Source organism: Peromyscus californicus, unplaced genomic scaffold (genome assembly GCF_007827085.1).
Source record: "Peromyscus californicus insignis strain IS unplaced genomic scaffold, ASM782708v3 Scaffold_19__1_contigs__length_69161282, whole genome shotgun sequence".
Classification (NCBI taxonomy): Eukaryota; Metazoa; Chordata; class Mammalia; order Rodentia; family Cricetidae; genus Peromyscus; species Peromyscus californicus.
The window spans coordinates 28333085-28405173 of NW_026294491.1; the positions used below are offsets into that span (position 1 = coordinate 28333085).

The 72089-nt window shown below is 41.5% G+C and overlaps 2 protein-coding genes and 1 pseudogene across 2 annotated transcripts; 1 reads left to right on the forward strand and 2 right to left on the reverse strand.

The window, feature by feature from the left end:
- Positions 1-6184: 6184 nt before the first annotated feature.
- LOC128114650 (putative sperm motility kinase W) lies at positions 6185-7297 on the reverse strand. Its single transcript, XM_052744815.1, has one exon. The coding sequence runs from the start codon at positions 7295-7297 to the stop codon at positions 6185-6187; it is 1113 nt and encodes a 370-aa protein (XP_052600775.1).
- A 9082-nt stretch (positions 7298-16379) lies between these two features.
- LOC128114651 (ribosomal protein S6 kinase 2 alpha-like) lies at positions 16380-42699 on the reverse strand. The gene is made up of 4 exons (XM_052744816.1): positions 42668-42699; positions 42451-42581; positions 23969-25096; positions 16380-17551 (listed from the first exon to the last, which is right to left on the reverse strand). Exons 1-4 carry the CDS (start codon positions 42697-42699, stop codon positions 16380-16382), a joined length of 2463 nt encoding a protein of 820 aa, XP_052600776.1.
- A 25643-nt stretch (positions 42700-68342) lies between these two features.
- Positions 68343-71123, forward strand: LOC128114652 (elongation factor 1-gamma-like; annotated as a pseudogene).
- The last annotated feature ends 966 nt before the right edge of the window (positions 71124-72089 follow it).

Consider the following 72089-nt stretch of genomic DNA (forward strand, 5'->3'; position numbering starts at 1 on the left):
ATTCGGGCTGTCTCTCGACCATTGCCAGCAGTCTATTGTGGGAGTATCTTTGTGGATTTCTGTGGGCCTCTCTAGCACTTTGCTTCTTCCTATTCTCATGTGGTCTTCATTTACCATGGTCTCCTATTCCTTGTTCTCCCTCTCTGCTCTTGATCCAGCTAGGATCTCCCGCTCCCCCAAGCTCTCTTTCCCTCGACCCTCGCCCTTCATTACCCCCACTCATGTCCAGGCTGTTCATGTAGATCTCTTCCATTTCTCCGTCATTGGGTGATCCCCGTGTCTTTCTTGGGGTCCTGTTTTCCAGGTAGCCTCCCTGGTGATGTAAGTAGCAGTCCAGTCATCCTTGTTCCACATCTAGTATCCTCCTATGAGTGAGTACATACCATGTTTGTCTTTCTGAGTCTGGGTTACCTCACTCAGGATGATTTTTTCTAGATCCATCCATTTGCCTGCAAACCTCATGATGTCATTGTTTTTCTCTGCTGAGTAGTAGTCCATGGTGTATATGAACCACATTTTATTTATCCATTCTTCAGTTGAAGGGCATCTAGGTTGTTTCCAGGTTCTGGCTATTACAAACAATGCTGATATGAACATAGCTGAGCAAGTGCTCTTGTGGTATGATTGAGCATTCCTTGGGTATATGCCCAAGAGTGGTATAGCTGGATCTTGGGGGAGATTGATTCCCAATTTTCTAAGAAAGCGCCATATTGATTTCCAAAGTGGTTGTATAAGCTTGCATTCCCACCAGCAGTGGAGGAGAGTTCCCCTAGCTCCACATCCTTTCCAGCATAAGGTGTCTTCAGTGTTTTTGATCTTAGCCATTCTGACAGGCGTAAGGTGGTATCTCAGAATTGTTTTGATTTGCATTTCCCTGATAATAAGGGATGTTGAGCAATTCCTTAAATGTCTTTCAGCCATTTGAGTTTCCTCTGTTGAGAATTCTCTGTTTAGTTCTATAGCCCATTTCTTAATTGGACTGTTGGGCATTTTGATGTCTAATTTCTTGAGTTCCTTATATATTCTGGATATCAGTCCTCTGTCAGATGTGGGGTTGGTGAAGACCGTTTCCCATTCTGTAGGCTGTTGCTTTGCCTTGTTGACCGTATCCTTTGCTCTACAAAAGCTTCTCAGTTTCAAGAGGTCCCATTGATTGATTGTTTCTCTCAGTGTCTGTGCTACTGGGGTTATATTTAGGAAGTGATCTCCTATGCCAATGTGTTCAAGACTACTTCCTACTTTCTCTTCTAGCAGGTTCAGAGTAGCTAGATTTATGTTGAGGTCCTTGATCCACTTGGACTTAAATTTTGTGCACAGTGATAGATATGGATCTATTTGCAGCCTGCTACATGTTGATATCGAGTTATGCCAGCACCATTTGTTGAAGATGCTTTCTTTTTTCCATTGTACACTTTTGGCTTCTTTGTCAAAAATTATATGTTCATAGGTGTGCGGATTAATGTCAGGGTCTTCAATTCAATTCCATTGGTCCACATGTCGGTTTTTATGCCAATACCAAGCTGTTTTTATTACTGTAGCTCTATAGTAGAGCTTGAAGTCAGGGATCGTGATGCCTCCAGAGTTTGTGTTATTGTACAGTATTCTTTTGGCTATCCTGGGTTTTTTGTTTTTCCATATGAAGTTGAGTATTATTCTTTCCAGGTCTGTGAAGAATTGTGTTGGTATTTTGATGGGGAGTGCACTGAATCTGTAGATTGCTTTTGGTAAAATTGCCATTTTTACTATGTTAGTCCTGCCTATCCATGAGCATGGGAGATCTTTCCATTTTCTGACATCTTCTTCAATTTCTTTTTTCAGGGACTTAAAGTTCTTGTCATATAGGTCCCTCATTTGCTTGGTTAGTGTTACCCCAAGATATTTTATGTCATTTGTGGCTATTATAAAGGGTGATGTATCTCTTGATTTCCTTCTCAGCCTCTTGTCAATTGTATATAGGAGGGCTACTGATTTTTTGAGTTGATCTTGTATCCTGCTATGTTGCTGAAGGTGGTTATAAGCTGTATCAGTTCCTTGGTTGAATCTTTGGTGTCACTCAAGTATACTATCATGTCATCTACAAATAGGGAAAGCGTGACTTCTTCCTTTCCAATTTGTATCCCCTTAATCTCCTTATGTTGTCTTATTGCTCTGGCTAGAACTTCAAGTATTATATTGAATAAGTATGAGGAGAGCAGACAGCCTTGCCTCGTTCCTGATTTTAGTGGAATTGATTTGAGTTTCTCTCCATTTAATTTGATATTGGCTGTTGGCTTGCTGTAAATTGCCTTTATTATGTTTAGGTATGTTCCCTGTATTCCTGATCTCTCCAAGATCTTTATCATGAAGGGGTGTTGGATTTTGTCAAATGCCTTTTCTGCACCTAGTGAGATGATCATGTGGCTTTTTTCTTTGAGTTTGTTTATATGGTGTATTACATTGACGGACTTTCGTATGTTGAACCACCCTTGCATCCCTGGGATGAAGCCTACTTGATTATGGTGGATAATTGTTTTGATGTGTTCTTGGAGTCTGTTTGCCAGTATTTTATTAAGTATTTTTGCACCAATGTTCAAGAGGGAGATCGGTCTGTAGTTCTCTTTCTTTGTTGTATCCTTGTTTGGTTTAGGAATCAAGGTAATTGTAGCCTCATAGAAGGAGTTTGGTAATGTTCCTTCTGTTTCTATTGTGTGGAACAATTTAGAGAGTATTGGTATTAACTCTTCTTTGGAGATCTGGTAGAATTCTGCACTGAAACCATTTGGTCCTGGGCTTTTTTTGCTTGGGAGACTTTTAATGACTGTTTCTGTTTCCTTAGGGGTTATTGGACTATTTCAATAGTTTATCTGGTCTTGATTTGACTTAGGTATGTGGTACCTATCCAGAAAATTATCCATTTCTTTTAGATATTCCAGTTTTGTGGAGAAGAGGTTTTTGAAGTATGACTTGATGATTCTCTGGATTTCCTCAATGTCTGTTGTTATGTCCCCCTTTTTATTTCTGATGTTGTTGATTTGGATGCTTCCTCTCTGTCTTTTGGTTAGTTTGGATAAGGGCTTGTCTATCTTGTAGATTTTCTCAAAGAACCAACTCTTTGTTTCACTAATATTTTGTATTGTTCTCTTTGTTTTTATTTTATTGATTTCAGCTCTCACTTTGATAATTTCCTGGCATCTATTCTTCCTGGGAGACTTTGCTTCTTCTTGTTCTGGAGCTTTCAGGTGTGCTGTTAAGTCACTAGTGTGAGATTTCTCCAACTTCTTTATGTGGGCATTTAGTGCTATGAATTTCCCTCTTAGCACTGCTTTCATAGTGTCCCATAAGTTTGGGTATGTGGTGTCTTCATTTTTGTTGATCTCTAGGAAGTCTTTAATTTCTTTCTTTATTTCTTCCTTAACCCATTGGTGATTCAGTTGAGCATTATTCAGTTTCCATGAGATTGTAGGTTTTCTGTAGTTTTTGTTGTTGTTGAAATCTAACTTTAAACCATGGTGGTCTGATAGAACACAGGAGGTTATTCCAATTGTTTTGTATCTGTTGAGATTTGCTTTGTGGCCAAGTATGTGGTCGATTTTAGAGAAGGTTCCATGGGGTGCTGAGAAGAAGGTATATTCTTTTTTTGTTGGGATGGAATGTTCTGTAGATATTGATTAAGTCCATTTGAGTCATGACATCAGTTAAGTCCTTTATTTCTCTGTTAAGTTTTGATTTGGGAGATCTGTCCAGTGGTGAAAGTGGGGTGTTGAGGTCTCCCACTATTAATGTGTGGGGTTTTATATGTGGTTTAAGCTTTAGTAATGTTTCTTTTACATACCTGGGTGCCCTTGTGTTTGGGGCAATAATGTTCAGAATTGAAACTTCATCTTGGTAGATCTTTCCTGTGATGAGTATGTAATGCCCTTCTTGATCTCTTTTGATTGATTTTAGTTTGAAGTCTCTTTTGCTGGATATCAGAATGGCTACACCTGCTTGTTTCTTAAGACCGTTTGATTGGAAAGTCTTTTCCCAGCCTTTTATTCTTAGGTAGTGTCTATCTTTGAATTTGAGATGTGTTTCTTGTATGCAGCAGAAAGATGGGTCCTGCTTTGGTGTCCATTCTGTAAGCCTATGTCTTTTTATAGGTGAATTAAGTCCATTGATATTAAAGGATAATTAATGACCAGTGATTGTTCATTCCTGTTATTTGTTGGTGGTAGTGTGCACACACATGTATTTTGTCAATGGACATTTAACTTTAATGAACAACAATTTATCTCAGAGAGAATGTAGGCAGTCATGCAACTATAAGAAATGGTTAATTGAAATCTTTCCTTGATTGAAGCACTGTCTTGTAGGTGGGATAGCAGAGATGATGCTGGATGAGAGGTGGAGACAGTAGGGTCCCATGGTTGAGACCCATCTTAGGACATTGTCTTAGTATACGTTCTATTGCTGACAGACATCATGACAGAAATCAATGCGGGGAGGATAGCGTTTTGTCACTTACATGTTCTGATCACAGTCCATTATTTAAGGAATCGGGTAAGGAATTCAAGCAGGAGTAAAGACAGAGAACATGGAGGGAAGCTGCTGTTGCCTTGCTCTTCGTGGTTCATTCAAACGAAGTTCTTATATGACTCAGGCCCAATTTCAAAGGAAGGAAGTGTGCACAGTGGGCTAGGATCCCATGTTAATCCTTAATCAAGAAAATGGGTCTCACAATCTGTCACCAACAGCAAAACCACAAGCTTAGTTTCAGCTGCTCAACACATTAACCCTCTTTGTTAGTGAGCCATCTTTTCTGGGGAAATGGATGGATGAGGAAAAGATTATATTGAGTAAGAAATTCCAGATCCAGAAAGGCTGATGTCATTAGTTCTTTATATCTTCTGTTCTTAGCTCCCAGTCATCAGATGTGAATATATAATATGGAGGAACAGATATTGGAGGGCTTACTTAGCAGGACTTGACACTTATCCTTTTATTTGAAGCTTTACTGTCAGGAAGAGGCTACCAAGAAGGACTGATTCCTAGGTTTCTATTTGTTTTGTGACATTTGGCTCTTGGGGAGGGGCATAGTTAGCAGAAGCTGAACTCTAATTCTGTGTTGCAGGAAATCCCTAGTAGAACCAGACACAGCAAACACTGTATGAGGGTTTTGGTTACAGGGGAAGGGACAGGTATCTACATCTAGATACCTGTGTGGGGTTTGGTTGAATGGAAGGATATCTAGCAGTAACTGACACCTCATTGTGAATGAGAGAGAGAGAGAGAGAGAGAGAGAGAGAGAAAGAGAGAGAGAGAGAGAGAGAGAGAGAGAGAGAGAGTGTGTGTGTGTGTGTGTGTGTGTGTGTGTGTGTGTGTGTGTGTGAGAGAGAGAGAGAGAGAGAGAGAGAGAGAGAGAGAGAGAGAGAGAGAGAGAGAGAGAGAGACTATTGCTATGGCGGCAGTAGGGGAGAAAATACCTAGCAAGTAGCAAGACCTGGTACACAGACATATATGTATATTTGAGACTTTGTACAGAATGTGGTACTGAACAGGTCCTAAACTTTAGTCATGTGGAAGGCTTGGATTTAAGGTTGTATAACTAGCAGAAATGACTCAAAGTTGTATGTACTCATGCATTCATATGTGTGTTTGTGTGTGTGTGGCTTTGACTGAAGGGGAGATATACCTGGCAGGTGCCCTCTGAGATAGTATATTTGTGATTTACAAAAGGATATTTATTAAAATAACATAGTCAAGAGACAACAGAGGAGAACATCTTGGTGGCCAAAGAACTAACTGGGTCTCTTGTGGACTGCACTGTCCTCTCATTTCTTTGTGGCTTACACATGGATTCAGGGCTCACAATGGAGTGGGCATGGAGCAGGAAAACAGTGCTCTCAGTGCCTGGGAAATTCTCTTCTTCATCAGCTTCCAGCCCCTGAGTGACATGGATCCAGTTGTTGTAGGTTCATCTTGGGGCTGGTCATTGGATGTGTTGGGCCCCATGAATGATTCCTCTGTGGAGAAGCCTATGTTCAGAAACCATGTGTGTGTTCAATCCGGGGCTGATTCACCTGAGGAGAGATCACCAGGCAGGTTCTCCACAGAATTCCTGTTGACTGCAATGTGTCCTGCAGCACTGTTGATGACATTAGCCATCGGGACATCTGCTTGTGGGACAGTTTCATCTGAACAGGGCTTTTTCTCCTGGCTTGAGTATCTATTGAGCATGGTGTATCTTGCGTCTCTTCCCATCTCCCATACTTGTTGGAAAGGCAGGTTCACTGGCTCTTCTCTTCAAGGGGAGAAGGGGCCAAAGAGCACCTACAGGGTTGCCATTTAAGCAGGGATCCTGATTCTGCTGATGGCTGTTCCCACAGCTCAGTTTGTATTTGAGGATATTGAAGGTTGCCGTTAAGTTATTTAGTTTCTTGTGTTTCAGAGATGATACAATCTCCTCATGGGTATAGCCCATGGTGCACATGGTCTCCATGATCTTGGGAAGGATTTCCTTAGTTGCAGGTGCTGCATGTTCTTTGATGTTGCCCAGCCATGGTCTTTCCTGGAGCTGACATATTGTTATTCTGTACTTGCTGGGGACCATGAGTAATTGTTCAATGAGAATGATGCAGGGTTTTGACAAGTGGTAGGGAATGGGATACTTTGTGGTGGTGATGACCCTGTACATACCATCAAAGGTGGTTTCTTCATATGGAAATTGTCCTGTGACCAGTACATGTAGGAGGACTCCCAAGCTCCACATATCTACCGCCAATCCATCATAGGGTTTCCTTGCCAAAATCTCTGGAGCCAAATAGAGCAAGGAGCCACAGACTCCCTCCAACATCTGCCCCTCTGCCAGCTGTCTGGCCATACCAAAGTCACAAAGCTTGACATTGCCAGCTTCGTCAATAAGGATATTTTCCAATTTAATATCACGATGGGCAATTCGTTTATGGTGGAGAAAATGAACCCCTGAAACGACCTGTTGGAATATTGGTCTAACCTCATCCTCCACTAGAAAATGCCTCTCCCCGAGGAACACAAACAGATCCTTTCCTGGAACATATTCCATGATCAGGTAAGTTATTGTACTTGTGTCAATAACATGAAAGAAATGAACTATGTTTCTGTGTTCCACAGATTGAAGTATCTCTACTTCAGTGTTGATGCGAGCCAGGGAATTCTTTTCCTTCTCCAGGACCTTGACAGCCACCTGTGTATGTGTAGAAAGGTGGCAGGCAAGCTTCACCTCCCCAAATCCACCAAAGCCTAGAGATGTTAAGATCCTGAAATCCTTTTCAAGGATGTTTTCTTCCAAACGGCTGGCCATGATGTTCAACTCCATTTCAATCACTTTATCTTGTTGGCAATTCCTGAACTAACAATACCTGAAACAAAAATAAATGCATTTTCAGAATGGATGTTTAGTGCTATGAATTCTGTCATGGAATGTGGGACATCCCAAACAATCTAATGATGCAGGTCAAGGACATAGAAACACTAGAAGAACACAACCTCCAAGCACTAGATGAGGAATCATAGTAAAGGTCAAAGATGGAATTGCTGATTTATATGTGCAAAGGAAAAGACTGAGATCAGAGATAGAATGACTTGGTCATTTTTCAAGAATATATCAAAATGAAAAATCCTGGCCCAAACTGATCAAGAGATTGAAGATACAAACTTACAGGAGAAAAAAAGAGAGGTTATGTCCTAAAAACTACAGTCCAGAGGATCTTTCACGTTTGTTTCAACTCCTAGACCCCAGAAAATTAGAAAATATGAAAGGAATTCATAGATGTGTATGACTATTAAAATAAGATAAAAGAAAAACAGTTAAGACTCGAGTCATAAGCCACAGGTGTGGCTGGTAACAAAAATGGCTTCAAGCCAAGTAGAGCCCAGGCTTCTTGGATTCCCAGAATCTCTCAAAACTTTGGAGAAGAACGAACACTGTGTTGGGAACTTGCTGGTCAACCTGGCACAAATTAGAGTCCTCAGAGAGGAAGGGACCTCAGTTGATGACATGACTCCATGAGATCCAGCTGTCTGGCATTTTCTCAACTAGTGACCAATGGGGGAGGCACTTGTCCATTGTGAGTGGTGCTATCCTTGGGCTGGTGGTCCTGGGTTCTACAAAAAGCAGGCTGAGTAAGCCAGGGGCAGCAATCAGGTAAGCAGCACCCTTCCATGGCCTCTGCATCAGCTCCTGCCTCCGGAAGCCTGCTCTGTTTGAGTTGCTGTCTTGACTTTGTTTGGAGATGAACAACCATCTTGGAAGTATAAGCTGAATAAACCTTTTCCTTCCCAACTTTATTTTTCTGTGTTTTTTGTTTGTTTGTTTATTGTTTCGTCATGGATAGCTTTTTTTTTTCAGCAAAAGAAACCCCAATTAAGACAAACACCAATGTTACAGAAAAGACTCATGAAAAAGAAAGCTAAGGAACGGTATTCAAACTGATCTCAGTGCTGGTATTACCCTGAGCCCACAACCAAATAAGCTCAATGAATAAAGAAAGTACAAACAGCTTTCCTTGATGAATATAGATTGGAAAATCATTAATGAAAGTCTTTGATACTTCACATCCATCTCAGCAACACACTAAAGAGCCCCTCATTCACAATCAAAATGGCCTCACCCAGGAGCATGAGAAGTAAAATTAGTAACAATCAAATTGGAAAACATCATAACGAGTAAGGAGACTGTGGAGAATGGTCCACACTCAGCACCATGACTAGTGTTCTCTTGTGTTATAAGGAAAAAGCTAAAACTAGATGTAGTTTTATGTGAGACAAGGCAGGTCCACAAACAGAAATAGGATATATGTTGTCTTCTTTGGGTCATGAGGAAGGAGGAGGAGGCTGAGCTCTAGTAAAAGTCATAGTATCAGTCACAAAGCTGTGGTAGGGGTACTGAAATAGTGCAGGGCAATATGATCAAGGTGAAGTACAGGCATATATGGAAAAGTTTTGTAGTACAAAATCTAGTAGGTCTTTTTACAAAAGTCCTGGAGCCAGATTTTGGGGTAAATGCGGAAAGATCAGAGAGATAAAGGAACAAACCACTGCCAAGTCTTAGCTCTAAGACTCCTCAGCCTGAAAAGCTTTAGTTCCTGTCTCCTCATACCTTCTATACTTTTCTCTTCCCAGCTATCACTTCCTTCCTAGTGCTGGAATTAAAGACATAGGTGCTTCCCAAGCAAAGGCATGAGCTCCCAAGTGCTGGGATTAAAGGTGTGCCCCAGAATTTCCTGGCTCTGTTTCTCTCCTAGACTGATTTAATCTCATGTAGTTCAGGGTGGCTTTGCACTGACAGAGATCCAGACAGATCTCTGCCTCCTGTGTAGCTGGAGTTTTCCTGCCTGGCCCACAGTCAGGATAAATCTCTCTCACCTGCCAGTCCCACAGCCGCTCAGACCTGACCAAGTAAACACAGAGACTTATACTGGTTACAAACTGTATGGCCGTGGCAGGCTTCTTGCTAACTGTTCTTACAGCTTAAATTAATCCATTTCCATAAATCTATACCTTGCCACATGGCTCGTGGCTTACCGGCATCTTCACATGCTGTTTCTCATCGTGGCAGCTGGCAGTGTCTGACTCAGCCTTCCACTTCCCAGCTTTATTCTCCTCCTTGTCCCACCTACACTTCCTGCCTAGCCAATGGCCAGTCAGTGTTTTATTTATTGACTAATTAGCAACACATTTGCCATACAGAACATCCCACAGCACTCCTGAGTGCAAAGAGTAAAGGTATGTGCCACCATTGCTTGGTCTCTATTTTTAATCTAGTGGCTTTTTCTCTTCTCTCATCTTCAAGCAAATTTTATTAGGGTACACAATATATCATCACATGGTATAAATGAATTGAGTATATGTGACATATACTTAAATATGTTTATATACAGGGAAAAAGAATCAAAATGGAAGTAAGAGACTTAATTTTCAAAAATGAAATAGGATAACAATTAATGAAGAATGGGACAATACAGGCACAAATTAACCTTAGAACAAAAACCAACATTATAAATATAAATATCAAACAGCAAACATAAATCCCAGGAAGCAAAACCAACAAAATGGGCAACATCCTCACTATATTGAGGTCCAATTGATTAGAGAACTCCAAATCTATCAGGACCATTGTTCCATTCTCCATGCTGTGTAGGCATTCAACAGTGACTCCAATGTACAAGCACAAGGCCCAGCTGCAGGCAGTGCCCCTTATGGACTAGTATCTAGTATTCTTCATACTGCCTCTTTGCAATTTTACCATAAGCAACCAGCCAATCATGACTTGTCAGATTGTTTATTCTCAGCTTCTATACCATAACAGAGTCCCTGTTATTTTTTACCATGACTGTGATCAAGTCCCACTTAAGAATCAATTCCTGGGACAAAGGGATTATTGCACTCACACTTTCAACAGACCTAGAAACCAAAGGTCTGGGAACATCTAGTTCCTTATAGAGCTGGGTTGTTAGGTGTCTTGTGACATTGCATTAGGAGTTCTCTATCCACCAGTGACTTACTCCTAGAAAGCTTCACCTCTGTGGCTTCCACAACTCTCCAAGCAGCACTAGCTACTGGACACCAAGCGCTCAAAAGGCCTGAGATAAGGTTAACAAAACCACTGTGGTAGTTTGCATGAGAAATGTCCCTACAGTCTGGGCATTTGACCATCAGGTTTTGGCCTATTTGGGGAACATAAGGTGGTATAGCCATGGAGTGGTCAATAACAACAGAGTAACTTAGACAATGATTCAATTTCCCTCTTCCTCTTTCTCTCTGGAGTTTATTGGAATTACTTACAGGCTACAGTCCAGCTAACTCAACAATGGTTGACTTGAACTGAAAGTTGATGAATCCAGGAGAGGCTTGGTCCACAAATCTGGATTTCTTGACTGGTCTTCAGTATATGCTGAATCCCAAAGAAGTAGGACCGAATTCCACTGAAGGAATGGGCTTGGTAACAAGGCAAGGGCAAGGGAGAAATGAGCAAAAGCCTCCTTCTTCCATGTCCTTATATACTCTTCCTGCAGAAGGTGTGGCCAGAATTAAAGGTGTGTCTTCTTGCCTCAAGATCTGGATTAAAGGTGTGTGTCTTAACACCTAGAGATCCTCCTTAAAGATAGGTGTTTCCCTGCTCTTGATCCAGAAGAAACCAAGCAAAACATAATCTCTCACAGGTGTGTCCTCCATTTCTGGATTGTAGTTCATTCCATATGCAGTCAAGTTGACAACCAAAAATAGCCTTCACAGTGGCAGAAGTCTATCACTGGGATTGTCCTTGAGATTAAGGTCAATAACTAGCCTAGCCTTCTCCATTAGCTCTCTCTGCTTCCTGATTTAATTTGAAGATTTTAGGCTCTCACCTTTGCACTCAGACCTTAAGGACATTGGAAAACTGCATAGTGACACACAGTATATTTTTGTGCCCAATAAGCTTTACATGCAAATATTCAATGTAATTAGTCATTGGTCTGTTTTCTTTTTTTATCTTTTGTTTTGGAGAGAGGGTTTGTCTTTGTAACAGCTCTGGTTTTCCTGGAACTCCATTTGTAAACCAGGTTGCCCTTGAACTCCACAGAGATCTGCCTGCCTCTGCCTTGAGAATGTTGGGATTAAAGCCCAGATCCACCACTACCTGGTATTTTTTGGTTTTCTTTTTTTTTTTTAACCATAAATACAGGACTGTGGTGATATTTTATCTGTGTCCCCCAATAAATTTTATCTGAGGATCAGAGGAAAAAGCCAGCCACTATATTAGACATAGTATTCAGGGAATGATAGCACATGCCTTTAATCCTATCACTAAGGAGTCAGGGATCTGTCTGGATCACTGTGAGTTCAAGGCCACACTGGGAACAGAGCCAGAAGTGATTGCACATGCCTTAATTTCCAACACTATTGAACCATAAAGGTCTGGAGGTCTGTACAGACAGACAGAAAGTGACAGAGCTGGGCATGAAGAGGAAGTGATGTATCTGGGCAGAGGGAGGAAATGAGTTAGCAGAAGAAAAAGGAATATAGGTGTGTGTATACAGGAAGTGGTCTCTTTGGAAGCAGAGGGTGGTTGAGTTTGTCTTGCGGCTTGTCGTTTTCCTCTGAACTCTCAGCTTTAACCCCAATTTCTGGCTCTGTGTTTTGTATTAATAAGACCATTTATTAATTTGCCTACACTGGATCACCTCTTGGATTCATCTTGGATATCCTGCTATTGCCCAGACTCAGTGTGAACTTGTAGTCAGGCTGGGCTTTGGGTTGGTGGTTAGTGGGCTGTGGTGGAAAGTTCCTTGTTAATTCCTGGCTGCTAAACAAACTTTCCTTGATGTTGTCTTCCTCAAGGCTTGCCAGGCTCTACCTTTATGCTTGTAGTCTGCAGGAAGTGCCACTGTCCTACCCCACCCCCTGCTACCACCAGGTAGTTCTCCCAGCAGTTCAAGCAGTGCTGCCATAGCACATCATCCCCAGTTAGGGTCTGGCAGGTGCATCTAGGTCCTGGGCTATTTAGGGTTGACAACTGGTTCTGCAAGACCTGCTCCTCCAAGTGTTCCAGCAGCTTGTAGATAGAGTAATTGTTGGGATTGATGGACTCAAAGCACTGGATCTGGGCCCTGATGGCACCAGAGTTGATCAGCCTACTAAGAACTTTGTGGTGATATTTTATTGGTGCACTTCAATAAAGCTTGTTTGGGGATTAGTGTAAAAAGTGAGCCAATATATTAAACAAAGATGTCAGGCATTGGCAGTGGTAGTACATGCCTTTAATCATTGCATTCAGGAGGCAGAGAATCATCTGGATCTCTGTGAGTTCAAGTCCACACTGGGAACAGAGCCATGTGTGGTGGCTCATGCCTTTAATCCCAGTGGTAGTTAACCAAAGAGGTCTGGAGGTCTGTACAGACAGACAGGAAGTGATAGAGCTGGGTGGAAAGAGGAAGTGATGTAGCTGGGAGGAGTGAGGAAGTAAGGTGACAGAGCACAGAAAGGCATATAGGTGTGAATATACAGGAAGTAGCTCTCTCTTTGCTGAGGATTTTCTAGCAGTCAGAACGTGGCTGTCTCCTTTGTGCTTCTCTGATCTCTCAGTTTTGACCACAACATCTGGCTCAGGGACTTTTTTTTATTAATAAGACCATTTAGCAATTGGTTTTACAGAACTCCCATCATTCATGCAGGACTTCAGAACATTCCTTTAAGTGTTTCACATTCGTTTGAGTTTCTCCCTTTGAAAATTCTGTTTAGGTGTACCCCATTTTAGATGGAGTTTTCGGGTTTTTTGATATCTAGTTATTGATTTCTTTATATATTGTGTATATATATATATATATATATATATATATATATATATATATATATATATATATATGTATGTATATATCCCTCTGTTGGATGTGTAGTCAGTGAAAATGTATCCTTTTCTTTAGGCTGACACTTTGAAGGACAGTGTCCTTTGCTGTGCAGAAGCTTCTCAGTTTCATGAGTTCAATTTATTAATTGTTGATCTTAGTATGTGTACTAACAGTGTTCTCTCTTCAGAAAGTTTTCCTGTGCCAATGAGTCCAAGGCTATTCTCCATTTTATCTTCATTAGGTTCTGTTTATCTTTTTCTATGGTGAGATCTTTTGTCTATTTCCAGTTGAGTTTTGTGCAGGGTGATCAATATGCATCTATTTGGATTTTTCTAAATGTAGCCATCCAGTTTGACCAGTAGCATTAGTTAAAGATGTTGTCTAATTTCCAGTGTGTGTTTCTGGTTTCTCTCTCAAAAATCTGGTTGCCATAGGTGTGTGGCTATGTATCTTGATCTTCAATTCGATTAAATGGATCAGCACATGTCTTTTGGGGTTCATGCCATGCTGTTTTTATGACTATAACTCTGTAGTCCAACTAAAAATAAAAAAATAGTTGTATCTCTTACAGTTATTTTATGACTCAGGATTCTTTTAGCAATCCTAGGTTTTTTGTTTTTCCATATGAAGCTGAAAATTGTCCTTTCAAGATCTGTGAAAAAATGCTGTGGACTTTTAGTGGGGGTTGTATTGAGTTTGTAAATTGGTTTTGGTAGGATGACTCTTTTTATTATATTAATCCTACTGGTCCATGAGCATGGGAGATTTTCCATCTTCTGATATCTTCTTTTTCTTTTTTTCACTCATACATGTCTTTGTTAGTTTTACCCAGAGTTACTGTATATTATTTGAGGCTGTTGCGAATGGTATTGTTTCCCTGATTTTTTTTCTCATTTGGCTTTTCAATTTTAAATAGGAGGGCTACTGAGTTTTGTAAGTTAATTTGTATGCAGCTTCTTTGTTGAATGTGTGATTCGGCTATAGGAGTTTCTGAGTGGAAACTTTATGACCACTTATGTATACTATGATATCATTGGCAAAGAAAGCTACCTTGACCTCTTCCTTTCCCATTATGTCCCCTCGATCTCCTTCAGTTGTCTTCTTGCTCTAGCTAAGACATCAAGTACTATATTGAAGAGGGATGGAGAGAGTGGAAAACCTGTCTCATTACTGATTTTAGTAGAATTGCTTTGAATTACTCTCCATTTAAGTTGATGTTGGTTTTCGACTTGCTGTAGCCTGTCTTTATTCTGTTTAGGAAAGCCCTTGTATCTCTAATCTCTTCAGGACTTTTATCATGAAGGGGTATTGGATTTTTTCCCAAGGCCTTTTCTATATCTAATGAGTTGAATATGTGGTTATGTGTTTTAATATTTGTACTGTGGATCATATTTATTGATTGATGTGTCTTGAATGATCCATACATCTATGGGATGAAGCCAGTTTGATCATGGTGGATAATCTTTTTTTTAAATTTTGTTCAGATTCCTTTGGATTCTTCTTCTTTTTTTTTTTAACTTAGGTTGTTTTTTAATAAGAAAATTTTTTGTTCATTTTACACAACAATCAAAGACCCCCCTCTTCCCTCCCGCCATTCCCCACAAATCAGAACATGACACTTCCCTTGTATGAATATGGCGTCTATGATGGTCAGGCAGGGGTTTATATAGTAGGTGTAAGGATCATGCCCTCACTCCTGGGGGTCTTGCGTCTTAAGTCATTAGGGGCGCTGGCGACAACGTAAGTGTTCACACAATCTGAGCCTTAAAAAATGCCAGCCATGGAACCCATTCTCGCTCTCTCTTCCCTGCTCTACTCTGCTCCCATCCCCTCCACCATCTTCTTCTCTCACCAGGTCTGGTCCCCTTCCCCCCACCCCTTTTCCCTCCTAATAAAGCTCTAAAAACTGCCACTGGGTTCTTTTGTGACTGTGACCTTTCCGTGAGGTAAACAGCACCGCAACCACGGCCATTGATTATCCTTCCTCTAGGTTGTAAGAACTGATTGGTGTATATAAAGGGGCCTAAAGATGATGGAGAAGGGTTCTGTACCAGGACCTGACATGTAGACTTGTATGCATATGTTGGTCTTTTACTATAGTAGAGAGGTTCTCTAGCAGGGACTGTGAACTAAAGTATGTATAGCAATCTCTTTGTAAAGCGGGCATGCTTAATGGGTCTTGTAGTCTAGATGTGTGTGTGTGTGTGTGTGTGTGTGTGTGTGTGTGTGTGTGTGTGTGTGTGAATCTAGAGAAAGAGAGAGAAAGAACGGAGAGAGAAGAGAGGGGTTTGCTATGGCAGTAGGGGAGGGAATACCCGACAAGAACTGGTACACAGACCTATATGCATATTTGGGGCTTTGTTTATAGAAAGTGTGGTACTGGGCAGGTCCTGAACATTAGCAATGTGGAAGGCTTAGAATTTATGGTTGTATACCTAGCAGACCGTGACACCAAGTTGTATGTATTCATGCATTCATGTGAGTGTTTGTGTGTGTGTTGCTTTGACTGTAGGGGAGATATACCTGGCAGGTGCCCTCTGAGATAGTATATTTGTGATTTACAAAAGGATATTTATTAAAATAACATAGTCAAGAGACAACAGAGGAGAACATCTTGGTGGCCAAAGAACTAACTGGGTCTCTTGTGGACTGCACTATCCTCTCATTTCTTTGTGGCTTACACATGGATTCAGGGCTCACAATGGAGTGGGCATGGAGCAGGAAAACAGTGCTCTCAGTGCCTGGGAAATTCTCTTCTTCATCAGCTTCCAGCCCCTGAGTGACATGGATCCAGTTGTTGTAGGTTCATCCTGGGGCTGGTCATTGGATGTGTTGGGCCCCATGAATGATTCCTCTGTGGAGAAGCCTATGTTCAGAAACCATGTGTGTGTTCAATCCGGGGCTGATTCACCTGAGGAGAGATCACCAGGCAGGTTCTCCACAGAATTCCTGTTGACTGCAATGTGTCCTGCAGCACTGTTGATGACATTAGCCATCGGGACATCTGCTTGTGGGACAGTTTCATCTGAACAGGGCTTTTTCTCCTGGCTTGAGTATCTATTGAGCATGGTGTATCTTGCGTCTCTTCCCATCTCCCATACTTGTTGGAAAGGCAGGTTCACTGGCTCTTCTCTTCAAGGGGAGAAGGGGCCAAAGAGCACCTACAGGGTTGCCATTTAAGCAGGGATCCTGATTCTGCTGATGGCTGTTCCCACAGCTCAGTTTGTATTTGAGGATATTGAAGGTTGCCGTTAATTTATTTGGTTGCTTGTGTTTCAGAGATGATACAATCTCCTCAGGGGTGTAGCCCATGGTGCACATGGTCTCCATGACCTTCAGAAGGATTTCCAAAGTTGCAGGTGCTGCATGTTCTTTGATGTTGCCCAGCCATGGTCTTTCCTGGAGCTGACATATTGTTATTCTGTGCTGGTTGGGGACCTTGAGTAATTGTTCAATGAGAATGATGCAGGGTTTTGACAAGTGGTAGGGAATGGGATACTTTGTGGTGGTGATGACCCTGTACATACCTTCAAAGGTGGTTTCGTCATATGGAAATTGTCCTGTGACCAGTACATATAGGAGGACTCCCAAGCTCCACATATCTACTGCCAATCCATCATAGGGTTTCCTTGCCAAAATCTCTGGAGCCAAATAGAGCAAGGAGCCACAGACTCCCTCCAACATCTGCCCCTCTGCCAGCTGTCTGGCCATACCAAAGTCACAAAGCTTGACATTGCCAGCTTCGTCAATAAGGATATTTTCCAATTTAATATCACGATGGGCAATTTGTTTATGGTGGAGAAAATGAACCCCTGAAACGACCTGTTGGAATATTGGTCTAACCTCATCCTCCACTAGAAAATGCCTCTCCCCGAGGAACACAAACAGATCCTTTCCTGGAACATATTCCATGATTAGGTAAGTTATTGTACTTGTGTTAATAACATGAAAGAAATGAACTATGTTTCTGTGTTCCACAGATTGAAGTATCTCTACTTCAGTGTTGATGCGATCCAGGGAATTCTTTTCCTTCTCCAGGACCTTGACAGCCACCTGTGTATGTGTAGGAAGGTGGCAGGCAAGCTTCACCTCCCCAAATCCACCAGAGGCTAGAGATGTTAAGATCCTGAAATCCTTTTCAAGGATGTTTTCTTCCAAACGGCTGGCCATGATGTTCAACTCCATTTCAATCACTTTATCTTGTTGGCAATTGCTGGGACTTACAATACCTGAAACAAAAATAAATGCAATTTCAGAATGGATGTTTAGTGCTATGAATTCTGTCATGGAATGTGGGACATCCCAAACAATCTAATGATGCAGGTCAAGGACATAGAAACACTAGAAGAACACAACCTCCAAGCACTAGATGAGGAATCATAGTAAAGGTCAAAGATGGAATTGCTGATTTATATGTGCAAAGGAAAAGACTGAGATCAGAGATAGAATGACTTGGTCATTTTTCAAGAATGTATCCAAATGAAAAATCCTGGCCCAAACTGATCAAGAGATTGAAAATACAAACTTACAGGGAAAAAAAGGAGGTTACGTCCTAACCAAACTACAGTCCTGAGGATCTTTCACATTTGTGTCAACTCCTAGACGCCAGGAAATTAGAAAATATGAAAAGAATATGTTTAAATACAGGGAAAAAGAATCGAAATGCAAGTAAGAGACTTAATTTTCAAAAATGAAATAGGGTAACAATTTATGAAGAATGGGACAATACAGGCACAAATTAACCCTTCACATTTGTGGCCTCCAAACTTTCCAAGCAGCACTAGCTACTGGAAACCAAGTGCTCAAAAGGCCTGAGATAAGGTTAACAAAACCACTGTGGTAGTTTGCATGAGAAATGTCCCTCCAGTCTGGGCATTTGACCACCAGTTTTGGCCTACTTGGGGAATGTCAGGTGGCAGAGCCTTGGTGATTGTATTAGTCAGAGTTCTCAATAACAACAGAGTAACTTACACAATGATTCAATCTCCACCCCCCCCTCTCTCTCTCTCTCTTTCTGGAGTTTATTGGAGTTACTTACAGGCTACAGTCCAGCTAATCCGACAATGGGTGACTGTGAACTGAAAGTCTCTGAATCCAGGAGAGGCTTGGTCCACAAAGCTGAATCTCTTGGCTGGTCTTCAGTGTATGCTCAATCCCAAAGAAGTAGAAACAATTTCACTGAAGAAATGGGCTTGGTAACAAGGCAAGGGCAAGGGAGAAATGAGCAAAGGCCTCCTTCTTCCATGTCCTTATATACTCTTCCTGCAGAAGGTGTGGCCAGAATTAAAGGTGTGTCTTCTTGCATCAAGATCTGGATTAAAGGTGTGTGTCTTAACACCTAGAGATCCTCATTAAATGTGTGTTTCTCTGCTCTTGATCTAGAATAAAACAAACAAAAAATAATCTCTCACAGGTGTGTCCTCCATTTCTGGATTGTAGTTCATTCCAGATGCAGTCAAGTTGACAACCAAAAATAGCCATCACAGTGGCAGAAGTCCATCCTAGGGATTGTCCTTGAGATTAAGGACATTAACTAGCCTAGCCTACTCCATTAGCTCTCTCTGCTTCCTGATTTAATTTGAAGATTTTAGGCTTTCACCTTTGCACTCAGACCTTAAGGACATTGGAAAACTGCAGTGTGTCACATTGCATATTATTGTGCCCAATCAGCTTTACATGCAAATATTCATTTTAAATAGTCATTGGTCTGTTTTCTTATTTAACCTTGTTTTTTTTTTGAGACAGGGTTTCAGCTCTGGTTATCCTGGAACTCTATTTGTAAACCAGGTTGCCCTTGAACTCCACAGAGATCTGCCTGCCTCTGCCTTGAGAATGTTGGGATTAAAGCCCAGATCCACCACTACCTGGTATTTTCTGGTTTTCTTTTTTTTTTTTTTTACCATAAATACTTGACTGTGGTGATATTTTATCTGTATCCCCCAATAAATTTTATCTGAGGATCAGAGGAAAAAGCCAGCCACTATATTAGACAGAATTCAGGGAATGATAGCACATGATTTAATCCTATCACTAAGGATGCAGGGATCAGTCTGGATCACTGTTAGTTCAAGGCCACACTGGGAACAGAGCCAGAAGTGGCTGCACATGCCTTAATTTCCAACACTATTGAACCATAAAGGTCTGGAGGTCTGTACAGACAGACAGAAAGTGACAGAGCTGGGCATGAAGAGGAAGTGATGTATCTGGGCAGAGGGAGGAAATGAGTTAGCAGAAGAAAAAGGAATATAGGTGTGTGTATACAGGAAGTGGTCTCTTTGGAAGCAGAGGGTGGTTGAGTTTGTCTTGCGGCTTGTCGTTTTCCTCTGAACTCTCAGCTTTAACCCCAATTTCTGGCTCTGTGTTTTGTATTAATAAGACCATTTATTAATTTGCCTACACTGGATCACCTCTTGGACTCATCTTGGATATCCTGCTGTTGCCCAGACTCAGTGTGAACTTGTAGTCAGGCTGGGCTTTGGGTTGGTGGTTAGTGGGCTGTGGTGGAAAGTTCCTTGTTAATTCCTGGCTGCTAAACAAACTTTCCTTGATGTTGTCTTCCTCAAGGCTTGCCAGGCTCTACCTTTATGCTTGTAGTCTGCAGGAAGTGCCACTGTCCTACCCCACCCCCTGCTACCACCAGGTGGTTCTCCCAGCAGTTCAAGCAGTGCTGCCATAGCACATCATCCCCAGTTAGGGTCTGGCAGGTGCATCTAGGTCCTGGGCTATTTAGGGTTGACAACTGGTTCTGCAAGACCTGCTCCTCCAAGTGTTCCAGCAGCTTGTAGATAGAGTAATTGTTGGGATTGATGGACTCAAAGCACTGGATCTGGGCCCTGATGGCACCAGAGTTGATCAGCCTACTAAGAACTTTGTGGTGATATTTTATTGGTGCACTTCAATAAAGCTTGTCTGGGAATTAGAGTAAAAAGTGAGCCAATATATTAAACAAAGATGTCAGGCATTGGCAGTGGTAGTACATGCCTTTAATCATTGCATTCAGGAGGCAGAGAATCATCTGGATCTCTGTGAGTTCAAGTCCACACTGGGAACAGAGCCATGTGTGGTGGCTCACGCCTTTAATCCCAGTGGTAGTTAACCAAAGAGGTCTGGAGGTCTGTACAGACAGACAGGAAGTGATAGAGCTCTGTGGAAAGAGGAAGTGATGTAGCTGGGAGGAGTGAGGAAGTAAGGTGGCAGAGCACACAAAGGCATATAGGTGTGAATATACAGGAAGTAGCTGTCTCTTTGCTGAGGATTTTCTAGCAGTCAGAATGTGCATTGTCTTCTCTGATCTCTCAGTTTTGACCACAACATCTGGCTCAGGGATTTTTTTTTTTATTAATAAGACCATTTAGCAATTGGTTTTACAGAACTCCCATCATTCATGCAGGACTTCAGAACATTCTTTTAAGTGTTTCACATTCATTTGAGTTTCTCCCTTTGAAAATTCTGTTTAGGTGTACCCCATTTTAGATGGAGTTTTCGGGTTTTTTGATATCTAGTTATTGATTTCTTTATATATTGTGTATATATATATATATATATATATATATATATGTATGTATATATCCCTCTGTTGGATGTGTAGTCAGTGAAAATGTATCCTTTTCTTTAGGCTGACACTTTGAAGGACAGTGTCCTTTGCTGTGCAGAAGCTTCTCAGTTTCATGAGTTCAATTTATTAATTGTTGATCTTAGTATGTGTACTAACAGTGTTCTCTCTTCAGAAAGTTTTCCTGTGCCAATGAGTCCAAGGCTATTCTCCATTTTATCTTCATTAGGTTCTGTTTATCTTTTTCTATGGTGAGATCTTTTGTCTATTTCCAGTTGAGTTTTGTGCAGGGTGATCAATATGCATCTATTTGGATTTTTCTAAATGTAGCCATCCAGTTTGACCAGTAGCATTAGTTAAAGATGTTGTCTAATTTCCAGTGTGTGTTTCTGGTTTCTCTCTCAAAAATCTGGTTGCCATAGGTGTGTGGCTATGTATCTTGATCTTCAATTCGATTAAATGGATCAGCACATGTCTTTTGGGGTTCATGCCATGCTGTTTTTATGACTATAACTCTGTAGTCCAACTAAAAATAAAAAAATAGTTGTATCTCTTACAGTTATTTTATGACTCAGGATTCTTTTAGCAATCCTAGGTTTTTTGTTTTTCCATATGAAGCTGAAAATTGTCCTTTCAAGATCTGTGAAAAAATGCTGTGGACTTTTAGTGGGGGTTGTATTGAGTTTGTAAATTGGTTTTGGTAGGATGACTCTTTTTATTATATTAATCCTACTGGTCCATGAGCATGGGAGATTTTCCATCTTCTGATATCTTCTTTTTCTTTTTTTCACTCATACATGTCTTTGTTAGTTTTACCCAGAGTTACTGTATATTATTTGAGGCTGTTGCGAATGGTATTGTTTCCCTGATTTTTTTTCTCATTTGGCTTTTCAATTTTAAATAGGAGGGCTACTGAGTTTTGTAAGTTAATTTGTATGCAGCTTCTTTGTTGAATGTGTGATTCGGCTATAGGAGTTTCTGAGTGGAAACTTTATGACCACTTATGTATACTATGATATCATTGGCAAAGAAAGCTACCTTGACCTCTTCCTTTCCCATTATGTCCCCTCGATCTCCTTCAGTTGTCTTCTTGCTCTAGCTAAGACATCAAGTACTATATTGAAGAGGGATGGAGAGAGTGGAAAACCTGTCTCATTACTGATTTTAGTAGAATTGCTTTGAATTACTCTCCATTTAAGTTGATGTTGGTTTTCGACTTGCTGTAGCCTGTCTTTATTCTGTTTAGGAAAGCCCTTGTATCTCTAATCTCTTCAGGACTTTTATCATGAAGGGGTATTGGATTTTTTCCCAAGGCCTTTTCTATATCTAATGAGTTGAATATGTGGTTATGTGTTTTAATATTTGTACTGTGGATCATATTTATTGATTGATGTGTCTTGAATGATCCATACATCTATGGGATGAAGCCAGTTTGATCATGGTGGATAATCTTTTTTTTAAATTTTGTTCAGATTCCTTTGGATTCTTCTTCTTTTTTTTTTAACTTAGGTTGTTTTTTAATAAGAAAATTTTTTGTTCATTTTACACAACAATCAAAGACCCCCCTCTTCCCTCCCGCCATTCCCCACAAATCAGAACATGACACTTCCCTTGTATGAATATGGCGTCTATGATGGTCAGGCAGGGGTTTATATAGTAGGTGTAAGGATCATGCCCTCACTCCTGGGGGTCTTGCGTCTTAAGTCATTAGGGGCGCTGGCGACAACGTAAGTGTTCACACAATCTGAGCCTTAAAAAATGCCAGCCATGGAACCCATTCTCGCTCTCTCTTCCCTGCTCTACTCTGCTCCCATCCCCTCCACCATCTTCTTCTCTCACCAGGTCTGGTCCCCTTCCCCCCACCCCTTTTCCCTCCTAATAAAGCTCTAAAAACTGCCACTGGGTTCTTTTGTGACTGTGACCTTTCCGTGAGGTAAACAGCACCGCAACCACGGCCATTGATTATCCTTCCTCTAGGTTGTAAGAACTGATTGGTGTATATAAAGGGGCCTAAAGATGATGGAGAAGGGTTCTGTACCAGGACCTGACATGTAGACTTGTATGCATATGTTGGTCTTTTACTATAGTAGAGAGGTTCTCTAGCAGGGACTGTGAACTAAAGTATGTATAGCAATCTCTTTGTAAAGCGGGCATGCTTAATGGGTCTTGTAGTCTAGATGTGTGTGTGTGTGTGTGTGTGTGTGTGTGTGTGTGTGTGTGTGTGTGTGTGTGTGTGAATCTAGAGAAAGAGAGAGAAAGAACGGAGAGAGAAGAGAGGGGTTTGCTATGGCAGTAGGGGAGGGAATACCCGACAAGAACTGGTACACAGACCTATATGCATATTTGGGGCTTTGTTTATAGAAAGTGTGGTACTGGGCAGGTCCTGAACATTAGCAATGTGGAAGGCTTAGAATTTATGGTTGTATACCTAGCAGACCGTGACACCAAGTTGTATGTATTCATGCATTCATGTGAGTGTTTGTGTGTGTGTTGCTTTGACTGTAGGGGAGATATACCTGGCAGGTGCCCTCTGAGATAGTATATTTGTGATTTACAAAAGGATATTTATTAAAATAACATAGTCAAGAGACAACAGAGGAGAACATCTTGGTGGCCAAAGAACTAACTGGGTCTCTTGTGGACTGCACTATCCTCTCATTTCTTTGTGGCTTACACATGGATTCAGGGCTCACAATGGAGTGGGCATGGAGCAGGAAAACAGTGCTCTCAGTGCCTGGGAAATTCTCTTCTTCATCAGCTTCCAGCCCCTGAGTGACATGGATCCAGTTGTTGTAGGTTCATCCTGGGGCTGGTCATTGGATGTGTTGGGCCCCATGAATGATTCCTCTGTGGAGAAGCCTATGTTCAGAAACCATGTGTGTGTTCAATCCGGAGCTGATTCACCTGAGGAGAGATCACCAGGCAGGTTCTCCACAGAATTCCTGTTGACTGCAATGTGTCCTGCAGCACTGTTGATGACATTAGCCATCGGGACATCTGCTTGTGGGACAGTTTCATCTGAACAGGGCTTTTTCTCCTGGCTTGAGTATCTATTGAGCATGGTGTATCTTGCATCTCTTCCCATCTCCCATACTTGTTGGAAAGGCAGGTTCACTGGCTCTTCTCTTCAAGGGGAGAAGGGGCCGAAGAGCACCTACAGGGTTGCCATTTAAGCAGGGATCCTGATTCTGCTGATGGCTGTTCCCACAGCTCAGTTTGTATTTGAGGATATTGAAGGTTGCCGTTAATTTATTTGGTTGCTTGTGTTTCAGAGATGATACAATCTCCTCAGGGGTGTAGCCCATGGTGCACATGGTCTCCATGACCTTCAGAAGGATTTCCAAAGTTGCAGGTGCTGCATGTTCTTTGATGTTGCCCAGCCATGGTCTTTCCTGGAGCTGACATATTGTTATTCTGTGCTGGTTGGGGACCTTGAGTAATTGTTCAATGAGAATGATGCAGGGTTTTGACAAGTGGTAGGGAATGGGATACTTTGTGGTGGTGATGACCCTGTACATACCTTCAAAGGTGGTTTCGTCATATGGAAATTGTCCTGTGACCAGTACATATAGGAGGACTCCCAAGCTCCACATATCTACTGCCAATCCATCATAGGGTTTCCTTGCCAAAATCTCTGGAGCCAAATAGAGCAAGGAGCCACAGACTCCCTCCAACATCTGCCCCTCTGCCAGCTGTCTGGCCATACCAAAGTCACAAAGCTTGACATTGCCAGCTTCGTCAATAAGGATATTTTCCAATTTAATATCACGATGGGCAATTTGTTTATGGTGGAGAAAATGAACCCCTGAAACGACCTGTTGGAATATTGGTCTAACCTCATCCTCCACTAGAAAATGCCTCTCCCCGAGGAACACAAACAGATCCTTTCCTGGAACATATTCCATGATTAGGTAAGTTATTGTACTTGTGTTAATAACATGAAAGAAATGAACTATGTTTCTGTGTTCCACAGATTGAAGTATCTCTACTTCAGTGTTGATGCGATCCAGGGAATTCTTTTCCTTCTCCAGGACCTTGACAGCCACCTGTGTATGTGTAGGAAGGTGGCAGGCAAGCTTCACCTCCCCAAATCCACCAGAGGCTAGAGATGTTAAGATCCTGAAATCCTTTTCAAGGATGTTTTCTTCCAAACGGCTGGCCATGATGTTCAACTCCATTTCAATCACTTTATCTTGTTGGCAATTGCTGGGACTTACAATACCTGAAACAAAAATAAATGCAATTTCAGAATGGATGTTTAGTGCTATGAATTCTGTCATGGAATGTGGGACATCCCAAACAATCTAATGATGCAGGTCAAGGACATAGAAACACTAGAAGAACACAACCTCCAAGCACTAGATGAGGAATCATAGTAAAGGTCAAAGATGGAATTGCTGATTTATATGTGCAAAGGAAAAGACTGAGATCAGAGATAGAATGACTTGGTCATTTTTCAAGAATGTATCCAAATGAAAAATCCTGGCCCAAACTGATCAAGAGATTGAAGATACAAACTTACAGGGAAAAAAAGGAGGTTATGTCCTAACCAAACTACAGTCCTGAGGATCTTTCACATTTGTGTCAACTCCTAGACGCCAGGAAATTAGAAAATATGAAAAGAATATGTTTAAATACAGGGAAAAAGAATCGAAATGCAAGTAAGAGACTTAATTTTCAAAAATGAAATAGGGTAACAATTTATGAAGAATGGGACAATACAGGCACAAATTAACCCTTCACATTTGTGGCCTCCAAACTTTCCAAGCAGCACTAGCTACTGGAAACCAAGTGCTCAAAAGGCCTGAGATAAGGTTAACAAAACCACTGTGGTAGTTTGCATGAGAAATGTCCCTCCAGTCTGGGCATTTGACCACCAGTTTTGGCCTACTTGGGGAATGTCAGGTGGCAGAGCCTTGGTGATTGTATTAGTCAGAGTTCTCAATAACAACAGAGTAACTTACACAATGATTCAATCTCCCTCCCCCCCCCCCCTCTCTCTCTCTCTGGAGTTTATTGGAGTTACTTACAGGCTACAGTCCAGCTAATCCGACAATGGGTGACTGTGAACTGAAAGTCTCTGAATCCAGGAGAGGCTTGGTCCACAAAGCTGAATCTCTTGGCTGGTCTTCAGTGTATGCTCAATCCCAAAGAAGTAGAAACAATTTCACTGAAGAAATGGGCTTGGTAACAAGGCAAGGGCAAGGGAGAAATGAGCAAAGGCCTCCTTCTTCCATGTCCTTATATACTCTTCCTGCAGAAGGTGTGGCCAGAATTAAAGGTGTGTCTTCTTGCCTCAAGATCTGGATTAAAGGTGTGTGTCTTAACACCTAGAGATCCTCATTAAATGTGTGTTTCTCTGCTCTTGATCTAGAATAAACCAAGCAAAAAATAATCTCTCACAGGTGTGTCCTCCATTTCTGGATTGTAGTTCATTCCAGATGCAGTCAAGTTGACAACCAAAAATAGCCATCACAGTGGCAGAAGTCCATCCTAGGGATTGTCCTTGAGATTAAGGACATTAACTAGCCTAGCCTACTCCATTAGCTCTCTCTGCTTCCTGATTTAATTTGAAGATTTTAGGCTTTCACCTTTGCACTCAGACCTTAAGGACATTGGAAAACTGCAGTGTGTCACATTGCATATTATTGTGCCCAATCAGCTTTACATGCAAATATTCATTTTAAATAGTCATTGGTCTGTTTTCTTATTTAACCTTGTTTTTTTTTGAGACAGGGTTTCAGCTCTGGTTATCCTGGAACTCTATTTGTAAACCAGGTTGCCCTTGATCTCCACAGAGATCTGCCTGCCTCTGCCTTGAGAATGTTGGGATTAAAGCCCAGATCCACCACTACCTGGTATTTTCTGGTTTTCTTTTTTTTTTTTTTTTTACCATAAATACTGGACTGTGGTGATATTTTATCTGTGTCCCCCAATAAATTTTATCTGAGGATCAGAGGAAAAAGCCAGCCACTATATTAGACAGAATTCAGGGAATGATAGCACATGATTTAATCCTATCACTAAGGATGCAGGGATCAGTCTGGATCACTGTGAGTTCAAGGCCACACTGGGAACAGAGCCAGAAGTGGCTGCACATGCCTTAATTTCCAACACTATTGAACCATAAAGGTCTGGAGGTCTGTACAGACAGACAGAAAGTGACAGAGCTGGGCATGAAGAGGAAGTGATGTATCTGGGCAGAGGGAGGAAATGAGTTAGCAGAAGAAAAAGGAATATAGGTGTGTGTATACAGGAAGTGGTCTCTTTGGAAGCAGAGGGTATTTGAGGTGAGGTTGGCTTATGGCTTGTTATTTTCCTCTGATCTCTCAGTTTTAACCCCAATTTCTGGCTCTGTGTTTTGTATTAATTTGCCTATACTGGATCACCATTTGGACTCATCTCAGATATCCTGCTGTTGCCCAGACTCAGTCTGAACTTGTGGTCAGGCAGGGCTTTGGGTTGGGGGGTGGTGGGTTGGGGTGGAAAGTTCCTTGTTAATTCCAGGCTGCTACCTACCTCTCTTTCCTTGATGTTGTCCTCCTCACCTTGATGTTGGCCTCCTCAAGGCTTGCCAGGCTCTACCTTTATGCTTGTCGCCTGCAGGCAGCACCACTGTCCTCCCCACCCCCACCCCTGCTACCACCAGGGGGGTCTCCCAGCAGGGCAAGCAGTGCTGACACAGCTACATTAGCCCCAAGTTAGGGGCTGCCAGAGGACCGGGACCTGCACTATTTAGAATTGACATCTAGTTCTGCAGGACCAGCTCCTCCATGTTCTCCAGTAGCTTGTGGATGGAGTAGTTGTTGGTGTGCATGGATTCAAAGCACTGGATCTGGGCACCGATGGCACCAGAGTTGGTCAGCCTCCTTGGGGCCTGTACCAGTCATGCAGGACTTTAGAACATTTCTTTAAGTGTTTCATATTCATTTAAGTTTTCTCTTTTAAAAATTCTGTTTAGGTTGTACTCATTTTTAGGTGGATTATTCATTTTTTAAAAAATATCTAATTAATGAGTTCTTTATAAATTGTGAATATTATCCCTCTGTTGGATGAGTAGTTAGTGAAAATCTTACCCCATTCTGTAGGCTAAGTCTTTTAAGGACAGTGTCCTTTGCTGTGCAGAAGCTTCTCAGTTTCATGAGGTCAATTTACTAATTGTTGATCTTAGTATGTGTACTAACAGGGTTCTCTTCAGAAAGTTTTCCTGTGCCAATGAGTCCAAGGCTATTCTCCATTTTTTCTTCTATCAGTTTCCTTTTATCTGTTTCTATGGTAGATCTTTTGTCTATTTCCAGTTGAGTTTTGTGCTGGGTGATCAATATGCATCTATTTGGATTTGTCTACATGTAGCCATCCAGTTTGACCAGTAGCATTAGTTAAAGATGTCTGATTTCCAGTGTGTGTTTCTGGTTTCTCTCTCAAAAATCTGGTGTCCATAGGTGTGTGGCTTTGTGTCTTGGTCTTCAGTTTGATTACATTGATCAGCACATGTCATCTGGGGTTCATAACATGCTATGCTCTTTTTATGACTATAACCCTGTAATACAACTTGAAATAAAACATAGTGATAGCTCTCACAGTTATTTTATAACTCAGGATTCTTTCAGCAATCCTAGTTTTTTCGTGTTTCCATATGAAGCTGAAAATTGTCCTTTCAAGATCTGTGAAAAATTGTTTCGGACTTTACATTGGATTTATATTGAGTTTACAAATTGTTTTTGATAGGATGACTAATTTTACTATATTAATCATACTGATCCTTGGGCATGGGAAATCTTTCCATCTTCTGATATCTTCTTCAATGTCTTAAAGTTTTTTTTTTTTTTTTGTTTTGTTTTGTTTTTTTTCCGAGACAGGGTTTCTCTGTAGTTTTGCGCCTTTCCTGGAACTCACTTGGTAGCCCAGGCTGGCCTCGAACTCACAGAGATCCACCTGGCTCTGCCTCCCGAGTGCTGGGATTAAAGGCGTGCGCCACCACCGCCCGGCCTAAAGTTGTTTTTTTTTAATATAATACTTGTCTTTCAGTTGCTTTCAGTGTTTCCCCAAGATACTTTATATTATTTGAAGCTGTTGGTATGGTATTGCTTTTCATTTGGTTTTGCAATTTTATTTAGGAGGGATACTGATTTTTGTAAGTTAATTTGTATACAGCTTCTTTGCTGAAAGTGTTTATCAGCTGTATGTGGTGATATTTTATTCCCCAAAATATTGTGCACCCTAATAAATTTATCTGCGGTCAGAGAACAGACAGCCACTAGATACAGAGGCTAGAAAATGGTGGCACTCACACCTTTAATCCTAGCATTCCAGAGGCAGAAATCATTCTGGGATCTCTGTGAGTTCAAGGCCACATTGGAAACAGCCAGGCATGGTGACTCACGCCTTTAATCCCAGAAAGCAAAGCTTTAATCCCAAGGAGTGGTGGTAGAAAGCAGAAAGGTATATAAGGCATGAGGGCCAGAAACTAGAAGCATTTGGCTGGTTAAGCATTTTGGCTGGTTAAGCTTTTAGGTTTTGAGCAGCACAGTTCAGCTAGAGCCGTTCGGATATGAGGACACAGAGGCTTCCAGTCTGAGGAAGCAAGATCAGCTGAGAAGTTGGCCAGGTGAGGTTAGCTGTGGCTTGTTCTGTCTCTCTGATCTTCCAGCTTCACCCCAAAAACTGGCCTCAGGTTTGATTTTATTAATAAGACCTTCTAACAATTCATGCAACAGCTGTAGGAGTTTCCCAGGGGAATTTTATGGTCACATATGTATACTATGACATCCTCTCAAATAAATGTACTTTCACCTATTCCTTCCCAGTTTTTATCCCCTTGATCTCCTTCAGTTGTCTTATTGCTCTAAGACTTCAAGTACTATATTGAAGAGGTGTGGAGAGAATGGAAAACCTTGTCTTATTACTCATTTTAGTAGAATTGTTTTGAATTTCTCTCCATTTAAGTTGATGTTGGTTTTTTACTTGTTGTAGCCTGTCTTTAATCTATTTAGGTATGTCCCATGTACCCTTCATCTCTCCAGGACTTTTATCACAAAGAGGTGTTGGATTTTGTCAAAGATCTTTTTTGCATCTACTGAGATGATGGTGTGGTTTTATCTTTTAATTTGTTTGTATGGTGGGTCATATTTATTGATTTACGTGTCTTGATCCATCCATCCATCTCTGGGATACAGCCTACATGATCACAGTGGATTATCTTTGTCATGTGTTCTTGGTTTTGATTTGTAAGTATTTTATTGGGAGTTTTTACATGTATGTTCATAAGGAAAATTTGTAAGTCTGTGACATTGTTGGGTCGAGACTGATAGGTGAATACTAGGATTGCAGTAGAGCGATTTGATATTTTAAAAACATGGTGTTATTTAACTTTGTTCCTAATAGGAATGTTATTATTATTTGCTACAGGAGTTTACTCTCTAGATAGATATGCATGGTGTAAGCAACATATAGCAAATGTGAGAATTATTAAAAAGATGGAAGATCATGATTAAATATGAATTTCTTATGTTTTAGTATTCTTGCAGATGAATCCTGTAATAGTAATTTCCAATAGTGAAGTACCACTTTACAATGAGAGTGTATTAGTACATATTTTGATTTTTCTATGTGTGAATTTGTCTGGATAGTTCGTGTGTTTATGTGGGAGGTGTCCACCTGCTCCCTTCCCTTAAGCCCCCTGGCATTACCAAAAAAAAGCACATAAACAATAGGAATAAGACAAATCACACAGTGAGAAACTGTGAATCTTTTTCGTCAAGCTGTTTATAGTCAGTTGAATGTTTTAGTAGACTTTCAGGGAGGGCCTGCTGCTAAATGTCAGGCAGAGAAGGGCAGGGCAAATGGGTGGAAAACACTCAGGAGTGTCTTCCTTCTGTAACTGACAGGCTGTGTAATGTTAGGATAATTCATGGCCCCATACACCTCATTTCCCTCAATCTGTCCCTAAAGTCTGAGAAGGGCATGATGTACCATGGTAGAAATAACATAGGTCTCAGGGTTTGGTGCTTCCTCAGCCCTGCTCCTCACCATATGCTGGAGCAGAAAAAGTGACCCTGACTTATGAGGTAAGGGGGACTGTTCCTTGGCATTTGGCTTCTCCATGGAAGCCTGTTCAATGTACTTGACAATGAAGAGGAAACTCAACCAAAGTCAGGGAGTTTTATAAGCATATTTTATGTGAAAATACTTTCATGTTGAATAAAACAAGTGAGAAGTTGATCATTTTAAAGGAAAAAATGTGCAATTTATATGAATAAGAAGGTATTATTATAATCATTGTTATTGAAAATAGTTTCTTCCCTCATATAATACATCCCTAGCACAGTTTCCCCTTCTTACACGCCCTCCTGCTGCCCCCTCTCTGCCCTCTCCCCCAGACCCACTCCCCCTCCTTTTACTCTTCAGAAGAGAGCAGGCCTCCAAGGACAACAACCAATCAGGACAAACCTTGAACAATAAGACAAGACAAAAGGCCTCGTATTAAGGCTGGACAAGACAACCCAATAGGAGGAAGAGAGTCCCAAGAGCAGGCAAGGGAGTCACAGAAACACCTGTTCCCACTGTTAGGACCCCACAGAAACACTAAGCTTTAACTATAACATAAGTGCAGAGGACTTAGTACCGACCCCTGCAGGCCTCTTGCTTGCTGCTCCAGCATCTTTGAGCACTTGTGAACCCTGCAAATAAGTACTATTAAAAGCAGATAAGAGGATACATAATTACAAATAAAAAGAAATTTATGGAAAATACTTTTTTAAAACTTAGACATTAATGGCTTCTGTTTGAAAGGACATTTGTTGCTCTTTGCAAACTTGATAGCAATTGCAAATCTATAGATCTCCAACACTGGAGTAGGCTGGGAAGCAGGCACAACCCTCTATGCAGGACACATGCCCTGTCATGCCATGTACAGCACAGGCATTGTTTGAAACTCATGTGCACAGACTTCCCATACTGCTAGGGGAACAATTAAATCACAGAGTTGTGGTTATGGAGTAAATAGTAATCATTCAAAAAAAAAAAAAACCCCAGAGAAATGAGAGGTCTATGAGATGGTTATTTATTCAGAGAATTTATAAAGCAAGGTATTAAGGATAGGCTCTTTTTAATAAACAAAATAAAATATATATAAATTTATAAGCCTTAATATGCCAGATTGTAAGAGAATAGATAAACATCAGATATATACACTTGGGCAAAACTTTCAATGAGAAGATTCACTGGAATGGAATTTTCTTCCATCTAATATGACTTGGTTTAAAGTTTTTTTCTTTTATTGTTTTATTCAATGCTTCTATATTTATTAGACTATGTAGTTGTGTTCAACAGGTTCAATCTCTACATTCTAGGGATTTTTTTTAATTTAAATTTTTGTGGGCTTACGCATGTATGAGTGCACTCATGCCAGGACACATGTGTGGAGGTCAGAGGACAACTTGCCAGTGTCAGTTTTCTCCTTCTGCCATGGGGTTCTGGGAACTGAACTCAGGCTGTGAGATTTGATGACAAGTGTTTAAACTTTATCCTGACCAGAGTCTTTGACTCTTAGATGTGAAATTTACATTCCAGTTTTGGGATAGTGTTATTTCTCAGAAAGAAATCATGCTCAGTGATGTTTGGGGTCTCGTTGATACACTGATAAGTCTTGAATATTTCAAACTACTTCCAAAACCATGTTGTTTTTTTGGTGAAATATTTCCTAGAGAAAACATGGAGGTAGGGGAAAATTTACATAATTGTCATGATCTCAAAAAATACATAATAATATTAAAAACTGTATTAAAGACTTAAAACAGAAAAGAAACCTTGAAATTGTTTTATTTTTTTTAAAAGTTTCTCATTAGGGCTAATGAGACATCAAAAGCAGATTGTTTTAACCATACTTTTGGGAGTTGCCCGTTTCCCCCTTTAGTAAACAAAGTAATCATTTAACAAATGTTTTACCCAAACTATTTTATCTTTCTTTGCAAGTAAAAGAACAGAGGTGAATATGTGTCTCAAATACACTAGTATGATGTAATATAACATATTACGATTATTTGTAAACTTTTAAATTCTAGGAAATGGAACGTGTTTTTTTTTTTTTAGTTAAAATAGATATTTTCATACAATATATTCTATTAGTTCTTCCCTCCCCCAGCATATGTGTGTTTTTGGTGGGCCTTTCAGGACAGGTGTGGCACACCCTTGAGTGTATAATGAAGACAGAGTTCTGTGATGTCCAGTGTCCTCCTCTATTACTTTTCACCTACATTTTGAGATTGAGAATTTCACATAACCTGGAGGATATCATTATGCATAAACTTGGTGGCTGAGAATCACTGTGGTGCTCCAGTCTCTGTGCCCACTAATCTTTGGGCTACAAATACCTGCCACCATGCCTAGCTTTCTAAGTGGGTACAGATGATCCAAACTCAGGGACTCATGATTGTATACCTGATCCATCTCTCTAGACTGCATCTTTGTGTAGATTCCTTTACCCTGTGGTATGCATTGGCTTTAGAGCACCATCTTGATTAGTATGAACAGAATCATCAGTGGCTCACCTAATGGGTGTTTGAGTGGCTTCCCAATTGAGATGTTTTGAGAAGCATCACTTAGCTTAGATTTGGATGTAGCATGAATTGTTAGACGGTCTTATTAATAAAAACAAACCAGGAGCCAGGTTTGTTTTTGGGGTGAATACTGGAAGATCAGAGAAATAGAACAACCCACAGCTTCCTCACCTCACTAATTCCTGAGCTGATCCTGTTTCCTCAGACTGGAAACCTCTGAGTCCTCATCCAAATGGATCTCAGCTGAACTGCTGCTAAAAGCCTAAAAGCTTAACTAGCCAAAAGCTTCTAATTTCTGGTACTCATGCCTTATATACCTTTATGCTTCCTGCTGTCACTTCCTGGGATTGAAGGCATGTGTCACCATGCCTGGCTATTTCCAGTATGGCTTTGAACTCACAGAGCTCCAGATGGATTTCTGCCTTTGGAATGCTAGGATTAAAGGTGTGTGTGCCACCATTTTATGGCCTCTATATCTAGTGGCTGTTCTGTTCTCTGACCCCAGATAAGTTTATTAGGGTGCACAATATTCTGGGGAACACAATATCACCACATTTCCCCTTTTTTGTCTAAAATTAAAAAAGATTATAACTAATACAAGAAAAACTATATCCAATAAGTATATACTATATATACAGTCAAGAATTACATTAACAATGTCTAGACCACTAAAGTTTGACAGATTCACACAAAAACTCTATTATATATATTAATAATGTCCAGTCAATTATCATTTGACAAATTCAGATAGGAATTTTCATTACTTATTCTATTTAAAACAAGTAGTTCCTTTTTAAAAGTAGATTCGAAATCTCCCTTTTTATCTTATCATATCCATAGTCTTTTTTTGAGTAGATCTGAAAATCTACCTTTTATCTTATCATTTCTATATCTTCCCTTTTTTCAATTCAATCATCTACCCTTTTCTATATACTTTTTTCTTTTTCTTTTTTTAAAACAAGAATGTTGTATCTAATTTCCTTTGTTTACCTTTTTTTGACCACTAACAATAACTTGTAACCAACCATAGTAAACAATGACGATATCCATAAGCCATTGAACGACCAAACAACACACACCCCACCTCTTGGGAATATGGACGTCGTTTTCTTAAAATTATCTCCTGCTTTTTGGAGGCAAAGTCATCTTTAGGGAATCCTGAAAAGACAATTTTGGGGTTAATTGTCAAGTCCTGAGAGAGTTAGTTGTATCATTTGTCCAGTATCTGCATAATGAGAAAGTGCAGGGCTTGTCTCAAGTCCTTGCTCAAGTAGTCTGTGAATCTGGATCATCTCAGCTAGCCATCTGGAAATTGTCCTGAGCAGTTTGTAGTCCAAAGCTGATCTTTCCGTGGTGTTAATCTGCTTAATGGCTTTACCATAGTCCATGTGGACTATCTTTGTGGGGTCCCATCATCCTTTTGAAGATTTCAAAGTCACTGTTAGGCGTGGTCATAGTTCCCTCTAGACATTTTGTGTGTGTGTGTGTGTGTGTGTGTGTGTGTGTGTGTGTGTGTGTGTGTGCCTCCACTGCAGTTTGGAGCAATCACAGTCTGATAAATGTCTGTCTCTTGGAACCATGCACGTACATCCAAATATAGATGAAATTCTAAACGGTCTTATTAAATAAGAAACACAGAGCCAAATGCAGAGTTGAAAGCCTGAAAGATCAGAACACTAGTGAAGCCTTTAGCTTACCAGTCTCTGCTGTCCTTCCCCTCAGAGAGAGACCTTCTTCCTGTGTCCCATCTTTTTTTTTTGCCTTTCTGTTCTGCCTTCTCATTGGCTTTAAACCCAACCACATGACTTTCTCATCACTGCCTGTCTATACAGACCTCCAGGTCTCTATGGTTGGTACTGGGATTAAAGGTGTGGGTCAGCATGCTCGCTGTGTCCTTGAACACACAGAGATTCTGCCTGCCATGTGTTCGGATTAAGGGCATGTACTACCCCTGCCAGACTTCTGCTAAATGGCTTGCTATTAGCTCTGATCCCCAGGCAACTTTATTTATTAACATACAAATAAAATCACATTTCAGCACAAATAAAATATCACCATATTTCCCCCTTCCATTCAATAAAAAGAAAATAGGAAAAAAGTTATAAGAAAAACTATATACAATAAGTACAATAACTATATACAATATATACAAGTAATAAATACTTAAACAATGTCTAGTCCATTTGCATTTGACAAACTCAGAGAAGATAATTCCATTATCTATCCTATTTTGGTAAGTCCAAAATGCACCTGATTCACTTTCTATCCTAACTTATATTACTAATAGAACTATTTTATAATGTCTTTCAAATTTATACACTTACACCTCTTTAGTGAGTTTTTCTGAAATTCTTAACAAAGAAAACTATAACTATAACTATTAATTTTCAACTAACTATAACTTTTTTGTCTAAAATTAAAAAAGCTTATAACTAATACAAGAAAAACTATATCCAATAAGTATATACAATATATACCATCAAATGGGGAAATGAGGTGATACTGTGTTCCCCAAAATATTGTGCACCCTAATAAACTTATCTGAGGTCAGAGAACAGAACAACCACTAGACAGATATAGAGGCCATAAAATGGTGGCACACACACCTTTAATGCTAACATTTGGATGGCAGAGATCCAGACGGATCAATGTCACACTGGAAACAGCCAGGCATGGTGACACATGCCTTTAATCCCAGGAAGTGATGGCAGGAAGCATAAAGTACCAGAAACTAGAAGCTTTTGGCTGGTTAAGCTTTTAGGCTGTTAGCAGCAGTTCAGCTGAGATCCGTTTGGATGAGGACTCAGAGGTTTCCAGTCTGAGGAAACAGGATCAGCTGAGGAATTGGCGAGGTGAGGAAGCTGTGGGTTGTTCTGTTTCTCTGATCTTCCAGCATTCACCCCAATCACTGGCTCTGGGTTTGTTTTTATTAATAAGACCATTTAAGATTCATGCTACATCTAGATTTGTCTTGGAGGCACATATGAACACTTTGTTTTTCATGTTCTACTTCATAGAATCTCATGGGTACAATTGCTAAGAGACATTCAGTGAATGTGTCATTGTGTGTGTGCCAATGTATGTGTCTGAGTGTGGTGTCTGTGTGTGTCTTTGGCTTTGGTAGCAGAGTTAGGAACCATAACACGCTGGATGAGTAGTGTGATTGTCACATGAACTTGGCTCAATCCATCTATCATCATTTTGACTATTTCATTGAGTTTTTGTTGGTTTGTGGTTTGGTATTGTTTGATGAACATTCCTAGGTGGACACCTTTACTAGTGTTAACTGAGGAGTCCTCTTCATGCTAACTTCTTATTATATTTGGTGTCTCCTACAATATGTTCCTGAAAGTTTTCATCCCTAATTTTTCATGGATTTTGTGAGATATTTTGATCAGATGTGTGTGTGTGTGTGTGTGTGTGTGTGTGTGTGTGTGTGTGTGTGGTGTGTTTGCGCGCACTTATGTGCATTTGGCACTGTTATTCCAGGTGTCCCCATCATGGCCTTCTTTCTGCTCTCATATTAGCTCTTTGTTATCAGATCTTTTGTGTAAATGTCCCAGAAAGTTTTCTTGTTTTTCTTATTTATGCTGTCTATAAGAGTTCTTGATATAAATATAAACTTCAGTGTTGTACATATGGATGGTATGTCCTAGTGAGACCTGAGACCCCTAAATAGAAAATTGATGGCACAACCAAGGCCCTGGTGATTTGACTGCAGTACGTTTGTTAACTCTTCAGGGTTCAGCTTGCAGGACTTGCATAATCTCCATCCTAAACTGGATTTTTCCTTGCAGCCTCTGCCTAAATGCATTTCCCTGTTGTCATTGTTAGCAATGTTCTGAAGAACCCTGCCTGGTGCCTGCTGGTATTTGTAAGATCCTCCTTATCCACAGATAGGGCTTAATACAGATGCCTAATCTATTGTTTTAGAAAATACTGTAGGACCATGTAGTTAGAGTTTTCCTGCCTGGCCCACAGTCAGGACAAATCTCTCTCACCCGCCAGTCCCACAGCCGCTCAGATCCAACCAGGTAAACACAGAGACTTATATTGTTTAAACTGTTTGGCCTAATGGCTCAGGCTTCTAGCTATCTAGTTCTTACATCTTAAATTAATCCATTTCTATAAATTTATACCTTGCCACGTGGCTCGTGGCTTACCAGCATCCTCACATGCTGCTTGTCATGGCAGAGGCTGGCAGTCTCTCTGACCCAGCCTTCTACTTCCCAGAATTCTTCTCCTCCTTGTCCCGCCTATACTTCCTCTTGCCTGGCTACTGGCCAATCAGTGTTTTATTTACTAACCAATCAGAGCAACACATTTGCCATACAGAACATCCCACAGCAGGACCAGGTGACCGAAAGACAGGAGACTTAAGGGGACATAGTTCTTCATTTTCGATTTTGCAGACCTGGGGTCTCAACAGATGTCAACTGGCCTTTCTTGTTAACAAGTCTCCACCCCTGTCACTTGTTGACAGGTCCCAGTAGTTGTGCCATGAATGCATCAGTCAAGAGCAGAGAAGGGGATTACATATCTTCATGGCCTAGAATATTCTCTGCACCTAGGAATTGAGCTCAGGGGTTTCTTACTACTCAATGTCATTGTCCTTGCCTTGAGATTTGATCCAGTGCAGTTGTTGGGCCCTGACTCAGGCATCTGGAGTTTCTGATCACACACTAACCGCTTCCTTAGGGTCAGTGGTGTTGAGGGTACTCATCTACCATAAGCCAAGTGCCTTGGGCCTAGTAGAACTGGAAACCAGTTGCCTTTATAGCTGACATCCTGCCTATTCAGTATCTTCACTGAAGCCACCTGCTTCCCTGACTGTGTCTGCCTCCTTAGAGATGCACATACCTGCCTGCTGATGCCATTTGTCCTCAAGACTACAGTGGATGTGTAGTATGACATTTTCTTCTTCCTCAGAAATGTAAGACACTTAACAAAATGAAACAGATGCTTCGCTTGAGAAAAGGGAGATTTTGAACTCAGCTGGTAAAGAAATGCTCACATGTCTTTAAAAGCAGAAAATTAAAACTCCAGGTCTTCTAGGCAGCAGTATAACAAGTAATAATAACTTACTGAGATAGCGAATGCCCAGCAAACTGCAGGAAAGAAAGAAACAAACATTCTGAATGTGGAGCTGCCTGCAAACTGCTTAGTAAGTGTCAGAGCTGAAGTTTTCTAGATTTTTGCACAAGGTGGCATGGACTCTTTAGTGATCCAGCTGCTGTTGACTTATCCTTGCTCATTGTACACCCCCATCCATAGGCTCAATAATCCCCAGAAAAGTCATTGATACTAGACATTGGTTCATGGATCTTTTTGTCTACTGTGGTTTCTGTTTCTGGAGTGAGATGAATGTCTATGTGTGTTGGGGTCAGTCCCAGTGAAACTCTGCCACAGGCCAATTCCATGAGTAATGACTGGACCCCTGTATATTATCTGCTCTTGCCCTTTCTTAAATTGCATTTTCCCATATCTATCCTACATACCCTTTCTTTAACTTTTCTATCCTTATGTTCCTACTCCAAAAGAAGCCAGAAGCCCCAGCCCAATAAGAGCCTCACCCTTTCACAGTCACTCTGCTCTTCAATAGATCCTCAAGCCTCCCAGTGCCCAGGCTTCCTTTGTAGTCGGTATCACATGGTTCATGGGAGTACATTGGGTATCTCGTGGAGATTCTGTACTGTGGGCCTTTGGGGAAAGCAGAGAGATGGTGACTACTCCAGGATATAGGGCAGACAGAATATCTCCAATGGCAGAAGTAACTTCTGTCTGTCTTTGCAGAGTAGTACTACCTGGGGAGTGCCAAGACCTTCAGAGAGCATAGATGTTCAAACTGATATCCAAGGAAAGGGAACAACAAATGAAGAGATTCCCATTTTGCCTCCAAGAATGCAGGGCCCTCTGGGGGCAGGGAGGATTTGGAGGCTCTGCGATAGTGCACTTTGCAATGGGAAGGTCTCCAGTTTCCTTTGCTGTCTGCCATCGGCAGTGGGGGTTTGTGCTCCTGAAACAGAACATCAGACGGAGCACTGTAGAGCAAAGTTAATGTGAGCAAACAAGGAATATAGAGTACACTGTTTACAAAACAAGTGGGCTTAGCAAAGTGGGCTCCTGTAACTCCTGTCCCTTTCCTGTGCCTCCCTCAGCATAGGCACAACCAGGCTAGGACTGTGCTTCTTCTCAAAGCCAAATTTACTATGACCCCAGTCCAGTCTGATAGATAAAAATATGCCTACGGATTTAAAAAAGCCAGAAGCAAAGCTTCTTTTGAAGTAAATCATAGCAACATTCTTCACATGGTCTTCTGTCCAGGAATTCCCTGGGAGATTTGAGTTGTTCATGTTATTGTCCAATGGTCCTTACCCTACTGTAGAGAGTCTTTCATGTACGACTGTAATCTTTGCATCCCGCCATTGCTGTGTAGGGATACACCATCCCCTTGTTTATATATTGACCATCAACCATTTGCACACCCCTTGTGTTTCTGTATTAGGTCCCAGGGCAAGCCCAGAAAGTATCCTCACATCCCATATCAGGGTAGAGTTTGGCAGTTCATCCAGGAGTTAGCCTCCTGCCTAATCCAAAGACAGTGTGAGGCAGTGACAGCACAAGGATCCTGGGGCATCTCCTGGCTGATTATTGCACAGATAAGTAAATACTATCTGTGCGCCATTAGCATGGAAATTCCATGCACAGAGTGATTCATGCAGCAGCACGTCCCTTGCACTGTTAGTGCCTCTGGCACATTGTAGAGGATAAGGACAACTGAGCCTTCTATCTGTGCACATGGAACCACATACACACATGCTAGTTCCCACAGACATACAAACATATATTATCACTCATACATAGAGAAACATGCATGTGCCTCACTCTCACATACTCACATTTGCACAAACATACATATACACACGCTGGGTCCCAGTCTTACCATCATGCACATATAAAACAGTTGAAAGAGAAAAGTCAGAGGAGAACAATCTGTGGTTAGTGCCCTATTATTTAGATGCACAAAGAAACATTTTGACTGCCGGACTTTTCTACAATTCCACATGTTTAACCATAGTTCAGTGACCATGATAGACTGAGACAAGCCAGGAGCAGAGCAAACAGGCTATTCATTTTGCACTTAAATTCCACATGAGGCTTTTATACATATATCTGGGTATCCAAATATTTATATACACATTAACAAGAGAGGCAAAATCATATATGTGGAAAGTCATATGTGGGAGACCAGCTCCCACCTTTTCAAGGGTTCTTATGAGGAGGAGAGAGGGATAAGAAAATATTAGATAGAAAGATAGCAAAGAGGAGAAAGACAGAAACACAGGATAGCTTCAGGAGGACCTGGCTCAATATCCAATGACCTCTTCCATTTATTCAAAAGGGCTTTTTATTACAATGACAAGGGGTGGGGCAAAAGACCTTCCCCTTGCTAGATCAAAGCACACCGCCCAGCCAAGTGTAGACCCTTCCAAACACCTGGTAACCACACTCATGGTCAAATCATCCCCTTAACAGCCCCGATGGGTAAAGCAAGCTCAGATTCTCTGACCCTGAGTAATTTGGGTCTCCACAGTCATATGAAATGCTACTTTGTCTACTTTAACTGAACATTCTTGAGTATTTCTAAGGTATACAAGTAAAAAGTTTTCTTAGAGATATATAAAAACAAATACTGAAAAAAAGAAAAACAAAATACACAAAACACCCAAATCAGAATGAATAGAACATTGTAAGACTGCAGCATCAACTCCACTCCCACATCCATTGTTCCCTGTCAGTCATATTCAAGGACATGGAACTCCTTTCCAGAGGCTCTGAAGGAATTTCTGCAGTTTGCATGAGGATGTGTGGCACAGGGGGTGCTGTTCTGAGTGGCCTCAGGCAGTACTCTTTTGCAGACACATCTAAAGGGATGAGAATCAAATAAATCACAGTTTTTCCAGAGTCTTCCACCAGAGTGCAATGGGACAAGTCCCAGTTATTGAAGGTGACAAACTAGTTCCCAACATTGTAAGGAAGATCATATCTAAAAGATAAAATTAGAGCAGATAAGATTTTTGTCCATCTCCATATCCCCTGCCTGTATGGGCATGTGTGTGGCCTTTTGTGTGTGTATAGTGGTTTTTTTTTTGTGTGTGTGTTGTGTGTGTCTTCCTTGGTTCAGGTGTTTGAGTTCATTTGTATTCAAAAGCACTTGCAAGTAATTGTTAAATGTGAGTAGAACAGAGGTCAGCATCAAGAGTCTTCCTCTGTCACTATTTTTTGACACAGTCTCTCTTGGGACCTAGGGCTTGTCCATTAGTACTATCTGCACAGAGAGCATGAGGGTTCTGTGTCCATCTCCACAGAGGTGGGATTTTAGGCACACCAAACTACCATGCGGAATTTAATGTGGTCTCAGGGGATCTGAACAACTCAAGTCCGTTTGACAAGCATGTTGGCTAGGGCATTCCTCCTTTGCCATATGATGGGGCATGGGGATGGGGACAGGTTTCATGGTATATCTCAACACATTTTCTATGTGCCTATTCTAGTATGCAGAACAGATGGCTCATTGATTCTAAGTGATCAATCCCCTGTTGCAGCTCTGTACAATAAGTAGGAACAAATGGCATCATTGTGTGATTTTTTTTTATGCTGTGGAGTCTGTAGGACTCATGAGAACCTGCAAGCTAGGAAAAATGTGTGTGTGTGTGTGTGTGTGTGTGTGTGTGTGTGTGTGTGTGTGTGTGTGTGTGTCTAGTAGTATGGGGATTGAAAAAAATTCTTGGCTTGTGCTAAGAAGAGGATTTGGCCACTTCCCGACTGGGACCCATGTTTCATAATGATATGACATCAGATGGTCAGAATGGATTCTTGCTGTCAGCTACAGCAGACTAGGTCCTCTCTATGCACAGGTCTGCAGCCACTCAGTTTCCCATTACTCTTCAGCAAAGCAAGGCAATGATATCTTTCCCTCTGTGGAGGAAAAGCTGGCACAAACCACATGATGCCTTACCTATCTTCACTTGGGATGGCACTACATGAAGGCAAGGCTTCAGAATCTCATTTTCTTCCACAAAGAGATACTTCATGTACTCAAAATTACCATCAGGTCCATAATGTACACAGATGAGGCTCCTGGGTTTCCTGTCATGTAGGGAGACCTCTATGAGTAAGAGAGCTGCATCCTACATGGAAGGTTCTCTAGAAAACCATGTAGACACCACACTCACCAGTGCTCCCTGGCTGACATCTGCAGCTCCATGCTGATACAGCTTTCCTTCATATCCTCATCTTCTCCTTTTTGCACTGGAAACCATGTCATCCATAACTACTGTCCTTGTTGTGTCAGTTTTGTGTGTCAGGCCCAGGAAGGCTTACTTACTTTGCCACATTGGAGCAGAACAATGTTGAATGCAATCAAAGATACTTTTGAATCCTTTTGTGAGATGGAAAAAGGCAGTAATTTCATAACACCTTGCATGATGGTTTCCTCTAACAGAACCCTTAGTTCTGATAGGTTGACTTCTGAACTCTAGTTGTCACTGCTGTATACTCCCATGGACTTTGCTACCGGCAGCTTTCAATATTTTGCCATTGGGCATGGTTACCAGGTATTTTGAAGGGTCTACACTTAGTTGTACATTGTTTTTGATCTTGAAATGGGAAGGTGTTTGCCTCTCCCCTTGCTAGTGTATAAGAATCCCATTAGAACTAAACTCAAGACTGCTGGTTTCTTCCAATTACTTTTCAGTTCCTCACTCCCCACTTCAAGGGACCCCTCAATAGGTTGGGACAGAACCCCAACACTGGTAGTCCCCCAAGAGGCCATTTCAATTTCCCCACTTGAAAGAAAAAAGAAACATGAACGTGCCTCTATAAGTGACTTTGAAGACACAGGTCTTATTTAGCATTGAAGTGCCCTGCTGTGCCATAGCTCTGCTCCTGATCCCTCCCATCTAAATCTGTGCCCCCTTTAGTCAAACACTCTCCCCTCCCTTCCCACCCTTTCCCCCTCCATGCTATGTTATCTTCTTGTAACTCAAATTTCCATGAGGGGGAAAGTGGAATTGGACCACCTAATGTGCTCGACATCCTAAGTTCCTGGCTTCTGAGTGGTTACAACTTGTCTTTTTCAAAGCTTATTAAAATAGCTTAGGCAAAACACAGTGGAGGAATGCCTGTGTGTGGACCAATCAACTGGGTTCCCTAGGACTCTCCTCTCTTTTCTTTATAGCCCCTGACACAAAGATTCAGGTCTCACCTGGGGGTGGGCAGGCAGCATCAGCACAGTGCTCTTAGTGCATGGGAAATTCACTTCTTCATCAGCTTCCAGCCCCTGAGTGGCCTGGATCCAGAGGTTGTGGGTATAACCTGGGACTTGTCACTGGGCATATCTGCCCCTGTGGGTTGTTCCTCTGTGGAGAAGCCCATGTTCAGGAACCCTATGGGTTTCCCATTCAGAGGTGGCTCAGGGGAGGAGAACTCATCAGACAGGCTATCCATTGAATTCATGTTGACTGCAATGTCCCCTGTAGCAGGATCGATGATGTCAGCTGTCAATGAATCTCCTTCTGGGACTGTGTTATCTGAACAGGGCGTCATCTCCAGGCTGGAGCATCTGTGGAGCATTGTGCATCTTCTGCATCCCTTGCCTCTGATTGGAAGAGCTAGTTCACTAACTCTCCTTTTCAAGGGGAGAGGGAGGCTAAGGGGACCTGCAGGGATCCTATTTAGCCAGGACGTGGCTTTCTCATGGCTATCCCCACAGCATTCATATTTGAGTATATTTATGGTTGCTGTTAAGTTATTTGTTTGCCTGTGTTTCAGGCATGACACAGTCTATTCACAGGTAGAGCCGATGGTGCACATAGTCTCCACAACCCTTGGAAGGATTTCCTTAGTGGCAGGTGGTACATGTTCTTGAATATGGCTCAGTCAAGGTTGGTCTACAAGCTGATATATTGTTAGCCTCTACCAGATGGGGACCATGAGTAATTTTGCAATGATAATGTGGCAGGGTTTGGACAAATGGTATGGAATGGGGCACATTGTGGTGGTGATGATTCTGTGCATAGCATTAAGGATGGTTCCTACATATGGAAAGTGCCCAGTGACCAGGACACATAGGACAATGCCCAAGCTCCACAAATTAACTGCCAGTCCATCATAGGGTTTTATTGCCAAGATCTCTGGGTCCCAACAGAGCAAGGAGACACAGGACTACCCCAACATCTGCTCTCTGCAAGCTGAGTGGCCATACTAAAATCTCAAAGCTTGACCTTGCCAGCTCCATCAATGAGGAGGATAATCTCTAATTGCAATGCGTCTTTGGTGGAGAAAGTGCACTGTTGACATGACCTGTTGGAATACTGGTCCAGTGGTCTCCTCCTTTAGATAGTCTATCTCCCTGATGAACACCTCCAGATCTTTTCCTGCAACATACTCCATGACCACATAAGCCATTGTCAGTCTGTCAGTGACATGAAAATATGAACTGTTACTGTGTTCCAAAGATTGAAGGATGCTTACTTCAGAGATGAAGAATGTTTACTTCAGAGATGATGTGAGCCAGAGCATTGTGGTGTTTCTCAAGGATCTTGACAGCCACCTGTGCATATGTGCGAAGTTGGCAGGCAAGCATCGCCTCCCCAAATGCACCATAACCTAGAGATGTTAAGATTCTGAAATCCATTCAAGGATGTCCTATTCCCAGGGGCTGGCCATGAAGATCAATTCAATTTCAATCACCATATTTTGTGGGAGATTTCAGGGGCACACAATGCTAGAAAAAAATAAATATAGTTTTAAGATGGAAGTTCATAGCTATGAATTGTCTGCCTTGAAATCTGAGATATCCCAAATGACCTAATGGTGCCTTTAAGGGCCAAGAAATGCAAGACAAATCCAGAGGATAATTTACATAAAGAAACTGAACAAGAATGTAGCATGTGTTCAGACTCTGGGGAAGGGTCCATACTCACAGTGACCACTGAACTGTTCTGCTATATGGAAAGTAGCTACAACTAAAGCCAATATCATATAAAACAAACAAACTCCACAAACAGAAATAAGACATTTTCTTCTCCTGTGGATTTGGGCAGGAAGAAGGCTGAGCATTTATAAAAGAAGAGTATTTGTCTCAGAGTGGAGGAAGTGAAATAGAGCAAGAGAGTTTGACCAAAATGCTGGTAGGCATGTATGGGAATGTTATAATGAAATTGCTGTGGGTAGTATACGGTGACATATGTTCTAAACAAGGAAATTGAAACCAAATTAAAAAAAACACTAAATAAATTTTGAAATAGGAATTTGGGTAATAATGAAGAAATATATAAGACATTCACAAATCAAACCTAGAATGTAAACCAATAACGTAAATGTAAACATAAAATAGCAAACCTTAACCCCTAGGACCACCACCAAAAATCTGGATACAAACTCACTCTAGCAAGGTCCTGTAGATTGGAGATTCCTAGTCTGTCAGAGCCAATTTTAAGTCCATTTGCTCTGTAGGCAACTGACAGCTGCTCCAAGATACAAGGACAGGAGCCCAAAGCAGGAGTGTCTAACATGGACTAGTTGCTAGCATTCATCATAATGTCTCCTTGTGATGTCACCACAAGCAACTGACCAATCATGGCCAGTCAGAACTGACAGTGGTTTGGATCATGTTCTGTATCACAGCCAGTGCTCTGAGTATTTTTCTCATGGCTGGCAACAAATCCCAGACCAGAATCAACTCTAGGGAGGAAGGGTTTATTGGTGCACAGGCCTTCAAGAGACACTGAAGCCATGGTGGTGGGAGCATCTTCTTCCTTATAGAGCTGGTAGTTAGCTGGCTGGTGACACTGCATTTGAATTTGCCTATCCCCAAGTGACACAGATCCTCTAGCTAGCTTCACATCCATGTGTTCTACAAATTCCCAAACTAGAAACCAAGTGCTCAACACAGCTGACATGTAACAAAGCCCCTGTGGTACTTTGAATTAGAGATGTCTCATACAAACTGGTCACTTGAGCACATAGACACACAAGGGCAGTTGATGGTACAGTTTGGGAAACTTTCTATGGTGGAGACTTAGTGGCAGAAGTCCATCACTGGGACTGTTTTTGAGAGGAATCAGCATAGTCTTCACTTGCTCTCCCTACTTCCTGTTTGAGTTTGAGTTTATGACACTTTCAATCTCTGGTTTTGCCTTCAAGATTCGAGCTAGCTTCCATGCCTCTGACCCTCCACCATGGGCTCCTAACCCTCCAAAAATAAGCCAGATAGACATGCTCTTTCTTTCTTAAGATTCCATGTTTATAAACTTTTAGTGCAACAGAATAATAACCAATACACATTGGCTTAGCAAAGCTGGTTGCTTCCCATCCCACCCATGTTGCCCAGAAGTCAAGGCAGATTCATTGCTGCCACACAGTCACACATTGACTGTGTCTCTCACACCCACCTCCACCAGTGAAACAATGATCACTGCAAGGAGCCTAAAATCCAGGTCCCTTCCTCTTTCATCTAGCACAGTTCTCATATTAAATAACCCTGCTTCTTGGTAATACAGGAACTCCCCTTCTCCAGAATCCTTGAATTCCATGGAGACGTACTTTGATGGGAATGAAACTGCTTCAGACTCCCACTGTGTGGCCATCTTTATTAGAGTCCTTTTGCCTGGATAGAGGATCTCTCCTAGCACTGCAGTCCCTCTGTATCCTCCCATCTTCCCTTGCTCCCTACTAAAGAAATAAACTCATACAAAAAGAGAGATACAAGATCAGTGGAAAACTTTAAAGTCTAAATAGTAAAACCAGGTAACACAATCTGAAAGAACCAATGGGTTAACAATGTCTTGTATTGTTACCAGAAAATTTCATTGATGAGTCCAGCAATCTAAAGAAATAATTGTTATGATCTATAAATATTCCAGTAGTCCATAAAACTGAGGGAAGGGATACTTTCAAATTTTTTCATACAACAAACTCTTCTCATAAAGTCCTCACTCTCTAACCAGGTAAAGTCACCTTATAAAGAGACAAGTATCTGACAGGGTCATTGACTAAGGACATGGGAATATCCTTAAGGAGAGTGCTAGATTCTTTTCTTCACAGTCAAAGACACATTAAAAAGGCCATTCTTCTCATTGTTGATGAAGTGCCGGACAACAGCAATGGAATGAAGGAAGTGTCTATTTGGGCTCACAGTTTAAAAGGACACAAGCTGTCATGGAAGGGCATGAGACAGGGTCACATCAAGTCTGCAATTAGGAATCAGAGAGAAATGAAGGCTGGTGCTCAGCCACCTTCCTGCTTTTCCCTTTCCTCTTTTCCCTCAGTCTGAGTCTCTGGTGCCTTGAATGACACTCCCTATATCCAGGGTAAGTGTTCCCTCCACTGCTAAGCTTCTCTGAAAACACACTTATGGACACATCTAGCTGGGTGTGTCTCCTAGATGACTCTAAATACAGTCACTGTTAAAACTGAAGATTGATCATCATGATGCCCAAATGTTTGCTGCGGTTGTTATTGCTAATGATATTTAAACTGTGGTTGTACCATAAACACACATTTTTATGTTTGAGATACCTCACACTAAGGCATCTTAAACCCTATGTGCAAACAAAGAGAACAATGAGAAAGTTAACTAGTTCAGGCACATGCCAACTGTTTACAAACCACAACCACACCAGTTTCTTTGAAGTGTGTTAGTTCTTTCCTGAGTTTATGTCTCTTCCTCCTGCAGAGAATGATGGGATGTTCTAGATTCATGCAAAAACTTTCCATCTGCTTATTTTCTCCTTTATTGTAATGCAAATTTTATATGCATAATATATTATTCACTATGCCAATTTTGAACTTTATATATTGAAAGATTATGTATATCTTTCTAGAATTGCTTTAAAATTATGCTTTTTTCCTTCAGAGTTATTCCTTTTGATACATATAGGCACAATTAGTTTATTTTGTATTATTATTTTGTGGTCTGAATACACTATCAACTATTATACAATGAAATATCATTTTACAAATATCCATGGGAAAATTTTTATTAAAATTTGTATCCTCAGGTGAAAAAAAAAAAAAAAAAAAAAAAAAAAGGCCATTCTTCATAATCAAGATGCCTTTGCTGGGAACTCAAGAACCAATCCACATACAAAAATTGAATAAAGAGCATAGTATAGTCACTACATCAAGTGAAAATAGTGACCCATGAAAAGAATAAAATGCCACTGTCAGGGATGAACATGCAACTAGAGAAAGTTTTATTATTAACAATACAATTCTACAAACACAAAAATATTTATTTTTGTCTACATCTGTTTAGACTCAGACAAGGGGATGAATTTTTTGGATCATAGGAAGTATTGGTCACATGACATGGACAGGGCAGTGACATAGGCCTGGTGAATATTCAGCACAGTTCACCACAGGAGGCCTATGTAGCCCTGATCCAATTCCTCATTGAGTCTATACATACCACCAAAGTTTAAAATAAACCAGAACACAGCTAACAAATGAGGTTGAAAAACTGGAAAATCTCAGTCAGTGAGGGAATAGGAATAACAGTCACATTTTAAAACAAAAATGAATAATGTAAAAAAAATCAATCAAAAAATGCTAAACACCAAAAGCAAAACAGAAAACCAGAGAATCTCACTTTTTCAATATCCAACCCATTGCAAAAGTCCAAGTCTATGAGAAAAGACTGAGTCTCTCACCCACCAAACAACTTCTTTGCAGTACAAGGACAAAATCCAGCCCCAGAGAGCGCCATTTATGGACTGGTATCCAGATTACCTCATAATGAGTCCTTGTGACGTCATATGCAATGGGCCAATCACAGTTCAGGACGCCCCACAGATGTTGTTGTTGTTGTTGTTGCCCCCTCAGTTTCTATCCTGAACAACTACACTAATTCTTCCCATGCCTGTGACCAAATAGCTTTACACAATTTACTTATGAGAGAGGAGCGTCTCTCACCTCAGATGTACATGGGTCCAAGGCAACATAATGGGAAAACTTGTGGGGCGGACATCAGGAGTATGATGCGGTTGGTACCTGGTGTTTTCATCTCCTGTTCCTCCAAACACCAAAGATTTTCTGGTGGGTCCTGTGCGCAAGGACTGCACAGTATCCCTGACAGCACAGCCTGCTGGGGACCAAGTATTCAAACCTGTGCGGCAGTAGTGATATTCCACATCAAATCTCTTTCATGGACCCTGGCCCTTTCAATAATACTAATAAACGTAACAGAAAAACTTACAATGATAGACTGGAGAAACTTTGAACTTCCCATGGTCATGGACACAGGCACATTAACTGCTTCCTGCAGAATGTATGTGGGCTTCTCATGGAAATTCATTTCAGCCCTCAATTTCTATAGTAGTTTTGCTTTTTCCAGACTGAGCTCACCGTAACTACTTACAGGGTCAAGGCTTTTAGGTTGACATTATAGTGGTGAATTACAGGAGAGCAACCACGGTGGGCCTAGTTCTCCTGTGTTAGTCATTAATAAAGAAATGGGTCTTGTAACTTGAATGCAACTGCATAATCAGAGGCTTAGTTTCAGATACCCAGCACAATAAGCCTCTTTAGTTTTGAGCCATCTTTCTGTGTAAATGGATCGATGTGTAAAAGATTATTCATTTGATAGATTCAATGAATGAATCTATCATTCACTGAATGAGAGATTCCAGATCCGGAAAGACAAATGCCAGAGGTTGTCTCCATCAGCTGTTTCTGGCTCCCAAACTTCTGAAGGGAGTATAAAACATGTGGGAACAGAGAGGGGAGGGGATACCAATAGTACCTGAACCTAGATGCTTATGTCCAGCTTTCACTGTATGTATATTCCTCTTTCAGATCTATATATTGTATCCTCCTAGGGATCCTTTCTGAGTTCCCCCTAGAGAGACTGAACCTAGCAAGAGTTGAAACCTAGCCCTGTGTGTATATGTGGAGCTTTTGCTGTGGGGGAAAAATGTGTAGAAGGAACAGACACATAGTTGTATAAGGGAATGCTAGAGCATGGCCTGTATATAGATTGTGTGTGTATGTGTGCGTGTGCGTGTGCGTGAGAGAGAGACAGAGACAGAGACAGAGAGAGACAGAGAGAGACAGAGAGAGACAGAGACAGAGAGAGACAGAGAGAGACAGAGAGAGACAGAGACAGAGAGAGACAGAGAGAGACAGAGAGAGACAGAGACAGAGAGAGACAGAGAGAGACAGAGAGAGACAGAGAGAGCTTTTCAGTGTAAGGTTGGGGATAGTCAGCATGACCTAACACTATCCCTGTGTCTATGTGTGACATTGGCTGTAGGGGATGAGGTACGTAGCATGATGTGACACTTAGCCATGAATGTGTATTTTAAGCTTTGCTTTAGGGGAGGTTTTACTGGGGAGGACATGATACTCTAATCATATATGGGTCCTTTGACTATAGGGGATATACCTAGCAGGTTCTGAGATTTGTGTAGGTTTGACTAGGCTGTAAGGGTCGGGCTATGCAGCAGGACCTGATAGTGAGCTATATATGTGTATGAGGGTCATCGGCTGTAAGGTAGGTGTCAAGACCTACTAGGTATCAACTTATAATAACTAAATCACCCTCCTCCACATACACACACAGGTAGGTGTCATGTCCTGATGGACTTCTTACTCTTTTACAGCCCTAGCTGTCCACACAGGGCTAGGTGTCAGGAGTAGCAATGTAGTCCCACCCTATAGCCATGCCATATACACATACATGGCTACTTGTCAGGTCCTGCTAGAAACTTCCATATATATACAGCAATGTCACACACAACCAGAGGTAGGTGCCAGGTCCTACTAGGTACACCTCTCCTAAATCCAAAGCACTATCCACAGGGCTAGGGAAAAAACTAATGGGACCTCACAGCCTGGTGAGGGTTCCTACTGGCCTGCATGCATGCTTGTTTGCATATGTGCATGTGTGCATGCATGTATTTTATGTTTGTTTATATGTCTGTATGTGTGAGTTTGGAGTTTTGGTGTGGGGGAGGACATACCGAGGAGATCCTCAAACCTAACCATGTTTGTGTGTTTTTTGAACTTTGGTTGTAAGGGTAGAGACAGACACCAGAACCTGACACTTACCTTATATGAATATGGGGAGCTGTGTTGGGGGTGTTTGCCTGTAGGTGAGAGGGTTCCTAGCAGAATATGACACCTAGCCCTGTGCGTGGGATTTAGCTGTATAGCAGTTGATCTCTAGGAGGACATGATGCCTAGCTGTGTAAGAGGAATATTGACTGTAGGGAAGGGTAGACCTAATAGAAGCTGACATAGCTCTGTTTGGATGCTTTGGATCTAAGGCAGTTGAAAATCTAAGTGGGCATGCCACCAAGATGCAATAATATGTGTGTGTGTGTGTGTACTTGTGGAGGAGGGGTTATGTAACAGTACCAGACATGTAGATACATGTAGGGTGGGAGCTTTGCCTGTAATGGAGGCAATACTTTGAAGGAGCAGTCAGATAGCATGAATTTGGGAGTCTTTGGTTCTAGGCAAGGGTATACCTGGTAGTACATGGGCTTAGATGTAACTATGTACAAAGACGTGTGTGTGTGTGTGTGTGTGTGTGTGTGTGTGTGTGTGTGTGTGTGTGTCCATGTGGATGAGTGTAGCAAGACCAGACCAGACTACCAGGTATGTGTAAGGGGAGCTTTGCCTATAGTGGAGGAAATGCCTTGAGGACTACTCAGTCACATAGCATGTATTTAGGAGTCTTTGGCTCCAGTGTTGGGTATACCTAGCAGGATATAGGGTTAGATATATGCTTGTAAACAGTTGAGTGTGTATGTGTGCATATGCATGAGGGGAGAGAGAGAGAGAGAGAGAGAGAGAGAGAGAGAGAGAGAGAGAGAGAGAGAGAGAGAGAGAGACTGTAGGAAAAGAACACCTAGCAGGAGAAGCACCTAGTTGGCTGCGTGTAAATAGGGCTTTTGGCTGTATGGGGGCTACCTCACAGGACAAAACACCTAGAAGTATATGTGGGGCTTTCATTGTATGGTGGCTACCTTCTAGGACTTGATAGGTAGCTGAGAATTCTTTGAGTATGTGCATGGGTTTGTGGGAGCATACATGCCTGAGTGTGTTTCTGAGTGTGTGACTGTGTACCTAGCATTTGATTAGAGGGGAGGGGTGGCATACTGGTAAACTGGCTGTGTAAATGTATTTGGCCTTTGGATGTAGGAGAAGAGGCAGGACCTAAATAGATAGCCCTGGCTCTAATCAAGTGGGGACAGCAGATCTTGACATGATCCTCTCTCTCTGTCTGTCTGTCTGTCTGTCTCTCTCTCTCTCTCTCTCTCTCTCTCTCTCTCTCTCTCTCTCTCTCTCTCTCTCATCTGTATGTATGTGGTTGTGTGTGTTTCTGTAGGGTATGGACTCCTAGAAGGAGCAGCACATAGATGGCTGTGTATGAATAGGGCTTTAGCTGTATAGGAGAAATCTTGAAGGACCTGACAGCAAGCTGAGAGTTTATGAGTACATGCATGGGTTCATACAAACATGTGTGACTGTGTGTGTTTGAGTGTGTGGCTATGTGCCTGCATTTGACTATAGGTGAGGGGTACATATCAGTACTGATGAACTAGCTGTGAACAAGCCACTAGATTAAACACAGATGCCAGGGAGTGGTGGCACATATCTTTAATCCTAGCACTCGAGAGGCAGAGATCTGTCTGGATCTCTGTGAGTTCAAAGCCACCCTGGACTACATGAGATTGACTCAGTCTAGGAGAGAAACAGAGTCAGGCAGTGGTAGCACACACCTTTAATCCCAGCACTAGGAAGGAAGTAATATGGCTGGGTGGAGAAATGTATATAAGGTGTGAAGAGACATGAACTAAACCCCTTTTGGCTGAAGGTTTTTTGGCTGCAGCCTTTTCGGCTAGAGAGCTTTTTTGGCTGAAGACTCAGAGGCTTTCAAACAGAGGATTCACGGAGTTGGTGAGGTAAGACATGGCAGTGGCTTGTTCCTTTGTGTGGTGGTATTGTGTTCCCCAAAATATTGTGCACCCTAATAAACTTATCTGGGGTCAGAGACAGAACAGCCACTAGATACAAAGGCTAGAAAATGGTGGCACTCACATCTTTTTTTTTTTTTTTCCAAAATATATTAGATTTGTTTTTTATTGTAGAGCACACACATATTAGGGCAAAGTGCTGCACACACAACTACAAATCATTTTTTTGGGAAAAGAGCAGTAAAAAAACAAACAAAACAAAACAAAAACACCCCAAAACCACAGAAGACCTGCAACTGCTTTAGTTACGCAGTCTCAACTTGAGGGCTGGCTCCACATTGGCAAAAAGGATTTCTGACCTCAAAGAGGGATTTCCTGATGGCTGGCTGCTCCCCATATCTCTAAAGTCACTGAGGCCTGAGGTCAGGCCTCTGTGCACCTCTGGAGTGGTGGTGGCATCGCTGTTCAGAAGGCCTCTGTTTTTGGCAGGCCCAGTCCTTGTCTGGCTGCCAAAGACATTCCTAATGAACCTGGATCAGCAAAGCCCCACAGCTTTCCAGGGTCTAAGCAGGCAGAAACTGTCAAAGACTTTAAGGCACTCACACCTTTAATCCTAGCACTCCAGAGGTAGAAATCCCTCTGGATCTCTGTGAGTTCAAGGCCACATTGGAAATGGCCAGGCATGGTGACACACGCCTTTAATCCCAGAAAGTGAGCCTTTAATCCCAGGGAGTGGTGGTAGAAAGCAGAAATGTATATAAGACGTGAGGACCAGAAACTAGAAGTGTTTGGCTGGTTAAGCTTTCAGGCTTTGGAGCACAGTTCAGCTGAGAGCCATTCGGATATGAGGACACAGAGGCTTCCAGTCTGAGGAAACAAGATCAGCTGAGAAGTTGGCCAGGTGAGGGTAGCTATGGCTTGTTCTGTCTCTCTGATCTTCTAGTGTTCACCCCAATACCTGGCTCAGGTTTGATTTTATTAATAAGAACTTTTAAGATTTATGCTACACCTTTGTCTCTCTGATCTTTCAGCATTTACCCCAAAATCTGGCTCCAGGATTTTATTACAAGACCTTTAGAAATTCAAGCAATAGGTTTTCCTTGCAAGGCCCTATACACCCTTGTGCTCATGGTTCTTCAAGCCATTACAGACTAAGCAGCTGGCCACTGGCAGAGAACCTGTCCTCCCATATGGATGTAAGAAGATGTTCACCCTCTTCTCCACAACCTGTTACTCCATATTGGTTTGGGGACAGAGGATCAGAGGGGAGAAATGTACTACTCGCCCCAATTTATCCCAAGATCCCTCTGAATTCATGCCTCGGCTGTCTCCCACTATACACCTTTGCTCCTCTGCATCATGAGCTCAGTAACCACCTTCCCTGGAATTGAAAAAGACTGGCTTTGATGGCATTGTGCTTATTTGTCTATAGACCAGTGTTTAGCCTAGATCAGATCTCAGAAAGTTCTCTCCTACAACAGGACCAAACTTAGTGGTCTCAGTGCTGCCCTCAGCCATATGAGACCTACAGATGAGCCCTGGCATTCACTCCCTTCTGAGTGTCCACTCTTAATGGCAGAGAGCAGTGATCTGCTTGGAGAGTTTCCATGACAACCCTGAAGGCAACTTTCACAAGAGGACATCCAAGCAGACAGCCTGGCTGAATGCCCTAACTCTGTGATCATTAAGGCTCTGTCTAAGCCTGACCCCTGATGTGGGATCTGGATAAAATGTAGTTCCAAGACTGCTGACTAAGTCATGTGTCCACTGTGCCCCAGGACAGGCCAGCACAACCTACCTTCCAAAGTGGAGCAACATCCCAGCATTCCATCCACAGTGATACCCATTTCCTTCTAGCTTGCTGTCACTTTCCAGTTAGGAGACAAAAATGGATCTGATAAACACCCCACAGTAAGGGTCCTTCACTAGCAGTGAGACTGAACCAGCATGCAGGGGGACTGTGTCTCCTGTGATCAGAGGGACAAAGGGACATAGGCAGGCTGCAAACCCAACAGCGGAGGGAAGAAGGGGGAGGAGACTCACCTCTGCCCCAGTGTGAGGAAACATCTCCCTTGGACCTGACCTTGAAGGGAAAGAGAGGTGAATGTGTACTCCTTTTCTCTGTTTATGTAGACTGGCCCACAGGGGCTTCTAATTCATGGGCCACTTTGTGTGGGGTTTTGGCACAAGGCTCCATTCTGAAAAGAATGCTATGGAAGGCCAGCCCTGGGACATATCCCTTGTTAACTATGGGTTCTTGTAGAGAAGCCTTTGGTAAATGGCTTACTTTTTCCTGTGCTAGACTTCTTTGCTGGGTTAGTAGACACACTGCCATGTGGACTCCCTCCTAGGCTCCCACTTCGGTTGTGGCACTCACACCATGACAATTCCCACCCCATGTCTCAACCCTCCTGGAGGCTTACTGCTTAAAATGATAACCACCGATACCTGGGACTGAGAAGCTTGGACAGTAGGATTGGAAATTCTCACAACATCAAACAAAAGAACACACCCAAGTCCAGATACATAGATTAATTTCCTGCTCTGCTGCTGTGAGAAAACACTGACCAAAAGCAAGGAAGGGGAGGAAAGAGCTTATTTCATTCACAGGTTACAGTCCATCATGAAGCAGAAGCCCAGGCAGGAACTGAAGCAGAGAACACAGGGATACACTGCTTACTGACCTGCTCTCCATGTTGGCTCACCCTGCTTTATAGAGACTGGACCTCCTGCTTAGAGTCACACCCACAGTGACCAGGGCCCTCACTCAACCATGAAATAAAGAATTTCCCCACAGGCCAATCTGATGGACACAATTCTTCAACTGAGGTTTCTTCTTCCAGGTGGCTCTAGTTTGTGCCAGGCTGACAAAAACTATCCAGTACACACATTAAAGTCAGGGTCTGCACATCATCATATCAGCCTTTATCCTGTTTAATGTCTCACAAAAAACAGATAATGCATAATTTTATTCACTAACTTTTAATGTTTAGAGATTATTAATTACAAATCATTGAAATAAACACTATTGTAATTCTTTACTCTCACATCTACATGAATTACTTAGTGAATCACCACAGCAGAAATAAATTTGGAGTCATTTAGTTGATTCCCAAGGCCTTGGTGACCTGTATGCTAAGAAAAAGTGCCACACACCTGTGTTAGCTGAGATCCCGGGATCTGGAGAAAGGATCCACCTGGTGTGAGGTTTTAGCTGAGAGTGAAGTCCACCCCCCTCCAAGAATTGGTGTAGGAACCCAGGTGGGCCAAGCTTACCTTTCAATTTTGGGCATTATATGTTCACCTGAGGTGGGGTTGTTTCAGGGGTGTGTCCAAATGCCAGGCCCATGGCTGACAGAGGTAGCAGGTGTGGTTCCTTGAAAGGCACGAGGCCCAGGGCTTCAGGCCTATATGTGGCTCACCTGTTCTGTTGGAGCAGTAATTTAAATGGAGCTGAGTTTCCAGGCTCTGATCTCTCCTGACTTTGTGGAAGTCCTGTGGAGGCCAGTGTGGCTGAGCCATGGGCCCTTCTTTCAACCTGTCTGCACCTTTAGTGGAGCCTAGGGAGGTGAAGATTCTGCTTCCACTCATCCAGCCTACCCCAGGCCTGGTATGCATCCAAGAAAGCCTGAACCTGAGGGCTAGCTGACAGGGACGTTGAGGGACAGAGACCGTTGGGGGAGGCTTTGTGGGGCAGAGTGATGGAAGAATACTAGGATGGTGGTAGAGTGATTTATCTGACTTTTTAAAACCATGTTGTTGTTAAATCTTGTTCATATTAAAATGGTTTAGGATTATTTTTTCCTAGAGGATTTACTCTCTAAATAGACATAAATGAAGTAGGCAACACATAGAAAATGTGGAAAATATTAAAATGCTGTCAGGTCATGGTAAATGTGTTTCTTATGTTGCTTAGTATTTCTGCAAACCTCTGAATCCTGTGGTAGTTATTTCCAAGAGTGGAGTTCTGTTTTTCAATTTGAATGCATCTGTCTATGTTGATTTTTTTTCAATGCATGAGTTTATCTGCATAGTTTTTGTTTATGTACCTGTAATCCATCTACTCTAGTCCCTTAAGGCACATAGCATGGCCAGGGTCTCCAGCAGGACAATGTTCTCTTTCTTTTTCCATGCTCACACCCATCTTTTGGTGTCCTGCCCCTCCAGGCACCAGAACTCCCCTTGAAGGCTTGGGCCTTGGCAAAGACAGAAGGGCCGAAAAACCTGGCTATCGGGTACTACTTGTGCAGTCCTGGAGCCACAGGTATGTAATTCCTTTTTACTGTTGGAGTTAATGTGGTTTAGTGTTTTGTTTGCTTGGGAGATCAATTATGTTGTGTCCTGACTGTCCTGGGGTTCACTATTAACCTCAGGGTAGTCTTGAACTCTTGACCTTCTCCCTCTGCCTCCCAAGTCTTGGCATGACAGGCTTGTCCAGCCACACCTGGATGATGCACTGATCTGTGGTTGTGCTCTGCATTTGTGTTCACGACAGACCCAGGCTTGTGGTTTCTGTTGTTTGCTTATTTGAGTATTTGTGAAATGCTGGCTTCAGAGGATGGGGTAGGAATTGTTCCATCAGATTTTGTACTCCAGTGTGATCGTAGGGAGTTGTAGAGCAGGAACTCTGAGCTCTTGACTTCCACACAAGGAGGATTTACTAGGTTCAGTCCCCGACACTGCTGCAATGAAAAGGAGGAGTTGTTCCAATTTCTTCCCTAAATGTTTGGAGGAAGTTACCATTAATCCTTCGTAGAACTTGAAGCCTGGCAAGGCCGTTCACACCTGTAATTCCAGCAGTCAGGCAGAAAAGACAGGTGGATCTCTGAGTTTTGGAGGAAACTGTTCTATATAAAGAACCCTAGGTCAGCCAGGGCTAGTAGATTATTCATGCAGCTGAAGGTGTTTGCCACCCAGCTTGATGGTCTGAGTTCAATCCCCAAGAATTCACATGATTGAAGGAGAGAACTCTCACAAATTATCCCCTGTCATGCACAGCACACAGTAGCACACACATCCCCAAACATACGTGTCTCTCTGTGTGAATTTCTGTGTAGGATAATCGTAAAAAAAAAATCAAGGAGGGAGATTAGGGTTAGGATAAAAAAGAAAAAAAAAATCAAGGAGGCTGGCACCTGAAGACTGACACCCAAAGTTGCACACGTGTAGCCAAATCCTCATAAACACCAAGAGGCATGCACAACTGCCTCCACACCCAAATACACACACACACACACACACACACACACACACACACACACACACACACACACAGATGATGAATATAAGAAAGAAGCTTCTGAAATTAATGTGAGCATCAAGACTGAAATGCAGGCACTCACGGCTAACATCTGAACACAGAACAGTGAAGGCTTCTTTTCATCATTCCACTAATGGATGAAAGTCCATGAATGACTGATAAAGTCAATGACTGAAACATAACAAAATTCACAGGTTAAAGAAAAATTCCTGAGTTAATTTATCTAAGAACAAAGAAACCCTTGCCAAGAAGAATAGAAGTCTCAGAAACTACACAGAAAATACTAACAACTCAGACCATGTAAACATTTAGACATTTTCATTTCAGAAGAGAAATTCTATAGCAAAGTATTCATGTCAAACTATAAAAATATTATGTGATAATAAATTCCTGACTTTGTTAATTACAAGGAACTCACATCCAGTGATAGGAAAAAGACATGGCTCCATAGGAAAGTGTGAATCCTTATGGTAAAGGTGTTTACAGACATTTGAATCTATTAGTCACCTTTGAGGGAGGGCCTGCTGCTGAGTGTCAGGCAGGGAAGGACAGGGTGAAGGGACTGAAAACAGCCAGGAGTGTCTTGCTTCTTGGCTGACAGACTGTGTAGGGTCAGGATAATCCATAGTCCCACACACCCCATTTCTCCCCATCAGTCCATAAAGCAGGTGTTCTAGAACCTGTGGGTTGTGACCCCTTAGCAAATGTCTATCTCCAAAAATATTTAATTATGATTCATAGCGGTAGCAAAATTACAGCTATGAAGTAGCAACAAAAATAATTTTACATTTGGGGATTACCACAACATGAGAAACTATTAAATAGAGCATTAGGGAAGTTGAGAACCACTGTTTAAAGTGTGAGAAGGGCAAGGTGTAACATGGTGGAAGTAACACAGGTCTCAGGGTTGGGCGCTCTCCCAGCCCTGCTCCTTACAGGCTGCTGGAGGGTAAACAAGTGGCCCTGTCTTTGAGATGAGGGGGACTGTCCTTGGAATTTGACTCTTCTAGTGCTCCATGGAAGTCTGTGCAATGTATTTGTCAATGAAATGGAAACTCAACCAATGGCAGGGAGTTTTATAAGCATATTTTCATGTGAAAATACTGTCATGTTAAATAAAAAATAACTGATTTTAAAAGCAGATAAAAGGAAAAATGAAATACAAATAAAACCCAACAAATGTATGTAAAGATTTTTCTTAGACATGAATGTCTTCTCTTTGAAAGACATTTGTTGCTCTTTGCAACTTCTATATGAATTTCAAATCTATACACCAACAAGACTGGAGCAGGCTATGAATCAGGCACTGCAGCACACTCTATCAAGACACATGCGTTGTCATGCCATGCACAGCACAGACCTTGTCTGAAACACATGTGCGCAGACTTCCCTTACTTGAGAACACTTCAACCACAGAGTTCAAGTAATAGAGTAAATAGTAATCTTTCAGAAAACAGAGAAATGAGAGGTCTATGAGGCGGTTATTCAAAGAATTTATAAAACTGGATATTAAGGACAAGCTCTTATAAACAAACTAAAACATTCAATTTATAGGCAACAAGATGACAGATTGTGGTTTAATGGATAAACAGTAGATGTATACACAGATGCAAAGCTTTTCAAGATTCACTGGAAAGGAATTTTCATTCATCCTGTATGACTTTGGTTTGAAAATTTTTCTTTCATTGTTTTATTCAGTGCTTCTATATTTGTTAGACTATGTAGTTGTATTCAACAGGTTCAATCTCTACATTGTAGGGATTTTTTTTTAATTTAAATTTTTGTGGGCTTACGCATGTATGAGTGCACTCATGCCAGGACACATGTGTGGAGGTCAGAGGACAACTTGCCAGTGTCAGTTTTCTCCTTCTGCCATGGGGTTCTGGGAACTGAACTCAGGCTGTGAAATTTGATGACAAGTGTTTAAACTTTATCCTGCCCAGAGTCTTTGACTCTTAGATGTGAAGTTTACATTCCAGTTGGGGATAGTGTTGTATCTCAGAAAGAATCATGCTCAGTGATGTTTGGGGTCTCGTTGATAAACTGATAAGTCTTGAATATTTCAAACTACTTCCAGCACTATGTCAGGTTTTGGTGAGGTATTTCCTAGAGAAAACATGGAGGTAGGGGAAAATTGACATAATTATCATAATCTCAAAATACATAAAGGTTTTTAAAAATTTTATTGAGGACTTAAAATACAGAAACTTTGAAATTGTTTAATTTTTGAAAGTTTCTCATTAGGGCTAATGAGACAGCAAAAGCAGATTGTTTTGCCATTTTGACAATAATATTGTGAGTGCCCGTTTATTGCTTTAGTAAACAAAGTAAATCATTTAACAAATGTTTTACCAAAACTATTTTCTTTCTTTGAAAGTAAAAGAACTGAGATAAATATGTCTCAAATACACTAGAATGATGTAATGTAACATGAGTGTATGTAAACTTTGAAATTTCTTTATAAGGGACTGGAGAGATGGCTCAGTGGTTAAGAGCACTGCCTGTTCTTCCAGAGGTCCTGAGTTCAGTTCCCAGAAACCACATGGTGACTCACAACCATCTCTAGTGGGATCTGATGTCATCTTCTGGCATAAAGTTGTACATGCAGATAAAACACTCATATACATAAATAAATAATAAAAATCTTTAAAAAAATTTCTTTGTAACAATTGAAACTTTTTTCTTTCAGTGAAAATAGATGTTTTCATATAATATGTTCTAATAGTTTCCCCTCCCCCAGCATATGTGTGTTTTGTGTGGGCCTTTCAATACAGGTGTGGCACACCCTTGATTGTATCATGAAGACAGAGATCTATGTTGTCCAGTATCATCCTCTATCACTTTTCACCTAACTTTTTTTTAATTTAAATTTTTTTCATTTTACATACCAACCACAGTTCTGCCTCCCTCTCCTCCTCCTGCTCCTCCCCTACCTCTCCCCAACTCCATCCATTCCTCAGAGGGTAAGGCCTCCCATGGGGAGTCAACAAAGTCTGGCACATCAAGTTGAGGCAGAACCAAGTCCCTTCCCATTGCTTCAAGACTGAGCAAGGTATTCTGCATAGGGAATGTGCTCCAAAAAGCCAGTTCATGCACTAGGGATAAATTCTGGGTCCCACTGTCAGAGGCTCCACAAACTGCTCAAGCCACACAACTGTCACCTACATTCAGAGGTCCTAGTTTGGTCCCATGTAGGTTCCCCAACTGTCAGTCCAGAGTCCTTGAGCTCCGACTAGCTCTAGTCAGTTGTCTCTGTGGGTTTCCCCATTATGATCTTGACCCTTTTGCTCATATAATCCCTCCTCCCTCTCTTAGACTGGACTCCAGGAGATCCACCCAGTGCTTAGGTGTGGATCTCAGCATCTGCTTCCATCAGGTACTGGTGAAGGTTCTATGATGACAATTAGAGTAGCCATCAATCTGATTACAAGGGAAGACAAGTTCAGTCTTAGCTGGGGTCATCCTTGTGGATTCCTGGGAATTTCCCTAGTACCAGGTTCCTCCCTAACCCCATAATGGCTTCCTCTATCAAGATAGCTCTTTCCTTGCTCTCCCTCTGTCCCTTCCCCAACTCAACCATTCCCTTCACTCATGTTCTCATCACTCCTTCCCCAAGGCTACCAGTTTAAACAGGAGATCTTAACTATTTCCCCTTCCTAGGATGATCCATGTGTGTCCCTCTTAGGGTCCTCCTTGTTACCTACCTTCTCTGGGGTTGTGGATTGTAGCCTGGTTATCCTTTGTTGTACATCTAATATCCACTTAAGAGTGAGTACATACCGTGTTTGTCTTTCTAGGTCTGAGTTACCTCACTCAGGATGATTTTTTTTCTAGTTCCATCTATTTGCCTGCAAATTTCATGATGTCATTGTTTTTTTTTTTTTACAGCTGAGTAACACTCCATTATGTAAATGTACCACATTTTCTTTATCCATTTTTTTGGTTGAGGTGCATATAGGTTATTTCTAGTTTCTGGCTATGATGAATAATGGTGCTACGAACATAGTTGAGCAAGTGTCCTTGTGGCATGATTGTGCATCCTTTGGGTATATGGCCAAGGCTGGTATTGATGGGTCTTGAGGTACATTGATTTCCAATTTTCTCATGAACCGCCATACTGATTTCCAAAGCAGCTGTACAAGTTTGCACTCCCACCAGCAGTGTGGATAAGTGTTCCCCTTCTCCACATCTTCTCCAGCATAAGCTGTCATCAGTGTTTTTGCTCTTAGCCATTCTGACAGGTATAAGATGGTTATCTCAGAGTCATTTTGATTTACATTTCCCTGGTGACTAAGCAATGTTGAGCAATTCCTTAAAATGTCTTTTGGCCATTTGAGATTCTTCTGTTCAAAATTTTTTGTATAGATTTATACTCCATTGTTTACTTGGATTGTTTGGTGTTTTAATGTCTAGTTTCTTGAGTTCATTATATATTTTGGAGATCAGCCCTCTGTCAGATGTGTGGTTGGTGAAGATCTTTTCACGTTATATAGGCTGTTTTGTCTTATTTACCATGTCCTTTGTCTTACAGGAGGAGCGGCTCAGTATTAGGTCCCATTTATTAATTGTTGCTCTCAGTGTCTGTGCTACTGGTGTTTAGGAAGTGATCTCCTGTGCCAATGCATTCAAGGCTACGTCGCATTTTCTCTTCTATTAGGTTAAGTGTACCTGGATTTATGTCGAGGTCTTTGATCCATTTGGACTTTAGTTTTGTGCCTGGTGACAGATATGGATCTATTTGCATTCTTCTACATGTCAACATCCAGTTATGCCAGCAACATTTGTTTAAGATGCTTTTTTTCCATTGCATTATTTTTGGGTCTTTATCAAAAATCAGGTGTTCATAGATGTGTGGATTAATGTCAGGGTCTTCAATTTGATTCCATTGACCCACAGATCTGTTTTTATGTCAATACCAAGCTGTTTTTATGACTATAGCTCTATAGTAGAGCTTGAAGTCAGGGATGGTGATACCTCCAGAGGTTCCTTTATTGTACAGGATTGTTTTGGCTATCTTGGGATTTTGTTTTTCATATAGTTGAATACTGTTCTTTTGAGGTCTGTGAAGAATTGTGTTTGGGTTTGATGGAGATTGCATTGAATCTGTAGATTGCTTTTGGTAAGATTGCCATTTTTACTATGTTGATCCTACCTATCCACATCATGGGAGATCTCATTTTCTGATATCCTCAATTTCTTTCTTGAAAGACTTAAAGTTCTTGTCATATAGGTCCTTTGCTTGTTTGGTTAGAGTTGCCCCAAGATAATTTGTTATTTGTGGCTATTGTAAAGGGTGATGTTTCTCAGATTTCTTTCTCAGTCCGTTTATTATTTGTATATAGGAAGGCTATAGATTTTTTGAGTTAATCTTGTATCCTGTCACATTACTGAAGGTATTTATCAGCTGTAGGAGTTTCCTGGTAGAAGTTTTTGGGTCATTTATGTATACTATCATATATCTGCAAATTTCGAAAGTTTGACTTCTTCCTTCTTTCATTGGCTTATTGCTCTAGCTAGAACTTTGTACTATATTGAATAGATATGGAAAGAGTGGACAACCTTGTTTTGTTCTTGATTTTAGTGGAATTGCTTCTGGTTTCTCTCCATTTAATTTAATGTTGGCTGTCAGTATGCTGTAAATTGTCTTCATTATGTTTAGTTATGTTCCTTGTATTTCTGATATCTCCAAGACCTTCATCATGAAGGGGGGTTGGATTTTGTCAAGGCTTTTTCAGCATCTAATGAGATGACCATGTGTTTTTTCTTTCAGTTTGTTTATATGGTGTATTACATTCACAGACTTTTATATGTTGAGACATCCTTGCATCTCTGGGATGAAACTGACTTGGTCATGGTTATAATTGTTTTGATGTATTCTTGGATTTGGTTTGCCAGTATTTTATTGAGTATTTTTGCATCAATGTTCATGAGGGAGATTGGTCTGTAATTCTTTGTTTCATCTTTGTGTATTTTGGGTTTCAGTGTAACTGTAGCCTCATAAAAAGAGTTTGGCAATATTCCTTCTGTTTCTATTGTGTGGAACAATTTGAAGAGTATTGGTATTAGCTCTTCTTTGAAATTCTTGCAAAAGTCTGCACTGAAATTATCTGGCCTTGGGCTCTTTTTGTTTGGGAGACTTTTAATGACTGCTTCTATTTCCTTAGAGATTATAGGTCTATTTAAATTGTTTATCTGTTCTTGATTCAATTTTGCTATGTTGTACCTATTTAGAAAATTGTCCATTTCTTTTAGATTTTCCAATTTTGTGGAGTACAGGTTTTTGAAGTATGACCTAATGATTCTCTGGATTTCCTCCTCGTCTGTTATGTCTCCCTTTTCATTTCTGATTATGTTAATTTGCATGTTCTCTCTCTGCCTTTTGATTAGTTCGGCTAAGGGCTTGTCTATCTTGTTGATTTTCTCAAAGAACCAACTCTTTGTTGCATTGATTTTTTTCTGTTCTCTTTGTTTCTATTTCATTGATTTCAGCTCTCAATTTATTTCCTGGCATCTATTCCTCCTGGGTGAGTTTGTTTCTTTTTGTTCTAGAGCTTTCAGTTGTACTGTTAAATTGATACTGTGAGATTTCTCCATCCTCTTTGTGGACATTTAGCGCTATGAATTTGCCTCTTAGTACTGCTTTCATAGTGTCCCATAAGTTTTGGTATGTTATACATTTATTTTCATTAAATTCTAGGAAGTCTCTAATGCCTTTATTTCTTCCTTGACCCAGTGGTGATTCAGTTGAGCATTATTCAATGTCCATGAAATTGTAGACTTTCTGTAATTTTTGTTGTTGTTGAAATCTAACTTTAAGCCATGGTGGTCTGATAAAATACAGGTTATTCCCTTTTTTTTGTATCTGTTGTGATTTGCTTTGTGACTGAGTATTTGGTCAATTTTATAGAAGGTTCCATGGGGTGCTGAGAAGAAGGTATATTCTTTTGTGTTAGGGTGGAATGTTCTGTAGATATCTATTAAGTCCATTTTAGTCATAACATCTGTTAGATCTCTGATTTCTCTGTTAATTTTCTGTCTGGCAGACCTGTCCATTGGTGAATGTGGGTTGTTGGAGTCTCTCACTACTAGTTTGTGGGGTTTGGTGTACGATGTAAGCTTTAGTAATGTTTCTTTTACATATGTGGGTGCCCTTGTATTTGGGGCATAAATGTTCAGAATTGAGACTTCATGTGATGACTATGTAATGTCTTTCCCGATCTCTTTTGATTTTAGTTTGAAGTGTATTTTGTTAGATATTAAAATAGCTACAGCTATTTTAGTCCATTTGACTGGAAAGTCTTTTCCCAACCTTTTACTCTTAGTGTCTTTCTTTGAAGATGAGGTGTTTTTCTTGTATGCAGCAGAAGGATGGATCCTGTTTTCATATACATTCTGTGGTGTGAGTGTAGTGTGTGTGTGTGTGTGTGTGTGTGTGTGTGTGTGTGTGTGTGAGAGAGAGAGAGAGAGAGAGAGAGAGAGAGGAGACAGTGCTTTGATTGAAGGCAGGGGATAATCAGCATGGCCTGACATCATCCCTTGTGTATGTGTGCCACTGGCTGTAGGGGATGGGGAACCTAGGATGATCTGAGCCCCTGTGGGTGTGCTGGGATTGGAACCTGGTTCTCTGGAAGAGTATCAGGGCTCTTAACAAATAAGCCATAACTCCAGTCTGCAAACATCATATTTAGATGCAATCAGTAGCGATGCCATATTGTGGAAAAGCCCATCAGGCATGGCAGGAATTTATAGGTTGTATTTGCCCTCTTCTTTGGAGTATAGGTAAAGATTTATGTTAGGGGTTAGAAAGACAGTGAGTGTGGGGTCAACGAAGACTTGAAGGACAGGGAGCGGAGTCTTGGAGGCGTGGGACCATTGCTGTGGTCTGTGGAAGGAGCCCATCCTCCACTTCAAAAGTGACTGAAGTAGAGATGTCAGATTTTCATACTGATATGAAGGGAACAAAAGTAGTGGGAAGACAAAACTGCCCCAGAGGGACCGTCAGTTCAAGCTTTGTTGACATAATTAATGTGTAACACATCCAACCCCATGAGCTGAGGCCATTTAGAGAAGCATATGGCACTTCTCTTTAACATACTTGTCACCAAGAGCATAGGAAGCAGTGGATGACAACAGATTTTTTTCACTGGGGATTCATAAACTAATGCATAAAGAGATGAGACTGGAGAATGTTTGCACTTTAGGAGAATGTTCACTCCTTAAAATAATTTGTGATACATAATCTGAAAACATAAAAGTGTGCTGAGAGAAACATGGTACAGAAATTGTGGGCGTGTCCACCCAAAGACTGGTCCAGCTTGAGACCCATACCATGAGAGGGAGCTCACCCCTGACACTGCCTGGAGGGCCAGGACCCAGAGTCCTGGGATAGACTCAAACACAACTGGCAAAAAAGTCAATGAAATGATTCCTGTTGATATTCTGCTATACTCAGAGATTGGTGCCTAGCCCAATTGTCATCAGAGAGGCTTCACCCAGAAACTGATGGAAAACAGATTCCGAGACCCACAGCCAAACATTAGGCTGAGTTTGGGGAATCCTGCAGAAGAGCAGGGGGAAGGATTGTAGGAGCTAGAGGAGTCAAGGACAGACACCACAAGAAAATCACCAGAATCAACTAACCTGGGCTCATAGTAGCTTACAGAGACTGAACCAACACCAGGGTCTGACCTAGGCACTCTTCATATATGTTACATTTGTGTATCTTGGTCTTCTTGTGTGATCATAACAGTAGGAGGAGGGGCTATCTCTGACTCTGTGGCCTGCTTTTGGGACCCTGTCCTCCTACCTAGTTGCCTTGTCCAGCCTTGATAGGAGAGCAGGTGCTGAGTCTCAATGCAACTTGATATGCCACAGCTGGTTGACATCATTCATGGGAGGCCTACACTGTTATGAAGAGAAATAGAGAAAGAATGGATGGGGGGAGTGAGGGGAATCTGCAATCACAATGTAAAAACACACAACTGAACACACACACACACACACACACACACACACACACACACACACACACACACAAAGAAAGAGAAAATGAAAAGGCTTTGACCTTGGCCTCTAGAAGGAATCCAGGCAGATGGGAGGAATTTCTCATTGGAGGAATACAGTGAACAGGGATGGGGCTTTCTCACCCTGGATGGTTCAGAGGAACAGGTGACAGTTTGCTGTATATTCTGTAGACTAAGAAGGAGTGGTAACAATCTCTCATGGAGGTGGGAACCTCCACCTAGAGAAGGGGGAGCATCTTCATCCACTATAGCTATTAATTAGGAATGTTGAGCACTTAATCAACTGATAGCTACTAATTTAGGCTCCTCATCTAATACAGTGCAAACTTAGAGCAGTTTTTCTGATAATTACCACATTGTTTTTTGTTATTGATACAATAGATTAAGTCCATGCTCATTTGCATGCTATGACAGTCAGAGGCCCATGCTCAGATACAGAATTAAAATACAGTCTCAGTCATGGATGTGAATGCTGCATTCTGCTTAGTTCTCAGATGAAACTTAGTTCTCAGCTTGTCAGAGATGATTATTTATGTCTCAGTGACTTTGAGAGTTCGTTGTTAAAGAGAGCCATTGTTTAATGATGTTCATTATTCTAGTATATAATCTTATTGAGTGGATATTAAAAACAAGGTACTAAATGTACCCGCAGCAGTCACCACATGACGGCCTCACTTTAGGGACCACTATCCAGCTATCCCCTCTCCTAGATGTTGTGAAACCTGTGCTGGTATCTCATGCATGGCGGGAAGGAGCTGTGCCACTGTGCCATGCTTGGACACCTCAGATAAGGGTACTCATGCCAATCTGACCCTGTCCTCCTCCATGATTTTACGTATTTGCATGAGTACATTTCTTTAAAGACTGAGTTTCTTGTCGCACAGGCTGTCCTCAAACTCTGTGTAGCTGAGGATAACCTTCTACCTCCCAAGAGAGCTGGGATTACAGGCATGTGCCAGTAACCCTGCTGTATGTGGCACTCAGAATTGAACACATGGCTGCTTGTGTCCTCAGCAACCACTCTCTCTACATACCCAGACCTGGGCTGTTGGTTTTGTTGTTGAAGTGCCCCATGTGCCTAGGATGGTATTTAGTCTTGTTACATCCCATTGATAAGTAGAACAAAGTATCCAATGGTCCATCTGCTGAACTCCTTGTGTCTGGAAAAAATGAAAACCCTACATTTAACAGGAAGTTGCTGCTCAGAATAAGGGTGTATGCCTTGTAATCTGAGTACTTGGGAGGTGGAGGCAGAATGATCAGGACTTCAAGGCTAGTTTCACATATGTAGCAGTTTACAGGTCTACGTAAGATACTTCTTGAACAACAACAACAATGAAAAAGATACCAAGATCCAACCACACAGCAAATTAGTGTGGAGAATTCTCAAAAGAAAGTAAAATATATATCCACATATACTCCAGCTATGGCACTCCCTGACATAAGCCTAAAGGACTGGACATTCTGCTCCACAGATTCATGCTCAGCCATGTTCATTGTCACTCTTATTCACAATAGGAACAAAATGTGGAAATAATCAAAGTGGCCTTCAACTGATGAACTGATAATGAAAATGTACAGATACACAGTGGGATTCTATTGCTCTCTAAGGACAAATGAGGTCATGAAATATGCTGGTGAATGGATGAACTAGCACATATGATACTGTGTGAGGTGACAAAATTGATATAAATTCTTTGTGGATCCTAGCTCCAAATCTTTAGGTATGAGAACATATCATGGAGTAACCAGAGATGCCAGGAATATAAAGGGACTGGGGGTGTGGCCAGCTGTAGAGAGGGGGATAGTAGGACACAAGTGTTATGATGGGGAAAATGGGAAAGAAACGTGGGCAGTTGAGGGGATCCTGGAGGTGTTAATGCAGACAATGAACTGTGAAGAGATGAGAGTGAAAACCCAGTTCAAATTGACTTCACCAACCTTGATGAGTCTAATGCCAGGAGGTTCATTGTCAGCATATTTAAAACACAGTACAATTTTGGAAAAGGTTGCCAGGCACAATAATTCCAGTTTTAGGAGCATAATAAAGCTTAAAGTGTGACTATATAGCCTCTCCTTTACATAATACATGTGACTATGAGGGTGGATACTATAGATAAAAGCCTAGAATACAGTGTGGTCTCTGACTGAGAGCATAGAGGTCAGCAGGCCATATAGAATGTGTGGCATCTTCTCTAAGGATGGATAACGATCTAGGGAGGGAAGAGTCAAGGATAATCATTCTGGGGAGTTGGGGTGAGGTCTGCCTCTATAGCAAAAGTTAGGTGAGGTCTGCCTCCACAGATAGTAGAAATGTCACCATGTTCATAACAGATTTCAACTCCCAGTCTTCTGGGTGGAAAAAGAGGTATTTTATCTCCTCCATTGAGAAGAGTCCCCTGTGTGATTAGATTCCTGGTTTCCCTAATGATCTGTGCACACGAGGAATTTTGTGCACAGCCAGCTACGTTCTCTGGGCAAGGGGAGGAAGGGAACAGCTGAGAAATAGCACCACCAAGAATGATTGAAGGAGCCATAGGGAAATATACCATGTTTATTTAAAAACATATAATAACATTGAGGAAGCACTGACAGCCTTACCTGCTTCTCTGCAGAATTGTAATAAAATCATGAAACCTGGAGAGTTTTCCAGGTCCTCGTCACTGCTCAGAACAGCAGGACTCAGGTCCATATCCTCGCCACACCACCCCACTTCCTCTTTTGCCAAACCGACAGAAGCCCCAAATTTCTCCAGTTTCCTGCAGATGAGGTTCCAGCATTTCAGGATGAAGATGGGGTATGTGCTTGACAGTCACACCATACCCTGATGAGTAAGGAACACGGAACTTCAGAAAGAGACAGCAGTCCTGGGTGTGCAGCGGGTGAGCTTTGCAGATAGTGACAGTGTGAGCAGGCACTGTCTGCTGAGCTCAAGGCCAAGTTCCCCTTCCTCACCTGCCCAAGAGCACTTTTGTGTTGGATGAGGTTAGGCATAAGTATTCCAATGACCATCCTCTCTGTGACACTGCCATACTTTTGGTAGCATCAAGGTAAGGATGGTTAGTTCCTGTGGTATGATTTTGTTGAAGATCTCCCCAGACATTTCAGGGGTTCAACCACATCACTGGAATGTTCCAGAAATGGACAAATTTGGGAAGAATGTCTTGCCAGTGCTCTCCCAGCTGCATCCAATAAGAGCAGCTTTGTTTCTGTGGTGTGGGTCCTTCAGGGCTCAGAGCTTGCCTTCCTGTTGAATTCAGATTGTCTCATGGACTAGGAGTGGTACACATGGCAAAAACTGGATCCCTGGCTGCGTGAAGCCTCAGACCCTAGTTTGAAAGTCTGCTTCCTAGCAAGGGGCCTTCTAGCATGTTGGAAAATCTTCAATCAAGGAAAGATTTCAATTAACCATTTCTTATAGTTGCATGACTGCCTACATTCTCTCTGAGATATATTGTTGGTCATTAAAGCTAAATGTGCATTGACATAATACATATGTGTAATTGTCTGTTATAGAAATGAAGTTATATCATTTGAGGTGATAAAACTAACTGTAAGTGTCGTAGCCTAATGAAAACATTGGGGCCAGAAATGAGAAACTTTTTGTTGAACAGGGTAATCTAAGAGACTCTCAAACCAGGATAGGCCATTGCTGTTGTCCTTGGTTGCCTCCCAGATTTAATGTCAGACCATACTGGTGAAGATACTGTGTACTTCAGTCACAGGAATTGGAGGAATCGAGGTCTAACTGAAAGCCTCCCTCCATGAGGACTGCCCTTCATAGTATCACAAGGTGTTATGTAAACTGACAAGGTGGAGGAGAAATCTGTTGCCATATCCAGCTGCAATTCTATGAACTGCAAAAATGAATGGGCCTGCAAGATAACTGCAATAGTGGCATTTTTATTTGGATAAAGCAATAAGTTCCTAAAGAATATATGTCTGGTACTATAAACCTAGACAACTAACCTTGGATGGAGAAGTCATAGACCAGTTAGTAGAAGAGAGCTACTACTTCCATTTTCCTAAACCAATGTAATATCTAACTGTATTCCAAATGCATAACCTTGTACAAACAGATAATTGTAGCAATTGACTTTCATCTAACCAGCTTCCTTCTTAAACATGAGACTATTATAGAGACCCACAGCTGGTCAAAATGCAGAGAAGTGACTATGCTGTGCTAAATCTAGACTGATGATCCTGCAATTGTGTCTTTCATGGGACAGGTCAGCTCTGCCTCTCAATAATGTGTTTACATATGCAAGAGGAACCTGATAAGGGCTGTTCACATGCAAATGGGAACAGGGAGAATTCCACATGGACACCACTAGAAGAAGAGTTACAGTTGTCAGTACCTGCTGAGAGAGGGAGAGTCAGTCTCCTC

Bases quoted from the DNA above. Each gene is read 5' to 3' on its own strand.
- LOC128114650 (XM_052744815.1), bottom strand. From the start codon at position 7,297: ATGGCCAGCCGTTTGGAAGAAAACATCCTTGAAAAGGATTTCAGGATC.
- LOC128114651 (XM_052744816.1), bottom strand. From the start codon at position 42,699: ATGGAGCTGCAGATGTCAGCCAGGGAGCACTG. The intron at 42,582-42,667 runs GTGAGTGTGGTG...CCTACATGACAG, and splicing joins ATGTCAGCCAGGGAGCACTG to GAAACCCAGGAGCCTCATCT. The intron at 25,097-42,450 runs GTAAGGCATCAT...TTTTTGTTTCAG, and splicing joins GCCATCCCAAGTGAAGATAG to GTATTGTAAGTCCCAGCAAT.